This window comes from Phaseolus vulgaris, chromosome 4 (assembly GCF_051622355.1).
Source record: "Phaseolus vulgaris cultivar YP4 chromosome 4, ASM5162235v1, whole genome shotgun sequence".
In the NCBI taxonomy this organism is placed as follows: Eukaryota; Viridiplantae; Streptophyta; class Magnoliopsida; order Fabales; family Fabaceae; genus Phaseolus; species Phaseolus vulgaris.
In genome coordinates this window covers 34,529,766-34,601,854 of record NC_143501.1, presented here as the reverse complement: position 1 = coordinate 34,601,854, position 72,089 = coordinate 34,529,766, and the positions used below count along the sequence as shown (strand labels likewise).

Here is a 72,089-nt window from a genome sequence, read left to right as displayed (position 1 = left end):
GTTTTCCTCATCACTATCATCACTGGAATCTTGTTTCCCTTTGTGCTTGGATGCTTTTAAGGCTATGCTCCTTGTGTGCTTATCTTCACTCTCTTGAACATTGATTCTATTCATCTCTAACTCATGTTCCCTAAGCTTTCCAAACAAAGAAGCAACACTTAATGATGTTAGATCTTTAGATTCGGAAATAGCAGTTACCTTTGGTTGCCATGCTCTATCAAGACATTTCAAGATCTTGATGTTCAACTCTTCTTTATCAAAGGTCTTGTCAAGGCTCATAAGGTGATTGATGATGTGCATGAATCTTTTCTGCACCTCAGCAATTGTTTCTCTTTTAAGCATTCTAAACATCTCATACTCTTGGATTAGAGCATGCTTTCTAGCTCTCTTCACCTCATTTGTTCCTTCATGAGTGACTTCCAAGGCGTCCCACATTTCTTTTGATGATTTGCATTGCGAGACCCTGAAAAACTCATCAGAATTTAAAGCAGGGGTTATAATATTTTTGGCAATGCAATCGAATTTGGCCTTTTTGCTTTCTGCATCAGTCCATTGCGACCATGGTTTCTCAATGACAGATCCATCTTTTTCAAACTTTAGGACAAAAGGACCATTTTCAATTGCATCCCAAATTCCTTTGTCAAGAGATTCCATAAATATTTTCATTCTTACTTTTCAAAATTGGTAGTTCAAACCACAAAACAGAGGTGGTTTTTAGGATCAACTTGAATAACTTTCAAGAACCAAGCTCTTGATGCCAATTGTTAGAATGGATGGCTTTAAACTAGAGGGGGGTGAATTGTTTAAAGAGGGTTTTCACAAACTTTTAAAACAAGAATGAATTTATCTCTGGAAATAATTGATAAGGAAATCAGTTTGCCAAAAACACAAAGCAAAAAACAACAGCACCAGAAAAACAATCGGTTGTTTCACAGAAACAATCGGTTGTTTATATCAGTTTGCAAATATCAAAACAAAATTTAAAGAGATTAAGGATAGAGAGAATGCACACAGATGTTTTATACTGGTTCACTCTAAACCTAGAGCTACATCCAGTCTTCTCAGAAACCCTGAGGAAATCCACTAAGCAATCACAACTTGATCACTTACACAACAACCAAGAGAATGACCTTGAACACCTCAAGACACACACTCTTCTTGGCCAACACACCAACACCAAGATTGCTGATCTTGATCCCCTCAAGAACACACAGCCAATCTCAGCAAACACAGAAACGAATACTTGTTTCATAGAGTTCAAGGATTACACTTGTTACAGAAGATAATCTAAAATCAATACAAGCAGAATCCTATCTCACACTCTTTGATCAATCTCAATCTCTAGCAATCTCAACTCTTTGAAAATCTCAAAACTTGTGTTAATTGAAAAACTCAAATATGTTTTTCTGTATATATTCAAAGATGTTGTTTGTTATCAAATCTTAACAAACTATTTAATTGCATTTAAAGATTGGTCAAAGCATTTAAAGACTGGAGCGTATGTAGTTAAATCATTAAAAGCTCAGTCAAAGATAAAACAGTTTTTCTGTTATGGTACCAAAACAAACAATCGGTTGTTTCCTCGAATCAATCGGTTGTTTTGGTTCTCACGGTTCAAACATTTGAAAAACAGTTTTCAATCTTTTCTAAAAACACCTAAGTATAAACAATCGGTTGTTTCGACAAAACAATCGGTTGTTTTAACTTAGTTTGAAAACATTTTACTTTCACAAAGATTGAGATGCTTATGCTTTAGATTCAATCAAGAGTGGATTACAATACTCAAACTACCCTAGAACTATACTAAACCAGCACAACAACACCAAGCACAGCCAAGGCTTCAACATCCTTTAAAGGGTTTGGATTCTTCAAAGCTTGAACACCACTTGGTTCAACATGAGTCATTTTATTTTCTGGATCCGTTTTGTCTAGTCATGTAATTCCAAAATTGTCAACAAATCTTAGTAGTGCTTTTCTTGATATCTTGGTTTCTTGCTTTGATTTGAGTGTTTAAATTGATTCTGTTTTGATTTGATCCTTTGGTGCTTTTTTCCTTTTAGTTTGAGTTCATATTTGTATGCTAGATCCATACAAATTCTATCACATTCATTTCATTGTGTTTTTGAAGTATCTCATTCTGTTTGTAATTCCAGATTTAGAATCCTCTGTTTTAAAAAATTCTGTTTTGGCTGTTTTGGTTTATGAAAATTAAACACGTTAAAAGAAAATTATGAAATTCTGGATTCCAGTGGTTTGAAGTGTTAGCAAAAGAAAAAAAAAGAATCAATGCAAAAGACAAAATAGAAAAAAAATGATAAATCATACAAAAACAGTGTGCATTCTGGCGTCAATTCTGACGGTAGTTGGACAGTTATTTTGAAAAATTTATCACAATTTTTTGGTGCATGGTTTTGGTGTGATTCCAGCGCCAAAAGTTTGCTAAGACATTAAATTGTTTGTGTTTAAATTTTCGAATCAAATTCAAAATAGAAAGCTCAGCATAAACGTTTCAAGTCACGTTTTCTAAACCTAAAATTTTCCAGTAGTACTGTTTTGGTTTTTCAAATCAAATCTAGTGCCATTCTTTAGGTTCCTTTTGAGTGCCATCCTTTATTGAGTACCTATTTTTTATTTGCTTGTCCAATTTCATTCTGAACTCTTCCTAGTTGTGTCATATTATTAAATCCAATTGCAGTGGTGCTGTTTTTAAATTTTAATTGTTTCTTGCTTTCTTTTCTTGACCTCTAAAATTGTTGGTGGATTAAATATCATTTGGTGCTTGTTGAGTGGAATTTGACTTGAGGAGAGTCCAGCTCTACTTAATAGGTACTGTTTTGAAGAATTTAATTGCTTAAATCATAAGAGGATCAAGGCAATGGGCAGCAACAAATACAATACCAAAATACACCATACACCTTGAAGGGCACAACAAAGAAGAGCAACAACAAGACAAGGGAGTTCAATATAATTTGTGCAATTTAATTTCTTTGCTTTTCACTCTTGTTAATTAGTTGTTAATCACGAATTAGACGGTGAGTGTGTTTTCAAAGGCTCCAAGTGTCTAAGAAGCCTCACCAAGGAACGACTAGTTTAATCTCTTTAGATTAGCCTTTGTTAATTGTTTTAGCTAGTTTTTCATTACGTCAGTATTTGCTTAATCTTGCTTTAATTTGCTTATGCTTATCTTTGTTTAAAGCTTTGATTAATTGCTTTAGTTGTTAGATTAGCTTTGCATTGTTTCCTTGCATAAAATTTGATTTCTCCATCCTCATTGTGTTCTAAGTGATTTACTTAGAAAAAGAATTGTGTGAAGATTTTGAGGGATAGTTTTTGGCTAAGGCAAGACTTGGTATTTAAGTAGTCCTAGTGACTCACCTCTCTTACCTGGAAAACTACCTTCATTAACTTTCCTCTTCTTTCTTAAAGTAAAAAATTTCTAAACACAAAGTTTTAGTCATGTCTTCTCACTCCTCTAAATCTATTGAAAATGATGTGAAGTCCTTAAAATCTCTTTTAAGACAACTTTCAAAGGACGTTCAATTAATTTCATATAGACAATTGGAGAATGAGGCCAAAATTCATGAATTGACTAGAGCAAAGGATGAGAATTCTCCAAATTCAAAAAAATCACATACTCATGCATCTAATTCCTAAGATCTAGATTCTCTAGGGGAAGGAAGCCTTAGGATCAATGATTACTACCAACCACCCCCTAGGAGAAATAGAAGAAGAGAGCAAGAAAGCCCAAGGGAAGTTAGGGTAGACCTACCTCATTTCTATGGTAAGGAAGATGTAGAAGTATACCTAGATTGGGAGATGAAAGTAGAGCAACTTTTTGCTTGCCATAGGGTGAGTGAAGAAAGGAAAGTGCCCTTAGCCACCCTTAGCTTTCAAGGAAATGCCATGTATTGGTGGACCTCTTTAGAGAGAGATAGACGTCTTCATAGGGAGCCTCCCATAGAATATTGGAATGACCTTAGAGGAGCCCTAAGACGTCACCACATACCTTCCTACTACCATAGAGAGTTAATGGACAAGCTCCAAAGACTCCAACAAAGAAATATGAGTGTGGAAGAGTATAGGCAAAAGATGGAGCTTTACATGATGAGAGCCTCTATTAGAGAGGAAGAGGTCACCACCATAGCAAGGTTCCTAAGTGGGCTCAATCTTGAGATAAGAGATAGGGTTGAACTTCTCCCTTATCAAGACTTGAATGATTTCATTCAACTTTGCATTAAAGTTGAACAACAAAATTTGCGCAAAACTTCAAGTCAAAGGGTAGGTTCATATTCTAACTCCTATCCCAAGAGAGACTTTAAAAGGGAGGGTAGCACATCTAGAGAGAAACCAAAAGAAACTGCCAAACCCTTAGCAAAGGATACCTCCACCCCACCCATCCGAACTAGGGACATCAAGTGCTTTAAGTGCTTTGGAAGAGGACATGTGCAAGCACAATGTCCAAACCAAAGATCTTTGTTTTTAAAAGGTAAAGATGAGGGGAGAGGATGAGAGGGTAAATCCTTTAGAGGGGGAATTGTTAATGATTAGGAGAACCCTCAACAATCATCCTAGTGCATCCATGGAAACACAAAGGGAGAACATCTTTCACACAAGATGCAATGTTTTAGAAAATATATGTTCTCTCATTGTGGATAGTGGATCAAGCTGCAATTGTTGTAGTGCTAGGATGGTTGAGAAACTCAATCTACAAGTAGTTCCTCATCCTAAACCTTACAAATTACAATGGATCAATGAGAATGGGGAACTAAGTGTAGATAAACAAGTGGAAATCAAGTTTTCTATAGGTAACTACAAAGACAATGTTTTATGTGATGTAGTACCTATGGAGGCTTGTCATATCTTATTAGGTAGACCATGACAATTTGAGAAGAAAACCTTGCATGATGGTCTAACTAATGAGATTTCCTTCACCCATAGGCATAAAAAGTTTGTACTTAGTCCTTTACCACATTCCCAAGTGGTAAGAGACAAAATACAAATGAAACAAGAGAGGGATGAGGAAAAAAAAAGAGAGAGATAGAAAAAGAGAAAATCCTTAGGGATAGAAAGGCGTGGGAGAAGAGTGTTCCTTCCCACAAGGTTATTCAACAAGACAAACCTTTTGAAAACACCTTGGAAAATATGCTTCTTGTTGAAAAACCTAGCCTAATCTTTTGTAAAGGAACACTTACATGCACTGCCACAACTCTTGAAACCAAGAGTCTACCTCCTCAAATTAAATTTTTTTTAAGTGAATTTGAAGATGTATTCTCTAAAGAGGGACCCCATGGACTTCCTCCTCTTAGAGGTATAGAACATCAAATTGACTTGATTCCGGGGGCAAGCCTACCAAATAGGCCAGCATATAGAACTAACCCCGAGGAAACAAAGGAGATAGAGTCTCAAGTTCAAGACTTGTTGGAGAAGGGTTGGGTTCAAAAGAGCCTAAGCCCTTGTGCTGTACCTGTCTTGTTGGTGTCCAAAAAGGATGGAAAATGGAGAATGTGTTGTGATTGTAGAGCAATCAACAACATCACCATCAAGTATAGGCATCCAATCCCAAGGCTTGATGACATGCTTAATGAGTTACATGGGTCAACTATATTTTCCAAGATTGATCTTAAAAGTGGGTATCACCAAATTCGAATCAAAGAGGGTGATGAGTGGAAAACTGCTTTTAAGACCAAGTTTGGATTATATGAGTGGTTGGTGATGCCTTTTGGTCTCACTAACGCACCTAGTACATTCATGAGGCTCATGAATCATGCCTTGAGGGATTGCATAGGTAAATACGTAGTAGTTTACTTTGATGATATCTTAGTGTATAACAAAACCCTAGAAGACCATCTAAGTCACCTTAGGGAAGTTCTTCTAGTGCTTAGGAAAAATAGTTTGTTTGCCAATAGTGATAAATGTACCTTTTGTATGGATAGTATAGTTTTTCTAGGTTTTATAGTTAACCAAAAGGGGGTGCATGTTGACCCCGAGAAAATCAAAGCCATCCAAGAGTGGCCAACTCCACAAAATGTAAGTGATGTGAGAAGCTTTCATGGTTTAGCTAGCTTTTATAGACGCTTTGTGCCAAAATTTTCAAGCATAGCTTCACCCCTCAATGAGCTTGTAAAGAAAGATATTGCATTTTGTTGGAATGAAAAGCATGAACAAGCCTTTCAAAGGCTAAAGGCTCAACTTACCAATGCACCCATTCTAGCTCTCCAAAATTTTGCTAAAAATTTTGAGATAGAATGTGATGCATCGGGGGTTGGCATAGGTGCAGTCTTGTTACAAGGTGGACACCCCATTGCCTATTTTAGTGAAAAACTTCATGGGGCCACCCTTAACTACCCCACCTATGACAAAGAGCTTTATGCACTTTTGAGAGCCTTAAAGACTTGGGAACACTATCTTGTTTCAAAAGAATTTGTTATCCATAGTGATCATGAGTCTTTAAAGTATTTAAAAGGCCAACACAAGATCAATAAGAGACATGCTAAATGGATGGAATTTCTTGAACAATTCTCTTATGTAATCAAATACAAGAAAGGAAGCACAAACATAGTGGCGGATGCCCTCTCAAGGAGGCATATGCTCTTTTCAAAACTTGGTGCCCAAATTCTTGGATTTGACCACATAAAAGAACTTTATCAAGAAGATCAAGACTTTGCATCCATCTATGCTAATTGTGAACATAGAGCACAAGAAGGTTACTATGTGGCCGAGGGATATCTTCTTAAAGAGGGCAAACTTTGTATTCCCCAAGGCACGCATAGAAAGCTTCTTGTAAAAGAATCACATGAGGGGGGTCTCATGGGCCATTTTGGAGTTGACAAAACTCTTGATATTTTGAAAGGAAAATTTTATTGGCCACACATGAGAAAGGATGTCCAAAGACATTGTTTTAGATGCATTCCATGTTTAAAAGCCAAATCTAGAACAATGCCTCATGGATTATATACCCCTTTACCGATTGCAAATGCTCCTTGGGAAGATATTAGCATGGATTTCATTTTAGGACTTCCTAGGACTGTAAGAGGTCATGATTCTATCTTTGTGGTAGTGGATCGTTTTAGCAAAATGTCCCATTTTATACCTTGCCACAAAGTAGATGATGCTCAAAATATTTCTAGACTCTTCTTTAGAGAAGTGGTGAGACTTCATGGTTTACCAAGAAGTATAGTATCCGATAGAGATCCCAAGTTCATAAGCCATTTTTGGAAAACCCTTTGGGGCAAACTTGGCACAAGACTACAATTTTCAACCTCTTGTCATCCTCAAACGGATGGCCAAACCGAAGTAGTCAATAGATCTCTTGGAACTATGCTTAGGGCAATCATGAAGGGTAACCACAAATCTTGGGATGAGTACCTTCCCCAAATTGAATTATACTTATATTGAGCTCCTGTTTCCCAGATATAAATTCTGATAAATCTGTGTTGTAAATCATCAGTGGCAGTTCAGTGTTTATTTGAAAAAATGTATTATCCCACGGAACTGGAAAAGGATCATTGCCAATCTGACTAGCAATGAGACGTAGGGAAGCTATAGGATCGTCAACTGGAACCTCACGCTTCTTTTCCGTACTTTGTGGTTGAAAAGGTTTCTACAAGATAAACAACATTTGTATTAAATTATATGTAATATATAAATATAAATAAAAAATAATATAATGAAATGAAATTATTACATGAGGTTCGGGCATGGATCGAATGAGCTCTCTGGGCCAGGCAACGAATGTCTGAAATGCATCGGCCACAGTGGTTACCTCATCTGAAGGTAGTGGAACACGAGCATCAGGAAATCGTACTTTTTCAACTGTTACCTTCGCCACATCAGGGGAGAGAGGAGCGTTATGTAAGGTGGTGGCGTTTTTATAGACTTTTCCAAGTGCCACCACCCGAGGAAGTTTGCCGCCCACTACCAGTAGCTCACAATCCTCCGTCTGCCCATTGATATCATCCCCTGATGTTGGAGGAGCCGTACAACTCCCCTTTGTGCTCTTGGGAGTGGGACTAACAAGGGGTTCAATCGGCTCAGCACAAACTTGTTGCGATAGAAACTCTTGTCGCATTCGATCATTCTCCTTTTTCATCTCCAGCCACATCAAATCAGTCTCCTTTCTCATCTCCTCCATTATTTCTTCATGTAACTTAGTCTTCATTTGAGTTTCGTTCTTGGAGGAGGAGGATGGCTATCGTTCTGAAACTCCAAAATATAGTTTAATTCCGACCCCTTATCCAGCTGCACGAACACGACCAGAGTGTTCAGGTCGTCCAATTGCTTCAACCAGGATATCGTGACGACCTTCAGCAACAAATTTACCATCGGATTCCAAGGAATCCTGCAAGAGTACATAAAAATCATATTTTCAATCATTAATATAATTAATGCTTTAAAAAAAATGAAAATAACAAAAATAACTTACAATTTTTTCGATTATAACCCCGGATTGCTCAGAACTTGGTGCACTCGACTTTTTAATTCGGGCCCTCTTCCATTTTACATGGCGAAAAGGTGGTGATGGAGGAGAAGTGACCCCTGTTTCCACATTCTCAGACAACGTCCCCTGTTAAGATTTCTCCTTTTCCACCATCAGTGTTTGCTCAAGTTTTCGATACCCCGAACGAGACATAACGTGCGGGGTAAGATTCTTCAAAGCTATCTCTTGAGCTTTCTTCCGACGATCTTGTCATAATTGAAATAAACAAACTGAAGTAAATAAGATAAACTTATTAATGTTATATAAACAAAAAAGTTACTTCACTTACCATCTAAGCCTCATTTTCACGGCTTTCTCTAAAAAGACGCCATGTCTCTTCATCAATATGTTGGTACTTTAAACATGGATTTTTGTCTTTAAGGTCTCCAAAAATGTATCTCGAAGTCAGTCTTGACTTAAAGGTACAAAATTTGAGTCCAATATTGGATATAATCTTTGATCGAAGCAGTTCCACATCAGGAATTTCAAAGTTTGCCTGCAAAATAACATCAGCAAATTAAAATTAATCAATGAATATTAAAAAGCATTATATCAAAATGTAAAGCTTACCAGAACATCCTCCCAGATCATGTTACGGTTGACCTCTGACACCTCATCCCATGAATTAATCAGAATGGAGAGCCTCTCACGAGAAACAACTCCAAGATAGCTCATAAACTCATCTGCCTTAGGACCAAAAGCCACTCTAGTGTTGACGTCAATGTCAACACGTGTCTTCTCACCAGCAGCACGTCTCAATGCGAGACGCTTCAATCTAGTAGGTCGCCTGCTGCCTCTTCCGGATCGAGGTTTGATTGGGGTCTGATCGTCATCCATGTCTCTGTTAAAAAAATTAGGTAACAAACATTAGTTAATCTGCATCGAATTAAAATCTTATAAAAATAATACACAAAAATGTAAATAAAAAATGCTTATTTACAGGTTGTATGGAGGTTGAAAGTTCATATGTAAATTCCTTCACTGTGGTCTTTACGGGTTGCATGTACATCATCAACTACATCGTCATCTTTATTAATTATCTTTGGTGTGAATGAACAGGGGTCACCATTTTCAATATCATCTATGGTCTCCCCTTGTTTTTTGCCGTGTAAAACGACATACCAATGTTCTGACGTAGGATATTTCCGGTAGAAAACTTGAGATGCTTGTTGAACCATTATAAATGGCTCATCTCGATACCCTATCTTTCGAAAGTCCACTAGTGTGAATCCTGAATCATCAATTTTAACCCCACTTTTATTGTCAACCCATTTACACTTGAAAACTGGAACGGAAAACTTAGTGTAGTCAATCTCCCATATCTCTTCTATAAACCCATAGTATGTCATTGATCCAAGTACTGGATTTGTATCTTTCGAAGTCGAAAACTGCATTGACTCGGCTTCAAGAGTAACACCAGAATTTTGAACTGTACTCTTTTCATCCATGGACTTCGTGTAAAATATACAATTATTCACTTCGTACGCTGTACATGAGATGACATCAAACTTCAATCCAGCAGCCAACCAGGTCAAGGTCTCTGATGCCGTTGAATCCTTGAACACCTCGTCTTTAAACCAAGGCATGAAAGTTCTATTATGTTCCATCAAGACCCATTTCTCTGCTTGTCTTGGTTATTTGCCTTCACAATGGCTTTATGAGCTTCTAGGTATGGTACAACTTCATCTGTGTTATTCAATATGTACAAATGTGCTTGCAAGACTTCTGATCGAGATTTGCTTACAATATTCACACCACGTCAACATTTACTTGTAGAACGCCTGTGGTGCCATGAATTAGCTGGAACACCTATTGGATGTGCTTTTGTCATGTACTCTGAACAAAATTCAATAGTTTCTTCAGCTATGTACCTTTCAATCATTGAAGCCTCTGGACGATAATGATTTTTCATATAACCTTTCAAAATTTTCATATACCGCTCAACAGGATACATCCATCTTAAGTACACTGGTCCACACAATCTAACCTCTCTTACCAGATGCACAACTAGATGAACCATGATGTCAAAAAAAGACGGAGGAAAAAACATCTCCAATTCACACAAGATAACAACAATTTCATTTTGAAGTTCATCTAGTTTTGAGGGATCAATGACTTTACAACAGATGGAAGAGAAGAATGAGCACAAACGGGTTATGGTATGTCTAACATTTTTTGGTAAGATCCCACGGATAGCTACCGGCAACAACTGTTGCATCAAGATGTGACAATTATGAGACTTCAACCCAATTAACTTCAAATCTTACATTGACACTAGGCTCTTCACATTTGAGGAATGTCCTTGTGGCACTTTCACACCTTTTAGACATTGACAAAAACTAATTTTTTTCATCTTTTGACATTGTGTAACAGGCTGGGGGCAAATATGTACGCTTACCCATTTCTATGGGTGCCAACTCGTCGCGTATGTTCATCTCAATCAAATATAAACGAGCATTTAGACCATCCTTCGTCTTCACGTTAATGTTAAGAAGTGTACCAATTAAGCTATCACACACATTCTTCTCAACATGCATTACATCTATACAATGTCTGACTTCTAACCTCGACCAGTACGGAAGATCAAAGAAGATTGATTTCTTCTTCCAAATATTTGTCACAGATGACTTTTTTTTTGACTTACCGAAGGTGTGGTCTATGTTATTTACCTTTTCGTAAACCTCAACACCGGTTAATGGAGTTGGTGGACCACTACCCTCTTGGTATCCATTAAAGGCTTTTTTTCAACCTCCGGTAAGGATGATGACTTCTAAGAAACCTCCGATGCCGAAGATATACTGTTTTCCTTCCATGTTTAAATTGTTGAGAAGCAGTGTCTTCTTTGCATATTGGACACGCTTTGTGACCCTTAACACTATAACCTGATAAGTTACCATATGTCGGAAAGTCATTGATGGTGCAAAATAACATGGCATGAAGCTTGAAAGTTTCATTAGCAAATCCGTCAAATACTTCAACACCCTGGTCCCACATTAACTTCAAATCTTCAATTAGGGGACTTAGATAAACATCAATATCATTCCCTGGTTGTTTCAAACCGGATATCATCATAGACAACATCATGTATTTTCGCTTCATGCACAATCTAGGAGGGAAGTTGTAAATAACTAGTAATATAGGGCATGAACTGTGATTTGTACTCATATTACCAAACGGATTCATTCCGTCTGTAGCTAAACCAATTCGGATATTTCTTGATTCTTTACCAAATTCTGGAAAGTCATCATCAAATTTCTTCCATTGAATAGAATCAGCTGGATGTCGGTACATGCCATCGCATTTCCTCTCATCTGCATGCCATCTAAGATTCTTAGCATCGTCTGGGTTTGCAAACAAACGCTTCATCCTTGGAATGATGGGAAGATACCACATAACCTTCATTGGGGGTCCATGCTTTTCCATGTCATCAATAGAATCATCATCTTTTTGTTTCAACTTATAACGTGATAACCCACACCTCGGACAACTTTTCAACAATTCAAAATCTTTTCGGTATAATATACAATCATTAGGACATGCATGTATCTTTTTGTACTCCATACCCATTGGACAAAGAATCTTTTTGGCCTCATAATTACGATTAGGTAGACTATTTCCCTCTGGAAGCATATTCTTCAACAGCTGGAGCAATTCCGTGAAGCTTTTATCAGTCCATCCGTTTCTTGCCTTCAAATTCATCAATCTTAACACCGCCGACAACCGTGTGAAGTTAGTTGATCCAGGATACAAAGGTGTCTCTGCATCTTTTGACATACTTTCATATCCATGCGCTTTTGCAAAACACTCAGCTCCCACATCGAGTACTGCTTCATCCATGGTAGAACCCACATATTCTTCAGTTACGGAAACACGTGGTAAATTTAATAATTCACCATGCCATGTCCAAGTTGTATAAGATCGAAGAAACCCATCACATAGCAGGTGTTCCCTCATGATATTCACATCTAGTATCCTTCCATTCAAACAGTTAACGCACGGGCACCTGATCTTTGCTCCATCATGACCACTAATAATCGCGTTACGCTGCGCAAATTATATAAATTCCTCTACTCCCCTTTCGTACTCATCACTTATACAAACAACATTAATCCAACCTCGATCCATTATATATTCTGGAATAGTTAGGATTTTCTAATAATTAGTATTCTATTCTATCTCACACATTTGCCGAGGGTCGAACACCTTCGGACTCAATCCAAACACGATAATTCTATTCTAAAAGTAACAATAACTAACATAACATAAAACTTTTATTAAAATGTAATTAACAACTAACTAAATATATATAATATAAATTTAAGAAAATACAAATTATATAATACAAATTTATATATAATAATATATAAATTAATTGTTTCCATAACTCATTTATTAAATTATATATAAATTATAATAAATAAAAATTCAAAATACACAGAAATATATAAATTATTAGTTATTAGTTATAAATTTCAAGTTGTATTAGTTATTAATTAAATATATATTATAATACAAAAAAATAAAAATTCAAAATATTAAATAAATATTAAATACAAAACCAACCTTTTCGTCGTGAAGAAGCTTGATGGTGATCGGAGTGGAAGACAAAGGCGAAAGCGGCGGCGGAAGCTGTGGCGGTGGCGAGCAAGAAAACAGCAGCGAACACCAATGGAACAGTAACCTAAATGCCACAAACGAAGTTAGGAAACGAAAATGACAATGGCAACGAAGTGAATAATGGCAATGACAATGACAATGGCAACGAAAACGAAAACGAATGAGTGAAACTGCTGAAACTTACAAAACGCAGAGAGAAGAAACTGAATTGAGCGCAAAACGTTGAAACGAAGAGCGGAGAAGAGGAAAGTGAAAGTGAAAGTGAAACTAGTGGCGTGCTTCAATTTTTTAGGGTAAAATTGTTTTACAAATGCGGTTGTAGAGTAAGACCACATTTGTAAATCAATTCAAATGATTTACAAATGCGGCCTTTAATATGACCGCATTTGTAAATCATTTGAATTGATTTACAAATGCAGTCTTACTCTACAACCGCATTTGTAAAACAATTTAATATCAAAAATGCCACCGCGTTTTTTACAAATGTGTTTAAGCGCAAAGCCGCACTAAATAAAGGGTCGTTGTTTTACATTTCTGCACTAGTGGTAGTTCACAAAACTACTAATGCTTTTCCTTTTGAAGTTGTATATGGATTTAATCCTCTCACTCCCTTGGATTTGTTACCTCTTCCTAATCCATAAGAATTTGTGCATAAGGAAGGAGTTATCAAAGCCGACTTTGTTAAGAAAATTCATGAGAAGGTTAAACTCCAAATACAACAACAAAATGAAAAGTATGCAAAGTACAACAATAAAAGGAAGAGAGAAATAATTTTTGAGGAGGGAGACTTAGTTTGGCTTCATCTTAGAAAAGATAGATTTCCTACTAAGAGAAAGTCCAAACTTAGTCCCCGAGGTGATGGACCCTTTCAAGTCCTCAAGGAGGTCAACAACAATGCTTACAAATTGGATTTACCTATTGAATATGGAGTACATGATGCTTTTAATGTAATTGATTTATCTCCATTTGTAGGTACCAATGAAGACAAGGACGATTTGGATTTGAGGACAAATCCTTTCGAAGGGGGAGGGGATGATGGAAGAGGGCCAAGCACCACCCAAAATAAAGGTCATCCACAAGGACGTATAAGGCCAACCACAAGGGCAATGACCAAAAGACTTGATGAGGATTGGGACAAGACTACGGATGGAAGGGAGACCTATCTTTACATGTTCCAAGAAGCCCATCAAGTGTAGCTTACCTTTATTTGTGGTCCAAATAGCATAGAATTTACTAATTGGTACATGTGATTCGAGTGAAACCAACCCCAAAAGTTTGTTAAGATACTGAATTGATTATGTTTAAATTTTCAAAAGCAAATACAAAATAGCCAACTCAGCATAAATCATTGAAGTCACGATTTCTGAACCACAATATTTTCAGTAGTGCTGTTTTGGTTTTTGAAATCAATTCTAGTGCCATTCCTTAGGTTCCTTTTGTGTGCCAACCTTTATTGAGTGCCTTTTTATTTTCTTGTCCAATTTTATTCTAAAATCCTTCTAGTTGTGTCACATTATTAAATCCAATTGCAGTGGTGTTGTTTTTAAATTTTAATTGTTTCTTGCTTTCTTTTCTTGACGTCAAAAATTGTTGGTGGATTAAATATCATTTGGTGCTTGTTGAGTGGAATTTGACTTGAGGAGAATCCAACTCTACTTAATAGGTACTGTTTTGAAGAATTTAATTGCTTAAATCATAAGAGGATCAAGGCAAGGGCAGCAACAAATACAATACCAAAATACACCATACACCTTGAAGGGCACAACAAAGAAGAGCAACAACAAGACAAGGGAGTTCAATTTAATTTGTGCAATTTAATTTCTTTGCTTTTCACTCTTGTAATTAGTTGTTAATCACGAATTAGACGGTGAGTGTGTCTTCAAAGGCTCCAAGTGTCTAAGAAGCCTCACCTAGGAACAACTAGTTTAATCTTTTTGGATTAGTCTTTGTTAATTGTTTTAGCTAGTTTTCCTTTACGTCAATATTTGCTTAATCTTGCTTTAATTTGCTTATGCTTATCTTTGTTTAAAGCTTTGATTAATTGCTTTAGTTGTTAGATTAGCTTTGCATTGTTTCCTTGCATAAAATTTAATTTCTCCATCTTCATTGTGTTATAAGTGATTTACCTAAAGAAGAATTGTGTGAAGATTTTGAGGGATAGTTTTTGGCTAAGGCAAGACTTGGTATTTAAGTAGTCCTAGTGACTCTCCTCTCTTACCTGGAAAACTACCTTCATTAACTTTCCTCTTCCTTCTTAAAGTAAAACATTTCTAAACACAAAGTTTTAGTCATGTCTTCTCACTCCTCTAAATCTATTGAAAATGATGTGAAGTCCTTAAAATCTGTTTAAGACAACTTTCAAAGGACGTTCAATTAATTTCATATAGACAATTGGAGAATGAGGCCAAAATTCATGAATTAACTAAAGTAAAGGATGAGAATTCTCAAAATTCAAAAAAATCACATACTCATGCATCTAATTCCAAAGATCTAGATTCTCTAGGGGAAGGAAGCCTTAGGATCAATGATTACTACCAACCACCCCCTAGGAGAAATAGAAGAAGAGAGCAAGAAAGCCCAAGGGAAGTTAGGGTAGACCTACCTCATTTCATGGAAAAGAAGATGAAGACGCATATCTATATTAGGAGATGAAGGTAGAGCAATTGTTTGCTTGCAACCATGTGAGTGAAGAAAAGAAATTACCCTTAGCTACCTTAAGTTTTCGAGGTGATGTTATGTATTGGTGGAATGCCCTAAAAAGAGAGAGACATCTCCACAAGGATCCTCCCATTACATATTGGAATGACCTTAGGGGAACCTTGACATGTCGCCATATTCCCTCACTTTACAATAGGAAGTTGATGGACAAGCTCCAAAGACTTCATCAAAGAAATATGAGTGTAGAAGAATATTGGCAAAAGATGATGTCATATATTAAGAGGGCAGGGATTAATGAAGAAAACCATACCACCATATCTAGGTTTTTAAGTGGTCTCAAACTTGAGATAAGAAACAAGGTTGAACTTTTACCCTATAGAGATTTAAATGACTTGATTCAACTTAGCATTAAAGTTGAAAAACAAATTTTGAGAAAACAATCAAGTCAAAAACAAAGTTCATACTATGTATCTTATGACAAGGATGAGATCCAAAGAGGGGAAGAACATATAAAAGAAATATCTCTAGAACCTTCCCAAAACCTACCCAAGCATATCTCACACACTCAAGCTAGAAAAATTCCATGTTTTAATACCTTGGTAATGATCAATTAGCATCTCAAAGTCCCAATGAAAGATCTATGATGTTAAGGGACAAAGATGAGAATAGTAGCCAAGAAAAAGAAACTAGTGAGAGTGAAGAAAATAAAAAAATAAAACAAGAGAAAACCCTTGGGAAACAAAAGGCGTGGGAGAAGAGTGTTCCTTCCCACAAGGTCATTGAACAAGATAATACCTTTGAAAATATGCTTCTTGTTGAACAACCTAGCCTTATCTTTTGTAAAGGAACACTTGCAAGTTTAGTGAAAAAAGAATCCTTAAAGGAGGATTGCCTAGACAAAAAAGGTAGTAAATTATTTTGAATATGTGCTAAGATATCACCAAGTGAAGGTCAAGTTATCTATAGGCATCTACAAAGATAAATTTTTATGTGAGGTAGTACCTAAAGAAACTTGTTATGTCTTATTGAGACAACCATTGCAAAATATTAAAACTTCCATGATCAATGGTTATATCAACGAGACTACCTTCACACATGAAAGAGAAATTCTTCATGAAGGAGAACTCATGGGCCAAATTAGAGTTGATAAAACTCTAGAGCTTCTAAAAGGAAAATTCTTTTGGTCACCCATGAGAAATGATGTTCAAAGACATTACCCAAGATGCATTTCTTGTTTTAAAACTAAAACTAAGGCAATGTCTCATGAACTCTATACTCCTTCACCTTTTGCAAATGTTCCATAGGAAGATATAAGCCTAGATTTTATAATAGAGCTTCCTTGGACAACAAAAGGTATTGATTCCATTTTTATGGACAAGCTCTTCTCTAGAGAAGCAATAGGACTTCATAGTTTATTTCCAAGCATAGTATTGAAAAGAGCTCCAAAATTTGAAAACCATTTTTTGAGGATACTTTTAGAAAAACTTAAGCTGTACTCTTCAAATTCTTATCCTCAAAAGAATGGTCAAAATGAAATTGAAAACATAGCCCTTTCTACTATGCCTAGAGTAATCATGAAAGGCAAACACAACTCTAGAGATGAGCATGCATACAATAGAGTAGTCCACAAGACTACTAATATTTCTACATTTGAAGTTGTATGTAGACTTAATCCTCTTTTTCCTTTTGATTTGTTACCATTTCCTAATCCACAAAGATTTGTGCCTAAGGAAAAAGTAACAAAAATCGAATATGTTAAAATACATAAGAGGATTCAAGAACACATACAACAACCAAAAGAGAAATATTGTAAAAAGTTGCCCAAAACAATAGAAAAACAAAGAGAATGGCAACTTCATAGAGTTGATTTTTATACAACTGCTTCAACTAAATCATTTGCTTTGCTTGAAAATTCCCCTAGATCGACGTTTGATCCGGGAGGACAAGCATAGTTGAAGAAGCAAGAGGCTGCTATCCGAGATCAAATCTGTAGATCTGAGGACAGATCTTCTCAAGAAGGAGGAGATGATGGACACCATCCAGCCATATCCATCCCCCTAGCCATGAAGAAGAAGAAGAAGAAGCAATGGATTTGAGGACAAATCCTTTTCAAGAGGGAGGGGATGATGGAAGAGGCCCCAGCACCAACCCTTTGAGAGGCCACCAAAATGCTACATTGAGGCAACCACTAGAGTAATAGTCAAAGAGGGGTCAAGAGGACACATTTTACATGTCATAAACTCTAGTGTAGAATAGTTTTTAAAGTAGCATAGTTTTATTTCTTTTGTAATTTTGTTAAAAATACAAATTGGTACCTAAAATGCTAACCTATGTTTAATTAGAGTTTCCTAAACTCTTAATTAAACTTAGGCCGGTCCAAGTTAGCCAATTGGAGCGTAAGTTCTAGAATTCATGGCACATGCTAAATTCTAGAACATACCACCCCTGTGCTCATTTTAGGCTCCACTTTTGGGAGGGAATTCATTTGAATTTCCCTCCACTTTCTTTTGAATTTCCAGCCCTCTAAACACTATAAATAAGAGGGCTTGGCTCATGTATTTGCAAGATTAATTTGAGTAAAGATATGCTGCCAAATTTGAGCCATTCTTACTCCTTTGCCTAAAATCTCTCTAGATTTAGGTCTTTAATCTTCAACCCTTTCACCTACAAAGAGAGTTGGCCGAACCTCTCTCACTCTCATACTCTTCATGCACCTCTAAGGTCTACACAACTCCTAGGAGGGCCTTATTCCACCATTGATCCATCCAAGCTTCCGCAAACCACTATCAAAAACCGCAAGGAGAAGAGCTCAATGTCATCAACTAAGGAAGCTATAGGATTGTCAATCGGAACCTCATGCTTCTTTTTCGGATTTGGTTTCTGACGAGGTTTCTACAAAATAAAGAACATTTGTATGAAATTAGATGTAATATATAAATATAAATTAATATAATGAAATGAAATTATTACCGGAGATTCTAGTATAATTCGAATGAGGTGTCTGGGTCAGGCTACGAATGTCTGAAATGCATTGGCCACGATTGTTACGTCATCTGAAGGTAGTGGAACACGAGCATCAACTACTCACCATTACCTTCACCACATAAGGGGAGAGAGGAACGTTATGTAAGCTGATGGCCTCTTCATAGACTTTTCCAATGGCCACCACCTGAGGAAAGATGTCGACCTCTACCAATACCTCACATTGGCTCATCTGGCCAATGATATCCTCCCCTAATGTTGTAGGAACTGCACAACTCCCCTTTGTGCTCTTGGGAGCGAGACTAACATGCAGGTCAAGCAGCTCAGTACAAACTTGTTGCGATAGAAAATCCTGTCGCAACTCTAGCCACACCCATTCAGTCTCCTTTCTCATCTCCTCCAATAATTCTTAATGTATCTTACTCGTCAGTTCGGCTTTGCTCTTTGAGGTGGGGGAAGGAGGATGAGTGTCATGGTGCAGCTCTGAAATAATGTTTAATTCCAACCCCTTTTCCAGCTGTACGAACATGGCCACAGTGCTCAGGTCGTCCAATTGCTTCAACCAAGATATCGCAACGACCTTTAGTTACAAAATTACCTAGCTTTGCTCAACCAAGGAATCATGCAAGAGACCAAAATCATATAAGTTACAATTAATTCTTTAAAATAATTAATGCTTTAAAATAAATGGAAAAGAGGATAAAAATAACTTACATTTTTTTCTGAGACTATCCGTGATTGCTCAAAACTAAATTCACCCAACTTTTTAATTTGGGCCATCTTCCATTTTTTGTGGCGGGAAGGTGGTGATGGAGGAGAAGTGACCCCTGTATCAATCTCAGACCCAATCCCCTTTCTGGATTGCTCCTTTTCCGTCATCAGTGATTGCTCAAGCTTTCGATACTTCGAACGAGACAGTACATGTAGGGTAACATTCTTTAATACTGTGACTTGAGCTTTCTTCCGACGATCCTGTCATAAATGAAATAAACAAAGTGAATTAAATAATATTAAGTTATTAATGTTATATAAATAAAATAGTTAAGAAATTTCACTTACTATCCACACTTCAGATTCACGGCTTTGAACAAAAAGACGCTAAGTCTCTTCATGAATATTAGCGTACTTTAAACAAGGATTTTGGCCTTTATACTTGCCAAAAACATATTTCGTCATCAGTGTTGACTTAAACTGACGAAATTTAATTCCATTATTGGATATGATCTTTGATCGAAGTTGTTCCAACATTAGGGATAACAATAATAATGTAAATCTTCCCAGAACATCCTCCTAGAGCATGTTTCGATCGACCTCTGACACATCATTCCATGAATTAATAAAAATGGAGAGCCTCTCAAGAGAAACAACTCCAAGATAGTTGCTAAAAGTCTTAGCATTAGGACTAGAAGTCATTCCTGTGTTGTCGTCAATGTCAACATGTGTCTTCTCACCAGCAGCACGTCTAAATGAGAGACGCTTCAATCTAGTAGGTCCTCTGCTGGCTCTTCCGGAAGAGGGTCTGATCAGAGTCTGATCGTCCACCATATCTATGTTTAAAAATTAGGTAACAAACATTAGTTAAATTACATCGAAAGAAAATCATATAAAACAAATACATAAAATTCTAAATTCATATTATCCAAAATATTTCTATATTTATTACCATAGTGGGTTGAATTTTCATATGTAAATTCCTTCATTGTGCTCTTTACGGGTTGTGTGTACATCATCAACTACATCGTCATCTTTATTCATTATCATTGGCCTGAATGAATGGGGATCGCCATTTTCATGTAAAACGACATATTAATTGATGTGATTCCAATAGCAAAGAAGAGAATGATTCTTGACATTCTTAGGAATCACCTTGAGCTGGACATTATAGAGGCACTTTTTTTAGAGTTGGATCATTGTTCTAAGACAAGAACTCACCAAAAACTAGTACCAAATCCCAAACTCATTTGGATGAACCAAATATTGTCAAATTGAATCAACAAAGAGAGTAAAAGATGGAATGACCGAACAGAATTGAGCTAGTAAACATATGAACCGAACAAAATAGAAATTAAGAACAAAAACAGAACATAGGTGCTGGAAAATAGAAAAACCGAACCAAAACAACTCAAGAACACAAGGCAACATGAACAATTGAAAAAGAAGAAAGGAAGGAGAAGAGAGTGCTCATGAAGATGGAAGAATGTTGGAAGATCTCGCCACTAGAAGTGTGGAATGCTCCTAGATGAGAGTGACGCCGCCACTTGAGGACTCCAATGATCCATCAAGATAAGACTAGAGAAGAAGGCTCCAAAAACTCTCCAAAGGTCACTCAAAATTTGAGTAGAGTTTTCTTAGATTAATTCTAATCTGAATTTTACAAATAGAGCACCTCTATTTATAGCCTAAGGTGCTGAAAAATGCAAGCTAAACATTTCAAAAATTCCCTCCTAAAACTAGCTAAAACTGACGCCTAAAACATGCATCCTTTGGCACCTCCTATTCTACTCCTACACCTATCTACTAATACACCCCTCCTCCTAAAGCTCCTAACTAAAGCCTAAAGATGCTAAAACAAAAGAGGTTTCTAATGTTTCCCTCTAAGCACCTTCAACTAAAGAAATTACAAAAAGAGAAAATAAATGTCCTCTAGCTCCCAAAGCTTTGAACATGCTTCTTGTAATCCTCTGAGGTGGACTTTGACCTCCATGGGTGTCCTCCATTTGTGCCTCCTCCTCTTCTTGATCTTGTTGATTGGCCTCCATGTCCTCTTGAGCTTGATCTCCATCATACTCCCCGAGTTGGAGAGAATTCAACCACGAATTCTGGAGACCTACAGAAAAGGGAGTTAGATCGCTGACATTAAAAGTATGACTACCTAAGAATGTATCAGGCATATCTAACTCATAAGCATTGTCATTAATCCTCTTGAGGACTTGGAAAGGTCCATCCCCTCGAGGCATTAGTTTGGACTTCCTTTGAGTAGGAAAACGATCCTTCCTCAAGTGAAGCCAAACCCAATCGCCCTCATCAAACAACAATGATTTTCTCCTTTTATTGGCAAGTTCAGCATACTTGCCAACCTTCTTCTCAATTCTCTTCTTGATGTCTTTATGCAAAGTTTTCACAAAAGAAGCTTTTTCATCTCCCTCTTTGCACAAGACATCTCCAAGAAGGGGAATAGGAAGAAGATCAAGAGGTGTTAGGGGATTAAACCCATAGACCACCTCAAAAGGAGAATGGGAGGTGGTAGAATTTACTATTCGGTTATATGCAAACTCAACATGGGGTAGTAAATTCTCCCACACTCTAGGATTCCCCGAAATAAAGCATCTCAATAGTTGTCCCAAAGTTCTATTCACCACCTCGGTTTGACCATCAGTTTGTGGGTGGCAAGTGGTAGAAAATAAAAGCTTAGTTCCAAGCTTGCCCCACAAGGTCTTCCAAAAGTGACTCAAGAATTTAGGATCTCTATCGGACACTATAGACCTAGGAATCCCATGCAAGCGAACCACTTCTTGGAAGAAGAGGTTTGCAATGTGGCATGCATCATCCACTTTGTGGCAAGGAATAAAGTGAGCCACCTTTGAAAAACGATCCACTACCACAAAAATGGAGTCCTTTCCCTTTGATGTCTTGGGTAAGCCTAAGATGAAATCCATAGATATATCTACCCAAGGCATTGAAGGGATAGGAAGAGGAGTATATAGACCATGGGGATGCATTTTAGACTTAGCTTTGCGGCAAGCTATGCATTTATCACACAAACTATGAACATGTTTATGCATATGAGGCCAAAAGAAATGTTCATGCAACACATCCAAAGTTTTAGCAACCCCAAAATGTCCCATTAAACCCCCTTCATGAGCTTCTCTAACAAGAGATAATCTAATAGAGCATTGGGGAACACAAAGACGTTTTCCTTTAAAAAGAAAGCCATCTTGAATAAAAAAGTCTTTGTGTCCTTCCTTAAGATACTCTTGATAGATGAGAGAAAAATCAAGGTCATCATGATAGAGTTCCTTAATGTGATCAAAACCTAGATATTGAGAGGTTAAAAGATTTAGCAAGGTGTATCTTCTAGAAAGAGCATCCGCCACAATATTTATTTTGCCTTGCTTGTGTTTGATCACATAAGGAAATTGCTCAATGAATTCCACCCACTTAGCATGCCTCTTGTTAAGTTTGTTTTGGCTTTTCAAATATTTAAGAGATTTATGATCACTATGTATCACAAACTCTTTGGGAAAAAGATAGTGTTGCCAAGTAAACAAAGCCCTAACAAGTGCATATAATTCCTTATCATAGGTGGAATAGTTGAGATGACTTCCCTTCAATTTCTCACTAAAATAGGCTATGGGGTGGCCCTCTTGAAAGAGAACAGCCCCAATACCTATGTTTGAAGCATCACACTCAATCTCAAATGTCTTAGTGAAATTAGGAAGGGCCAAGATGGGAGCATTAGTCAATTTTTCTTTCAAAGTATTAAAAGCAAGTTGTTGTGCTTCTCCCCAATGAAAGACCACATCCTTTTTCACTATGTCATTGAGTGGTGCGGCAATGGTACCAAAGTTTGGGACAAATCTTCTATAGAAAGAAGCAAGTCCATGAAAACTTCGGACCTCATTCAAAGATTTCGGTGTAGGCCAATTTTGAATGGCCACCACCTTTGTTTTGTCAACATGGACCCCTTTACAACTCACAACAAACCCTAGGAATTCTATATGATCAAGAGCAAACATACATTTAGCAAGGTTAGCATACAAATGTTCCTTTCTGAGGGTTTCTAAAACTTGCCTAACATGCAACCTATGGTCATTCAAAGATAAGCTATAAATGAGAATGTCATCAAAGTAAACCACAACAAACTTACCAATGAAAGGTCTAAGAACATGATGCATGAGGCGCATGAAGGTACTTGGTGCATTAGTTAAACCAAAAGGCATAACTAACCACTCATATAAACCAAAGTTGGTCTTAAAAGCCGTCTTCCATTCATCACCCGGTTTGATACGGATTTGATTGTAGCTGCTTTTAAGATCAATCTTTGAAAAGATTTTAGAACCATGTAATTCATCCAACAAATCATCTAGTCTAGGTATGGGATGCCTATACTTAATGGTTATGTTATTTATGGCCCTACAATCCGAACACATTTGCCATGTGCCATCCTTTTTTGGCACTAAGATGATAGGCATAGCACAAGGACTCATGCTATCTTGCACCCACGCTTTCTATATCAAAGCCTCAACTTGTTGGCGAATTTCCTTGGTTTCACTTGGATTGGTCCTATATGCTGGACGATTTGGTAAAGAAGAGCCCGGTATCAAATCAATTTGGTGCTCAATCCCTCTCAAAGGTGGAAGTCCATTTGGAGGATCTTGAAACACATCTTGGAACTCTTCTACCAAATTTTCCAAGCAATGAGAACTATCAACAAGTGATTCTACTCTAAGAGTTCTAGGGATGGCTAAAAAAAGAGGATGATGAGCCACTATTTCCCTTTCAATTTCACGCCTAGACACAAGGAGTGTAGGCTTAGAACTATTATCTTTTTTATCTTTTTCACTCTCCCTCTTTTTCTTCATGATAACTTGGTCCTCATGGACTTCTCTTGGAGAGAGAGATTTTAAAGTAACCTTGTGACCATGGAATTCAAAAGATAGTTTGTTGGTAAAGCCATCATGTAAAACTTTTCTATCAAATTGCCAAGGCCTTCCCAAAAGAACATGAGTGGCTTCCATGGGCACAACATCACATAATACCTCATCTTTGTATTTTCCAATGGAGAAATGGATGAGGACTTGTTTATTAACAATTATTTCTCCTACTTCACTAAGCCATTGTAATTTGTAGGGCTTTGTATGAGAGATAGTAGGCAATCCAAGCTTATCTACTACTCTTGTACTAGCCACATTTGCACAACTACCCCCATCCACTATCAAGGAACAAATGTTGTTTTGAATAAGACATCTTGTATGGAAAATATTTTCCCTTTGACTTTCATCAAAAGGTTGTGAAACTTGTCCAAGAAGTCTTCTCACAACTAACAAGTCCCCTTCAAGTGGACATTCACTCTCTTCCTCACTAGATGCATGAGAATGCAATGAATGCTTAGGAGAATCCGAATCATGCTCACTAACTACAATGCCCTCATGCATGTACATACTTCGTTTGGAAGGACAATTTGCAGCAAGATGACCATAACCCATACATTTAAAGCATTTAGTATTAGATGTTCTAGTGGGAGACTTAGGTCTAGAAGTTGATGGCTTAGATTCCTTGGGTTTGAAAGAAGAATCTTTGGAAGGATGTTTAGAAAAAGAAGTTTTATTTCTCCAAGACTTGGAGTAGTATCCATCATTGGAAGCATTTTTAAAAGAGTTTTTCTTAGCAAGTTGGGCTTCCACCTTCATTGCAAGATGAACTAAAGAGCCCAATGATGAATACTCTTGTAACTCAACAATGTCTTGAATATCCTTCCTAAGACCACTCACAAACCTAGCAACCATGGCTTCTTCACTTTCTTCTAATTCAATTTTAAGCACAAGCGTCTCAAGCTCCTTATAATATTCATCCACATTTAGCGTGCCTTGTTGAAACCGTTGGAGTCTCAACATGAGGTCTTTCCTAAAATGTGGGGGCACAAACCTAGCGCGCATATGATCCTTTAAAGAGTTCCAAGAGTCCACGGGAGGACCCTTGTGATAGATAATGTCCTTTACAATTCCATGCCACCATTTCATGGCATAATCACTAAACTCTAGGGTGGCTAGCTTAAGCTTATGCTCATCTTGGATCTCATGGATCTCAAAAATTTGTTCACACTTAGCCTCCCAATCTAAATATACATTTGGATCACTAGAACCATTAAAACAAGGTAGCTTGACCGAAGGAAGCTTGGACTTTGCATCATGATAAAAGCCATTGCCGTAGTGAATTCTTTCCCCTTGGTGATGATGTCTTTGTCCATGGACTTGGGGTGGAGGTCTCCTTCTCCTATGCTCATCTTCACGGCCAACATCATTTGAATAAGCTCTTGAAGATGGTCTATGAGAATGATGTCCATCATGGATAGAAGGAGATGGTCTAGCTTGTTGGACCTCCATCTTTTGCATTTTTTCCTCCAACCGTCTAATTGTTCTTTGAGCTTCATGTAATTCACCAAGAATTGAAGCTTTGGAAGGAGAGTTCTGCTTGTAGGATGCATCACTTGAAAATCCAGCCATTTGTAATTAAAAACAGCAAACACACAAAACAGCAAACAAGTTAAAAAAATTAGCAAAAACAGTGAGTGTTTTAAGCAAAAATGCCGAAGTGAATTGAGGCAGAAAAATAGGTCACTCTCAAAGAAATAATGTTCTTGCACCAATCTGATCTTGAGGCCTTGGAATCCTCAAATGAAATATGTCAAAGCAAGCACACCAATCTCAAAAGCAACCACCACAAAACCAATGAAACAATAAAGACAAACAAGAAAAGGTATAAGCAAGGAAAGGTAATTGCAAAAGGAATACTATATGTAAGACAAACTCAAAGAGTAAGAATGAAAGACAATCAAGAAAATAAAGAACTCAATGAGAAAATTAGGCACACAAAAGAATACTTAAGGAAAAGCACTAGAGTAGATGAAGAAAACAAAAATTTAGCTACTGGAAATTTTTTTTTAATGCAAACTGTGCTTGATATTTACTGATTTAACTGGAACGTTGTAGAGCGAACTGGATTATGAAATTTAAACCACAGAAACTTCAAGATGTTAACTCAATAATGGAACTGGAATCAATTAAAAAAAGTAAGCCAATTGAGAGAAATAATTTTTTTAAAATCGCTGCCAGATTACCGTATTTTTTTTTGGCAGGAATGTACACTTTTTTTATTTTATTTATCATTTTTTGTGTACTTCGTATTTTTGAATGATTCTTTTTTCTATTCTTTTCTAACACTTTGAATATCTCAAATCCAGAATTTCAGAATTTTACAGTACGTAAATCAATTGCAATAAGGAAAAAAACAGTAAGCACTTTTTTCAGAAACAGAGGAATCCTAATAGGAATAAAAAACAGAATGATGAACTAGCAAAGACATAATAGAAAATGATGTAGTGGAACTTGTATAGATCTAGAATACAAGTATGAACTCAATTCTAAAAAGAAAATGCACAAAGGATCAACATCAATTCAGAAAAAAATGATATGACACCAAAGCAAGAAACAATCAAAACAAAAAAAAGTACTACTAGAAGTAATGACAATTATGGAAGAACATGACTAAGACAAAACTTGACATGATTCAAAAATTAAAAGACACATCACAAATTTTAACAAGTGAAAGGAAGCTTAAGGTAAACTCTAGGAAGGATAATGCCATTCCAAAAGAGCAACCATACTCATAAGAAGAATGAGGGTCATAAACCTTTTCACAAGCACTTGGTGTAAAAGAAAAACAGCAAGAAAACTCAATTAATTCCTAAAACAGAAACTTAAATTGCAAGAAAATTAAAGAGCTCTTGAAATTAAAGTGCACACAACTCAACAATTAAACAAGAAGAACCTAAGACTCATGATACCACATGATGTGATTCCAATAGCAAAGAAGAGAATGATTCTTGACATTCTTAGGAATCACCTTGAGCTGGACATTATAGAGGCACTTTTCTTAGAGTTTGATCATTGTTCTAAGACAAGAACTCACCAAAAACTAGTACCAAATCCCAAACTCATTTGGATGAACCAAATATTGTCAAATTGAATCAACAAAGAGAGTAAAAGATGGAATGACCGAACAGAATTGAGCTAGTAAACATATGAACCGAACAAAATAGAAATTAAGAACAAAAACAGAACATAGGTGCTGGAAAATAGAAAAACCGAACCAAAACAACTCAAGAACATAAGGCAACATGAACAATTGAAAAAGAAGAAAGGAAGGAGAAGAGAGTGCTCATGAAGATGGAAGAATGTTGGAAGATCTCGCCACTAGAAGTGTGGAATGCTCCTAGATGAGAGTGATGCCGCCACTTGAGGACTCCAATGATCCATCGAGATAAGACTAGAGATGAAGGCTCCAAAAGCTCTCCAAAGGTCACTCAAAATTTGAGTAGAGTTTTCTTAGATTAATTCCAATCTGAATTTTACAAAGAGAGCACCTCTATTATAGCCTAAGGTGCTGAAAAATGCAAGCTAAACATTTCAAAAATTCCCTCCTAAAACTAGCTAAAACCGGCGCCTAAAACATGCATCCTTTGGCACCTCCTATTCTACTCCTACTCCTATCTACTAATACACCCCTCCTCCTAAAGCTCCTAACTAAAGCCTAAAGATGCTAAAACAAAAGAGGTTTCTAATGTTTCCCTCTGAGCACCTTCAACTAAAGAAATTACAAAAAGAGAAAATAAATGTCCTCTAGCTCCCAAAGCTTTGAACATGCTTCTTGTAATCCTTTGAGGTGGACTTTGACCTCCATGGGCGTCCTCCATTTGTGCCTCCACCTCTTCTTGATCTTGTTGATTGGCCTCCATGTCCTCTTGAGCTTGATCTTCATCATTAATGTTCTGATGTAGGATCTTTGACATAAAAAACCTGAGATGCTTGTTGAACCACTATAAATGGATCATCTCGATACCCTATCTTTCGAAAGTCGACTAGTGTGAATCCTGATTCATCAATTTTAACCCCACTTTTATTGTCAACCCATTTACACTTGAAAACTGGAACTTAAAACTTAATATAGTCAACCTCCCATATCTCTTCTATTAACCCATAGTATGCCATTGATCCAAGTATAGGATTTGTATCTTTCAAATTGGAAAACTGCATTGACTCGGCTTCAAGAATAACACTAGTATTTTGAACTGTACACTTTTCATCCATAGACTTCGTGTAAAATATACAATTGTTCACTTTGTAACTTGTACAAGAAATGAGATCAAACTTCAATCCAGTAAGCAACCAGGTCAAGGTCTCCAATGTCTTGAATCCTTTAACACCTCGTCTTTAAACCAAGGCATGAAAATTCTATTATGTTCCATCAAGACCCATTTCCCTGATTGTCTTGGGCTCTATGCCTTCACAATGGTTGTATGAGCATCTATGTAAGGTATAACTTCATTTGTGTTATTTAATATATACAAATGTGCTTGCAAGACTTCTGATCGAGATTTTCTTACCACATGTACACCACATAAGCATTTACTTGTAGAACGCCTATGGTGCCACGAGCTAGCTGGAAGACCTATTGGATTTGCTTTTGACATGTACTGAACAAAATTCAATTCTTTCTTCAACTATGTACCTTTCAATCATTGAAGCTTATGGACGATAGTGATTTTTCACATACCCTTTCAAAATTTTCATATACCGCTCAATAGGATACATCCATCTTAAGGACACTGGTCCACACAATTTAACCTCTCTTACTAGGTGCACAACTAGATGAACCATGATGTCAAAAAAAGATGGAGGAAGAAACATCTCCAATTCACACAAGATAATAACCATTTCATTTTCAAGTTCATCTAATTTTAATGGATCAAGGACTTTAGAATAGATGGAAGAGAAGAATGAGCATAAACAGGTTATGGTATGTCTAACATTTTTTGGTAAGATCCCACGAATAGCTACCGGCTGCAACTATTGCATCAAGATGTGAGAATCATGAGAGTTCAACACACTTAACTTCAAATCTTGCATTGACCCTAGGGTCTTCACATTTGAGGATGTTTTTGTGGTACTTTCACACCCTTTAGACATTGACAAAAACTTATTTTTTTAATCTTTTAACATGGTGTAACAGGTTGTGGGAAAATATGTACGCTTATCCATTTCTATCAGTGCCAACTCGCCTCGTATGTTCATCTTTATCAAATCTAAATGAGCATTTAAACCATCCTTCGTCTTCCCGTTAATGTTAAGAAATGCCCCAATTAAGCTATCACACACATTCTTCTCAACATGCATTACATCTATACAAATGTCTGACTTCTAACCTCGACCAGTACGGAAGATCAAAGAAGATTGATTTTTTCTTCCATATGTTTGTCACAAGTGACTTCTTTTTTGACTTACCGAAGGTGTGGTCTATGTTATTTACCTTTTTGTAAACCTCAATACCAGTTAATGGAGTTGGTGGACAACCAGTCTCTTGATGTCCATTAAAGGCTTTTTTTCATCCTCCGGTAAGGATGATGACTTCTAAGAAACCTCTGATGCAGAAGATATACTCTCTTTCTTTCATGCTTCAATTGTTGAGAAGCAGTGTCTTTTTCGCCTATTGGACATGCTTTATGACCCTTAACACTATACCTTGATAAGTTACCATATGCCGAAAAATCATTGATGGTGCAAAATACTATGGCATGCATCTTGAAAGTTTCATTAGCAAATCCATCAAATACTTCAACACTCAGATCCCACATTAACTTAAAATCTTCAACTAGAGGACTTAGATAAACATCTATGTCATTTCATGGTTGTCTTGGACCAGATATCATCATAGATAATATCATGTATTTTCTCTTCATGCACAATCAATGAGGTAAGTTGTAACTAGTAAAGCAGGCCATGAATTGTGATTCGTACTCATATTATCTGATCCTGCCGGTTGACCAGAGTGCAAGAGCCTTGCCACGTCAAAGGTTTCTCCTTCTTGATCAGCTTCGCACCACGTTAGCTTCTGTCCTTCAAGCCTCAATTCCTCGCAAGAACCTGAAAAAAACAGAGTGGCGCCGCTGCGGCCGATTGCGCTCCGACGCTCAAGTCAGTGACGGAATCACCAAATACTCAGAGAGAAAATCTAAACTCTAGGAACCGTGCAAGTATTCTCTCAACGTCCTCAAGTGTTCTGGAAAAAGTAAATCAAAATCTGTTAAGAGTTCCTTATATACCTGAGCGTTTCTCTCTCCTGACGGTTACACCTCCGGACACGTGGCTCACATCCAACTGTACACGTGTCACCATCTGGATCCCCTTCTACTTGAGCGTCACCTCTACTCTTTAAGCTATTCGACTAAGTTACCGATGCAAGGAGTAACTCGGTGCGCAGCTTTCCTTGGAGCGCGATCTCTTCTAAGTGGCGAGTACGGGGTGTCACCATGCACACCTTCTCTGTGGTCTCGCCTGCCGCTATCACGATCTGCTTCACTTGCACATCATGCATGTTCTGGGAAACTGTTCCCTTGCCTCGACCTCTGGCTAGGGAATGACCATCTGATAACCTCATCCTTCGTGCTTGTACCTCTTGAAAGCCTTAAGCAAGCCTTCCTGATCTCTCGGCGATGTGCCCCTCTCGGCGGTCTCTAACCACCTGGTCTCCCATAACTCACATATGGCGACTATGACGAAAGCCTGGTGACCGCCGGTTATACATACTAGAGATCGGAGAACGCCAAGCTAACAATTGGCGACTACACAGACTTCCCGATGTACTTCCCTTCTGTCAGCCAGATGTCCCGCTCAACACGCCTATATTATCGCTTAATGCCACGTCATCACTCTCGACTACCTGATCGGTACACAAGCCCCCCAGTCTGAAGCTGAGACTTGTCCAGCGAAAAGACTAAGAGGTCACGTCATTGTCGATCTACGTGGCGCTGGTACGGATTTCCGTACGTTCGTACCCTTTGCCTTTCTGACGCTCCACCAAACCCTTTTTCCAATCACACGACACGTGGCTTCATCAACGGTCGTCTTTAACTAACGTTTGCGCTTCCTAAAACGTTCGAAAGCCCTGAAATCTTTGCGCTTTTCACTGTTCCATCATCTTTCTTAACTCTCAAGCGTTCTAAGCATTTTCTCTGCGAACCACGAAGCTTCTCGTCTCTCTCAATCTTCAAATTTCTTCAACGCTCATCCGATCACAAAAAGGTAACCCTTTTACTTCTTCTAAGGATACTTGCTGCATTTTAATCGGTTTGCATCATCCATTATCTGTCTGAAGCATAAGTTGTGGGCTGTTTTCTCTTTTTCTCATAACCTAGGGCTTCGTCCTTCATAACGTTTATCTCAGCGAACCCTTATTCGTTCGCTCTGTCTTCTTCGTCCTCAATCGAGTCGCTCTCTGTTATCCTCATCTCATCCCTTTCTCTTTCCCTTGCAGTTCCTGCGATGGCTCACACGAAGTCCACCGCTAACCCTCCTTCCTCGTCGCGAAACCCTCCACCCCAAACGCGTAGGGTTGCCCCTGGGGCAAATCCTCCACTAGCGCGCAACCCACCACGAGCCTCTGGTGCTCCTTCTAATCAGGCTGAAAGGCCTACTTCTTCTCACGCCAATCCTACTCAAGCAACTCCACCAGTCGCCGGAGGAGCTTCCCTTCCTCCACGAGACTATAAAGAACTCTACCCTTGGGCCACCCTAACTCTGCTGAAAGAGACATCCTCAATAAACATCGAGTTGGGCGTGCACCGACTGAGGAAAGGAGATCAGTCCGACCTTTCCTTCCACAAGGAGCATGATAGCAAAGTGGTCGTGCTGCCCTGCTTCCCGGGTGAACCGATCTGCACAGACGATAAGGGGAACAACGGCGAGTTGTTATGCTTCATCTACGCCACCTTCTTCAAGAAAGTGAAGCTTAGGCTTCCCTTTACTCACTTCGAGAGAGAGCTCCTGACCGAGCTCAACGTCGCCCCTGCCCAGCTTCATCCCAACAGCTGGGCGTTCGTGAGGGCGTTCCAAATCATCTGTGCCCACTTGGGGTTGCCGGCTCCACTTCGATCCACTTGGTGAAGTATTCAATCGCCACCACCAAGTACTTCATCTGCCTGACCGCCAATGGGAAAGGTCCCAGAATGTCAATCCCCCAAGTATGAAACGGCCAAGGGCTGTAAATTGACTTCAGCTCTTCTGGAGGTGCCCTGTGCCAATCGGCGTGCTGCTGACATTGCTTGCAACATTGTGCATACTTCTTGCAGTCCTCCCTCATCGTTAGCCAATAGTAACCTGCTCGGAGAGTTCTTGCAGCCAGAGCTCGACCCCCGATGTGACTCCCACATATACCCTCATGGAGCTCGACCATAATTCTTGTACATTTTTCTCCGTGTACACACTCCAGGAGTGGGTGTGTGAACCCAAACCTGTACAGCTCGCCATCAATCAAGGTGAACTTGCTAGAGTTCTTCTTTATCTTCCTCGCCTCCGTCGGATCCAACGGGAGAACGCCATCTGCCAGGCAGCGCTGGTATTGCGTTATCCATGTGTCTGGCCTAGGCGTGGCACAGACCTGCGTCACGTTCATCCTCTCCCCTCGACATGCTCTTATTCTCGGCGATCTCAAGGTCTCCTGAGTCAAGGACCTGTGACTCCTCGCCGCTTTCTCCGTCGACTTGCTTATCTGAAGAACCTGGGGGTCTGCCACAAATGCCCTAGGCGTCTTCAGAGTTTCTTGGATGACTGTCCTCTGCCTACCCCCCTTGCCCAAACTGGCGAGCTTGGCTAGTAAGTCACTCAGGCATTTTGTTCTCTGGATACATGCACCACTTCAAACGAGACAAAGGAACTCTTCAACTCCTGGACATACTCCAAGTAAGCCGCTATTTGTGGATCCTTGGCCTGGAACTCGCCTGTTACTTGTCCCGTGACCAACAATGAGTCACTCTTGGCCATCAACACCCTAGCCCCCATCTCTTTAGCCAGCAAGATACCGGCGATCAACGCCTCATATTCTGCTTGATTGTTGCTGGCTTTGAAGGCAAACCTCAGGGACTGTTCTATCAGCATGCCGTTGGGCCCTTCTAGAATGACTCCAGCACCGCTACCCTGCTGGTTAGACGATCCGTCCACCGAAAGTACCCAACGAAAATTGTCCCCCTCAACTCGCGCTGCTTCTGACGAGAGCTCGACCACAAAATCAGCGAAAATCTGCCCCTTGATCGGTCCTCGGGGTTCGTATTTGATGTCGAACTCCGACAGCTCCACTACCCACTTCACCATTCTCCCAGCTACATCAGGCTTCTTCAAGACTTTCTGGATGGGCAGGTCGGTCATCACCAGCACTGTAAAGCTGTGAAAATAGTGGCGCAACCTCCTCGCCGAAAATACTACAACCTCCGGGCCTTGGAACACTTTGCTGACGAAATAAACAGGTTTCTGAGCCTGATCTTGATCTTGGGCGAGCACCGCACTCACCGCCCTCTCAGTTACAGCAAAATACAACCTGAGAGGGGTTCCTACCAAGGGTTTGCACAAAACCGGCGGGCTCGCTAGGTACTCTTTAAGCTTCACGAAAGCTTCTTTGCATTCCTTCGACCAGACAAACTTGTTGTTTCGCCTCAAGCATTGGAAATACGGATGGCCCTTCTCTCCACTAGCTGATACGAAACGAGACAGGGCGGCCATCCGACCTGTAAGCTGCTGCACCTCCTTCACGGTAGCCGGGCTTCTCATCGCCAAGATGGCAGCACACTTATCAGGATTTGCTTAAATTCCTCTTTCTGTCAAGAGGAAACCCAAGAACTTCCCTACCTCCACGCCAAAAATGCACTTTCTCGGGGTTCAGCTTCAGTTTGAACTTGGCAATCATGGTAAACAACTCCTCCAGATCCGAGATGTGCTTGCTCTTTTCTAGCGATGTCACGACCATATCATCCAAGTACGCTTGCACATTCCTTCCCAACATCGGTGCAAGTACCTTGTCCATCAATCTTTGGTACGTGGCCCCCGCATTCTTCAGCCCGAAGGGCATCACCTTGTAGCAGTAGCATGATCTCTCGGTCATGAAGGCGGTCTTCTCTTCATCCATGGGATGCATCTTTATCTGGTTGTACCCCGAGAAGGCATCCAGAAAACTCAGCAACTTGCACCCTGTTGCACTGTCGACCAGGGCATCTATGCTTGGCAAAGGGTATGAATCCTTTGGACAAGCCATGTTTAAATCTGTGAAGTCGACACACATGCGCCACTTCCCGTTGCTCTTCTTCACCAGTACGACATTAGCCAACCACTCAGGGTACTAGACTTCCCTAATATGGCCCGCGGCGAAGAGCTTTTGCGTTTCATCCCTAATCGCCTGTCTTCTCTCCTCATTAAACTTTCTTCTTCTCTGTCGCACTGGTCTGACCTGGGTGTCCATTGCTAGATGGTGGCACAAGAAATTGGGGTCAATTCCCGGCATGTCTGAAGCAGACCATGCAAAAGCGTCCAGATGCCTTTCTATCACCTTAGCGATCTGGTCTTGTAGCTCACCTTTCAAAGATCTTCCCAACTTGAAGACCTTACCCCCGATCTCCCTCTCGAGCCACTCCTCGACGGGTTTGGGCCTGGTTTCACTAGCGATCACAACCCTGGCTATTCCCGACTCCCTAGCCTCCTCTGGGCGGTTTCTCGCTTCTTCCCCCCGATCAGCGTTCTCTGCCCCTGCTTCAGCGTCTATCATGACGACATCACCGTCGGCAGTCACCTCCATCGCCGCGGCAACAGCTTGCCCTTCCGTTGGCCTGGGCTCCACACCGGGAGGCGGCGTCGCGGTGATGTAACTCACTGACCTCTTATTCTTGAGGCTATTCTCGTAACACTTCTTTGCCTCCTTCTGGTCAGATCTGATGGTGATCACCACCCCCTCCATCGATGGCAACTTAACCTTCATGTGCCTGGTCGAGGGCACAGCTCCTATTCTGTTGAGGGTTGGCCTTCCCAACAGAATGTTATATGCTGAGGGGGCATTCACGACGAGGTACTTGATCTTCTCCGTCCTCGAGGCCGCCTCGTCTGTGAACGTAGTTCTCAACTCAATGTACCCCCTGACCTCCACCTGGTCGCCAGCGAACCCATATAAGCATCCTCCATAGGGCCTTAGCTGGTCAAGGGGTAATTGCAGCTTGGTGAAAGTCGGCCAGAACATTACATCTGCCGAGCTTCCTTGGTCCACCAGTACTCGGTGGACCTTCCTTCCCGCCGTGATCAGCAAGACAACTATGGGATCGTTGTCATGAGGCCCAACGTCCCTGAGATCCTCCTTTGTGAACGTAATGTCCACATCTGGCGAGTGATCTTCGAAAACATCCACTGCCATCACAGACCTTGCATATTTCTTCCGCTGTGATGCAGTGCATCCACCACCTAAGAAGCCTCCAGCGATGGTGTGGATCTCGCCATGGGTGGACACTTCATGCTGCTGGCCTTCACCGCTCGCCGGCTGAGAGCTCGACGCACCCCCCGTCCTCTTGTCCAGCAGATAATCATTCAAGAAGCCGCTCTTGACCAGATCGTCGAGCTGGTAACCCAGGGCCAAACACGAATCAAGGGTGTGACCAAAACTCTGGTGGAACTCGCACCATGCGTTTGGTTTTGGCCCTAACACCTTGTCGACAACTTTCTCAGGCGCTTTAAGTCTGGCTACTATGTTGGGAATGGCGATCAGGTCTGCCAATCCCATGCCGAACTTATACCTGGATGGGCGATTGAACTCCCTAGGGCGCCCTGGGCCCCTTCCCTTGTTTTTCTTTGGATCATAAGGATGGCGAGTCCTTTGATCCTTCTTAGTCGCCGCCGTCTCCAGCACCCTCTGCGGCTGGATTCTAGTATGGGCCCGCGGCCTAGCAGGAGCCACGCTCCCTCTCTTCTCGGCGACCTCACTCTCGTCGGCGATGTGGGCCACAGCAAGTCGCCGAACCTCAGCAAACGTGGCGGGGTGACCCCTCATCAGCGCCTCACAGAAAGGTCCCGGCAGCACGTCCTTTTTGAAGGCGTATACCAACATCTCCTCGTCTTTGGTAGGCCAGCGGACCATATGTGCTCCAAAACGATTCAAATAGTCCCTGAGGGACTCTCCCTAGTACTACCTCACGTCGAATAGGTCATAAGACACTCTAGGTGGCGCCTTGTTCACAATGTACTGGTCGACGAAAAGCTTCGAAAACTGCTGGAAATTGGTTATGTGACCTGTAGGCAGGCTAACGAACCATTCCAGCGCTGTTCCCTGGAGCGTGCTCATAAACATCTTGCAATAGACAGCATCTGAGCCTCCTGACAGCATCATCTGCGTGTGGAACGCAGTGAGATGTGCTTCAGGGTCCTCCACGCCGGTGAAAGAAGCTTTCACAGGCACCACGCTCGCAGGGATTGGCGTGTTCGTGATCACCTGAGCAAACGACATTGGGAAAAAGCGCGGTGGCGATGACGGCGCAACTTCTTCAACAATTGTGCGTCCTCTCTGCTCCTGAAGAGCTTGACGCAACTCCTCAGTGACTTTGCTGAGCTCCTCATTTCTGGCCTGAGAGGCGACCAGGTCTTCATGCATCTTCGCCTGCTCTACACGCGATGCCTCCACATTTGCCTGCAACGTACGCATGATCTCCATCATCTGAGCCATGGTCATGGCGCCTTCGGTAGCAGTCGGCACAACGGGACTTGAACGCGTACTTCTCATCTTTCTCATGAAAAAACAGCAAATCAAACCTCAACGAACAACTTTCACCAGCGAAACGATCGATCCAGCAATCAATCGGTCAAAACCTCTTAAACTCTAAAGAACTTCCAAAAACGCAATCACAACAGCAAAAACCTCCACATAAACTTGCAATCTTGACACGAACCTACCGCTTCTCCACCAGAACTCCCGATTCACCGGTCAGAAACACGAACGAACGGTAAAAACTTCAAATTACTGATTAAAAACCCAAACGAACGGTGGAAAACCTCAATTCACCGTACAAAAGCTCAAACGAACGGTGCAAAACGCCGAAAATGGTTGCACCAGCACACAACCACACAAGAATCGCAGAAACTTCAAGAACTGACGCTGCGGATGGGAAACACGTTTTACACGGCCCCACGGTGGGCGCCTGATGATCCTGCCAGTTGACCAGAGTGCAAGAGCCTTGCCACGTCAAAGGTTTCTCCTTCTTGATCAGCTTCGCACCACGTTAGCTTCTGTCCTTCAAGCCTCAATTCCTCGCAAGAACCTGAAAAAAATAGAGTGGCGCCGCTGCGATCGATCGCGCTCCGACGCTTAAGTCAGTGACGGAATCACCAAATACTCAGAGAGAAAATCTAAAATCAAGGAACCGTGCAAGTATTCTCTCAGCGTCCTCAAGTGTTCTGGAAAACGTACCTCAAAATCTGTTAAGAGTTCCTTATATACCTGAGCGTTTCTCTCTCCTGACGGTTACACCTCCGGACACGTGGCTCACATCCAACTGTACACGTGTCACCATCTGGATCCCCTTCTACTTGAGCGTCACCTCTACTCTTTAAGCTATTCGACTAAGTTACCGATGCAAGGAGTAACTCGGTGCGCAGCTTTCCTTGGAGCGCGATCTCTTCTAAGTGGCGAGTACGGGGTGTCACCATGCACACCTTCTCTGTGGTCTCGCCTGCCGCTATCACGATCTGCTTCACTTGCACATCATGCATGTTCTAGGAAACTGTTCCCTTGCCTCGACCTCTGGCTAGGGAATGACCATCTGATAACCTCATCCTTCGTGCTTGTACCTCTTGAAAGCCTTAAGCATGCCTTCCTGATCTCTCGGCGATGTGCCCCTCTCGGCGGTCTCTAACCACCTGGTCTCCCAAAACTCACATACGACGACTATGACGAAAGCCTGGTGACCGCCGGTTATACATACTAGAGATCGGAGAACGCCAAGCTAACAATTGGCGACTACACAGACTTCCCGATGTACTTCCCTTCTGTCAGCTAGATGTCCCGCTCAACACGCCTATATTATCGCTTAATGCCACGTCATCACTCCCGACTACCTGATCGGTACATTATCAAAGGGATTCATTCCATCTGTAGTTAGACCAAGTCGGATATTTCTTGTTTCTTTACCAAACTCTTGAAACTCGTCATCAAATTTCTTCCACTGAATAGAATCAGCTGGATGTCGGTACATGCCATCACATTTCTTCTCATCTGCATGCAATCTGAGAATACCACGTAACCTCTCATTTAGGTTTGCAAACAAACGTTTCATCCTTGGAATGATGGGAAGATACCACATAACCTTCATTGGGGGTCCATGCTTTTCTATCTCTTTAATAGTATCATCATCTTTTTGTTTTAACTTATAACGTGATAACTCACCTCGGACAACTTTTCAACAATTCAAAATCTTTTATGTATAGTATATAATCATTAGAACATGCATGTATCTTTTTATACTCCACATCCATCAGAGTATTTCCCTCTGAAAGCATATCCTTCAACAACTGAAGCAATTCCGTGAAACTTTTATCAGTCCATCCATTTATTGCCTTCAAATTCATCAACCTTAACACCACCGACAACCGTGTGGAGTTAGTTGATCCAGGATACAATGGAGTCTCTGCATCGCTTGACATACTTCCATATCCATGAGCTTCTACAAAAGACTCAGCTCCCATATCAAGAATCATGTCCTCCAATCGATCATCATGTACTTCACCATGTACTACATCATCCATGGTGGACCCCACATATTCTTCAATTACAGAAACACGTAGTAAATTTAATAATTCACCATGCCATGTACAAGTTGTATAAGATCGAAGAAACCCTTCTCATAGAAGGTGCTCCCTGATTTTCTTAACATCGAGTCTCCTTCCGTTCAAACACTTAACGCACAAACACCTAATTTTTGCTCCATCATGACCACTTTTATTGGCTTTACGTTGCGCAAATTGTATAAATTCTTCTACTCCTCTTTTGTACTCATCACTTATGCGAATAGAATTATCCAATTTTGATCCATTATATTTTTTATAGTAGTCATTCAGGTGTTTACTAATGAGTGTGAAATCTCACGTTTACCGAGGGTCGAACACCCTTGGACTCAATACCAACATGTATTAATTGCCAAGGGTCGAACACCCTCGGACTCAATACCAAAACATATCAATTGCCGAGGTTTGAACACCCTCGCCATCAATACCAACACGTATCAAATGCCAAGGGTCGAACACCCTCGGAATCAATACCAACACGATAATTCTATTTTAACCTAATGACTAACATAATATAAATTAATAATAAATATAAATTATAATAAATACTAAATATACAAATTAAAAATCATTAAATTAATTATAAATATTAAATCATATAAATTTATCTACAATCTAAAAATTTAATAATTCTATTTTAATCTAAAAACAAAAATAATATAAATTTAAATTTAAAAAATACAAATTATAATAAATGAAAAATAAACAAATTAATAACACTAAAAGGAATATTTAAAAAAATTTAAAACACCACCAACTTGTGCGTGAAGGCAACGGTGGTGGTGAAGAGCGGCGACAACGACAGCAGCGTACACGGTAGCGGTGACGGAGCAAATGGGGACACAATGAAAACCCAAAGAAAAGCGTTGAAAGTAGTGAAACAGTAGGAATGGTGACCTTCACAATAATGGCAAAAAAGAAACAAATAAAAGAAATAAAAAAAAATGAAAAGCAATGGTGAAGAAGAAGTAGAGAGCTCAAAAGCAACTTACCCAATGGCACAAAGAAGACAATGGCTCGAGATGAAGAAGAAGCACAAAGACAAAAAGGAAAATGAAGGGCTAGAAAACAAAGGAAATATGAAAGCGTAACTGGCACGCTATGAATTAGGGTAATAAAAAGACTCTAAAAGGGAAACTATGAGGTAAAGCCACCTTTTTACAACAAGCACTTCGTGTAAGAAGGTGACTATGAGGTAAAGTCGCCTTCCTAGACGAAACGCTTTGTTCCAAGAGGCGGCTTTACCTCATAGCCGCCTTCTTACATGAAGCGCTTTGTTCTAAGAAGGCAGGTTTACCTTATAGTCGTCTTTTTAAAGTAATTTAATTTCAAAAATGTCACCGCACTTTGAAGGACAACTTTTGGCCGTAAAAGCGTTGTGAATGTAGTGTCGAAAATAGTCATTTTTGCATTACTAGCGGTGGCATATTTTGAAATTAAAGCGAGTCTAAAACAGAGGCTATGAGTTAAAGTATTGTTTTATACCAAAGCATTTGGTCTAAAAAGGTGGCTATGAGTGATAGTCGTCGTCTTAGAGCAAGTGCTTTGGTTTAAAATGGTGCTTTAACTCATAGTCGCTGTTTTTGACCAAGCGCTTTGGTCTAAAACAAAGGATTTACCTCATAGTCGTCGTTTTACATTCATTTTATTACCCTAATTCGTAGCGCACAACTTACGCTTCCGTATTTTCTTTGTCTTCTCGCGCTTTGTCTTCCTTCTTTGCTTCGTGCTCTCTCTTCTTTTACTTCATCTTCGATCTCTTTGCCATTGTGTAAGTTTCTTTCATTCACTCCCCATTGCTTATTTATTTCCTTTTTTGTTTCACTTATTCATTTTTGTCCTCCATTTTGGTGAAGGTTTTCATTGCCTACAATTTCATTGTCATCCTTCACTGCTGTCTTCATTGGTTATTTTTTGTGCCTCCATTGGTTCCTCGCTACTACTAGTCACCGTCGCTGCCGTTCGTCATCGCTGTCGTTCACCGCCGCTGCTCTTCACCACCACCAATGCTGAGATTAGGGCACCATGTGTGTTGAGATTAGGGAGGGTATAAAATGACAACTTTTACCATAGCCGCTGATAAGTGTCTAATTTCCATAATATTTCATATTAAAATATAGGCATTGTACTGAGTAGCAGTTCGGTCCTCAGCTTTGGGTTAAGAATAGATCGGCTATTGGGCCTGGGTGAGGATTATGCGTTTGATCCAATTGGAGGGGCTCGTCGAAAATGAGCATGATGTGGCTGCCATTCGAAGGGGGTGGGGCTCATTGTGTGCTAATAGATAAACGTGCGTGTTTGTTGCTTATGATGTGTGCATTTGTTATTTGTTGCATGTTAGTTACATATTGAATATTTTGTTGATAAATGCTGATAATAACCCTAAAAGATAAGGGTGTGCACTCATAACAGAACGTTAGCCTGTGGTTAGCACCTGAAAATAATTGGTACCCGTGACAGGTAGTATTTTCTGTTAAAGATGTTAAAGATAAAAGATTAATGTGCCCAGTTCTGTTTTCAGTTAAGATTTTATTCTCGTGACCAAGAGTTGTTACAAAAATAGCTATAAAAGGAGATTTAGTCTCCAGGTGAAGGTACTCTGTTTTTGCACACTTTACTAAACTGTTACTTTTGGTCAGCCCTGATTGACTTGATCGTCGGAGTGTAATCAACAGGTAGAGCGTCCTTTGTCACAACGAAGCCATACTTTAGTGCAATCAAGAGACGTGAATCAGATTCCAAGAGAGGCAGATCCGAAGGGAGGCGTTCAACCTAGATCAACCGGCAAAAGAGTCAATCGGCGAGATTATTTGGCGCCCACCGTGGGGCTCAATAAAATCTAATCCCACCCACATTTGTCCTCATTGACGAGATGAGGAACACGAGGAAAGTGCCATCGGGATCAGAAGGAGTCGAGGCTCCCACACTACAACAGTTTATGGAGACGATAAGAACTCTACAAGAAGCTAATGAGCAGTCCAGACAGGAGCAGGAAAGATTACGAGAAGAGTTGCACAAAACCAATGAAGATTTGTGCAGGGACCCACGTCTTGTATGGGAACGAGGGGTAAACTTGCCCGTAAGGGATTGCCCTAAGCCCTTTTCACGAGCGATCATGAACGAGTTGGTGCCAACACATTACATTGCACCTAAGATCATCTTCATAGGAGTGGAAGAGCCTGAAAATCATCTCATGACCTTTAATGCCCAAATGATTGTTTTAAGAGGTTCAGCCATTGTTCGATGCAAAATGTTCATGAGTACCTTCATAGGTACAACTTTGTAGTGGTTTAGTGGAGTACCTGATGACCACATAACCCCTTTTGCACAGTTCACCAAGCTATTCCAGGAGCAATTCTCTGCCAACTAGGTCAAACCCCTGGTATTGTATGACCTCTTTACTATTTGGCAGAGAGAAGGGGAAACGCTGAAGGAATACTTGAACAGGTTCTGGGCGCTCACGGTGAGACTCCAAACCCATGACGAAAATGTGATGGTCACTGCCTTTGAGCAAGGAATTGCAGCAGGACCATTCAGTGACTCCTTGATCAGGAATCCGGCAGAGACATTCTCCGAGATCCGACGAAGGGTTGTCGCCCACATAAACGCCGAGGAAGTTGTGGCGCTGAAGAATGGCAATTTGTATTCCGAAATGTCTAAGTCGAAGGAAGTTGTTAGGACTTCTTGGCCTTTGAGGGTTAACGAGACCTCAACTGGGAAGAAGGAAGACTCGAGACACGCGCCATACAGGAAGGGTGAGCCCAAGTCAAAGGGCAAGGAGGAGGAGGTCCGTCCCAAGTTTCAGATATCATACAAAAAGCAGATAGTTATACCCCAGGTAGCAGAGAAGCTAAGGTTTCAACTCTCTACCCTTTAAAGCATGTTTGATAAGTGTTATAATCTGTTTTCATTGCTTACAAACTGTTTGATGGAACTGGTATATCCATTCAAACAACACTTGTTCACTATTTTTGTTTGATAACACAAAGGGGGAGAAAAGTGTGTTGGTACTGTCCTTGAAGTATTGTGTGTTGCAGGTTTGATCAACACTGTTTCTTCTTCTTCAAAGCATGGTTATTTGTTTCCATCAAACAGGGGGAGATTGTTGGAGATCTAAAAGACTACGTAACTATATTGTTTGATGAAGAAATAGACCATGAAGAGAAGTGAATGTTGTCATATATCTTGATGGGAAGTGCATGTTGTCATAAGCATTAAAGTGAAGCTTTGGTGCCTAATAAAGTTGTCTTAGCAACTAAGGTAGATTAGATTAAGAGTTATTGATGTCTTGTCTTTATATCTCAAACCTATGATGGTGAGCCAAAGCACAAAGCCTTTTTGAAAGAATCAAAATTGTTTTTAAACTCTCACATATTTTTCAATGTGTTAAAAGCTTTTTCAACCAATTAAAAATTTTGGTTTACACACTCCTAGTTTTTTCAATTGATTTTTTGGAGAAACAATTGATTTAAAGTTTTTTTTTTATATAAAACAGTTTTGTTTCCAAAATTCTGTTTTGTTTCCAAAGTTAGTTTTGTTTCCACATTCAGTTTTCAACTTCTCAAAGTTAGTTTTGTTTCCACTTAGTGTATTTCAAAAACTCAATCTATTATTTTAACTTTTAACCAGTTATTTTCTTAACAAATTTTAAATTGTTTTATCAAATCAGTTCTATTTTTGAAATCTATAAAAGGGAAGTAGGATGTCCAAATCATCACTTGAATACACATTTGCCTACTGTTTTCAAAAAGGTTTGGAGAGGTTCTTTGAGAGAATTCGTTTTTGGAAGGTTTTTTGAAAATCTTTGTGCAGTTGTTTTTTTGTCCTTTTCACCATTGGCTTATGATTAAGAGCTTCATCAAGGTGTTGTAGTTTGGAGGTGCAGTTTATGTCTTCTAAGTCTGCAAAAAGGTGTATTCGTTTCATACTCTTTCTTTGTTGTAAAATTGTGATAGTGTGCTTCTAAGATAGGGTTTCTTGGAGCATACACTTGGCTGAAATAGTGTTTTTCAGTGTATGTTTGTGGTTCTTGTAGGGTTCAAGAGTTGTTCTTGAGCAATCTTGTGTAAAAGATTCTTGTGATATAGTGAAATTCATTTTAGTGTGGGATGGGATTGGATGTAGCTCAATTTTGAGTGAACCAATATAAACTCCTGTGTGTTTTACTGCTTTCAAACTCATTGCCTTGATATTATGGAAAAACTATATAACTGATATCAACAGAAATCTGTTGTTTCAAAGTTTAATCAGTTGTTTTTTTTCTTTCTGAAGTTGCCTTCTGATTGAGAAATTTGAATCTGTTGTTTCTAAACATAGTCTGTTATTTTACTTTCAGCATTGCTTAAATAGTTAATTTGCAAAATTTATCCTAAGTACAATTCGCCCTCCCTCTTGAACTTTAGACTCCCATAAAGTCAACACATGTGTCGGTCTAGCTGATGCAATTTTTTTTCTCCTGCTTTCTCTTAGCGTCTTCCATGTGTCGAACTAGTCCACATAACATTTAGTTTGTGTGGACTTTTCGTAGGTTTGACCGATGCAATTTGCGTCCTTCTCTTGACCGACACAAATGGTGCATTTTCTTGTAAGGGTGTTAATGCAATAAATAATTATGTTTTAAAAAAAGTATATACAGATCTTTCATTCCTAAGATTATTTAGAATAATTTTAATACATAATTTTATTAATCTTATACACAACTAGTAGAAAATTTATACTAACATAAAAATAAAAATTTCATATTTTATTAAATTTATACAAATTTCCTTTTATAAGGATATGGTATAATTAGCTACTATTGATAAATATTTACAATTTGTGTGAAAGATACAAATCTAATTATTTTATCGATGACTACTTTGTTTTATAACTAAGTTAGACTTCTTCTTAACATATTTAACTCCAACCTTACGTATTAATTAAAATATATATTAATTAATTATACTTAATGTAATAAATACATATGTATATAAAGTAATACTAAATATATTAATCATATTTAATATTTAATAAATATAATAAATAATAATACTAGTTGGGAAATCACTACAAGAAAAAAAAATTAATGGAGGTGTTATTTAACGAAGGTTGATATTCCTAGGAATTGATTAAATTAATGGAGGTTTTTTTAACCTTCATTAAGTTCCAAAGATTATTCAAAAATCTCAGCAAAATAATGGAGGTTTTTTAAACCTTTGTTAAATTTCAAAGGTTTATTTTAAAACCTCAGCAAAATAACGGAGGTTTTTTTAACCTTTGTTAAATTTCAAAGGTTTATTCTAAAACCTCAGCAGAATAACAAAGGTTTTTTTAACCTTTGTTAAATTTCAAAGATTTATTCTAAAACCTTAGCAAAATAACAGAGGTTTTTTATATCTTCGTTAAATTCCAAAGGTTTTTTCTAAAATCTCAGCAAAATAACAGAGGTTTTTTTAACCTTTGTTAAATTTCAAAGATTTATTGTAGAACATCAATAAAACATTCCAGATTTTCAAACTTCAATAAATAAATATAATTAAATCTATTTATAAATAAATAATTAAAAACTACATAGTTTTAATATATTCATTAACTAAATTCTCTAAAATTTTGAAAGTGTAGCTTTACATTACAAATAAGTTTTCTAAAGTTTCAAAATTTTATTTTAAAAACATAGCAAAATAACCTTGGATAATAAGTATATCAACAAGTAATCATGGATAATAAGGATTTCAACAGTATTTACATATTTTTTATGATTGATGGTGGTTGGTTTATATAATTCTCAGTTTTTTTTGTTATGAGCTCATACTTCAAAAAACTTGACCTATTTTGTTTTAGCTTTTGATGTACATATATTTATGTGCAATTTTAGTTTTAGTTATAATTGTTAATATTTAATTCTCATCATTTTGAAATATTTTAAATGAAGGTATTTATTTTAAAATGCATCTGATAATTAATTCACTGTGAAAGTGAGAAGTGGTAAAGTTAATTTCTCCTTGCAATATGTTCTTGCAATCTTTAGGCAAGAACACACATGGCTTTGAAGCCCACATGTGATAGATAATGCAATTATTTAGGATATATAAAGTAGTGATAAACACTAGTTGTTGTCGAGTTAATAGTGGTTTGTGACCCAACAGTAAGGTGATAGAAGAAGCAATATTGGAGCAAGAAGAAGATAGTTCCTTATTTAGTGTTTCTTCTCCTTAGATATAATAGACATAAGTGTGGCTGAATTGTGATTCCTTGTTAGGACTGCTGTCGGTGGCCATTGAGCTTGTGCTAGAGAGCAGTGTGTCTACGGTGGAAGAGAGAAGTCAAGAGGATCGTTAGAGATGGCGGAAAATGGGATTCAAGGTTATTTCAAACGGCAAGTCATTTTACGAAAATTTTGAAACTCATGGTATTTTACAGAGGTTTTTAAACCCATGGTATTTAATGAAGGTTTTGAAACCCATGGTATTTTACGGAGGTTTTGAAACCCATGGTATTTTACGGAGGTTCTTAAACCCATGGTATTCAACAGGGGTTCTGAAAGGCTTTTCCTGAGGTTTAAAAATACCCCAAGGATCACGTTCCTCAGAGATGGTTTAGTGGGGGAAACTGCAACCCTAAGTAAATGACTTAATAAAAGTTTTAACCCTGAATAATGTAAAAATAAACTTTCGTTAAAACTATTTTTTTCTTGTAATGAATTTATTTTAAAAAGACTTAAAAATAAAATGTAAATATTATATATATAATATATATGTTTATTTATCTTATGGATTATTAGTAATGAAAGTATTAATGGGATATCATAGAGGATAAACTTAGTATTCAATATTAATTGAATATATTATTTAATACATCTAATTATATATTTGTTTTTAATTAATATAGTGATTAATATTATTATATTTATGATAAATACATGTATTAAATAAATAATAAATATCTGTATTGCAAACATAAAAATATTAATTGTTACATATTATAGTTAATAAATACATATTATTTAATGTTTATATTAGTTTTATAGTAATAAAGTGTGTATAATATTAATTCCGTGTTTGTTTATATCAGTAGTCAACCATTAAAAAGTAACATGAATATATGTTAATTTATTAAAAATAATAAGTGATGCTTAATAATAAATACAATACAACGGATATTCATAGAATTCTCAACGAAACTGAAATGATAATAATTACTAAAATATTTAATTAATTACAATAACTTTTATCACTACAAGAAAATCATGAAATAGAAGCCAATTTTTAGAGACTAAAAATAATTAGTTACTATACTGACTAAATTAAAAATCATTTTAGAGACTAAAAAAAATTTGGTTTCTAAATTAGTTTCACTACAAGAAAAAATGGTTTTAACGAGGGTTTATTTTTACATTATCTAGGGTTAAAACCTTCATTAAGTCATTTACCCAAGGTTGTAGTTTCCCCCGCTAAACCATCTATAGGGAATGTGTTCCCCAGGGTTTTTTTAAACCTCAGGAAAAGCCTTTCAAAACTCTTGTTAAATACCATGGGTTTAAGAACCTCCGTAAAATACCATGGGTTTCAAAACCTCCGTAAAATACCACAGGTTTCAAAACCTCCGTAAAATACCACAGGTTTTAGAACCTCCGTAAAATACCATGGGTTTCAAAACCTCCGTAAAATACCATGGGTTTCAAAAACTCCGTAAAATATAAGGTTTATGAGAAAATCCATATTCAATATTCTTCTTATTACTATTTAACAAAAATGAAAATTTTCATTATTATTTGAAATTTGTGGAGTGAATATGAAATTGGACATGATTTGTGGAGTGAATATGAAGTTCACGTGATTTGTGGAGTGAATATGAAACACATGGTTAACGAAGTGAAACACATGGTGAGGATGACGGGAAACACAAACTAGTTTTTCATCCATTCTTAATCATTTTCATACACTACTCAAAAGAAAGATCCAACAACCTTGTCAAAACTAGCCAACACAAAAACAAGGAAAACACCTAAACACAACACTACCAAAAGAAATATTCAACCTTGCCAGAATCAGCCAACATAAAAACAACGAAAACACCTAAACATAACACTACCACCAAGCTTTCAAATCCAACAAAAAAAACTAAAAAAGACTATAAATCAACATCAAACACATCAACGGATCAAGACACCAATTAAAAAAAACAAGTTAAAGCAAAATAAGAAGTAATCCAGCAAAATTTTCATTTTTTCCACAAAATGTAAACTCATTAATACCAGTTTAAACTCATTAATGAACAAGAGAAAACCAGTATATGACTGCAGGATCGGTTTTGATCACGTTCTAATCCCACATGAATTCTTTATTTGTTGAATGAGTGTGTTTGGTGCATTATTATTATGGTTTTGGTTTTGCCTTCCTAATTTTTTGGCACACTTCCTTGATCAGACACGTACAATATAAACATATATCACAATTAGAAATGTAAATCTGAAAAATAAAACAAGTTATTTAAATTTTTTAAACATTACCGATGAACGATTGAACATAGTCAACTCAGGAGGCAATTGACCTTGATAGCTTTGAAAGAAAAAATTCATCATTATCTCAAATCTTTTTTCATGTTCTTCATATCTTTTTTCACGTTCTTCATATCTTTTATTTTGTTCATCCAATTGTGACTTTAATGCAATAACCTATATTAAAACACAATTTATCATGAAAAAGAGTGAGAAAACCATACACATTAAAAAATTGCTACATAAGAAAATGCATGTTCAAAAACCTAATTCTCCAATTCTCTATAAGTAGTTGAAGATATCCCAGTGCGAGAATTTCTAGTATATCCAAACACATAAGAAGGGCAAGGTCCCAATCTCATCCCTCGAACACGACCACAATGTTCTTCACTTCCAAAGGCATGAGCTAGTGAATCATCAATTGATATATCATGTGAGAGGGAAGATGTATTTGACTCATATGCTTGAATCTTTTCCTACAAATAATGAAAAAAGTTATAAATGAAGCTCACATCCAATTTGGTTGAGTTTTCATCTTTACAAAAATGATACTTACCCCAATCTCTCTTGCCCCATCATTCACAAATTCTCCGTTAGCATGTTTATGTGTTGCTACCCATACTTCTCCCCTACTAACTTTGCGACCTAGCTCTTTCTCCTATAAAATGTAATAAAAGTATATGAATCATGATATACGATATAATAAAAATTATAGGAGAATCAAGTTACCATCTCATCTTTCTTCCGTGCAATGCTCTTGGATCCACCAGTATGAGGAACTGTTTGCTTCTTTCTATTATCCTTGTTCTTTTTGGCAATTTCCTAAGCATACATGTAGTAAAAGAACTAAATATAAATAAATCAACACTTTAAAGAATAAAGTAGTTTTTATTACCTTTGTCCTTGAATTTAAACGGTAGTCAACAAAAGAAACACAATGGTCTTTATTCATTACTTCTGGACACATTGCAATAATTTCATCTCTATTGTGTGTTCCATCATTTCTTTGTTGCCATAGTTATTGCCTGTACTCAGTCCACTTTGTGTTAAGTGATTTGAAGATATATCTTACATGAGCATCAGATTCAACTTCAAACTTAGCCTTCAAAATTATTACACAAGTAAATTTAAGATAATTTCAATATAATATCAATTAAAACACAGAAAAATCCAAAAATAATTACTTGAATGGTTTCCTTAAGTATATCTTCTTTGTAATCTTTGGGAATCTTCCTCCAACTTTGATAGCTAATAGGAAATGCATTAACATTTCTTGCAACATGACCTAAAAACCTATTCAACAATGCTCCACTGTCATCAACTGGTTGGTTCTCGTTATTCCAGTTAACAAGAATCCTCTCACCAACAGATAAAAACCAGACATCATTTGCTGTTAATTGTTTCCTAACCTTTTTGCCTTCACTATCTGTCAAAATTATTGTTAGTTTAAGAGGACGAACATAAAAAACAAATACAATGTGAGTTTGCAATGTATTGATTCAAGCTTACCAATGACATCAACAAGCCATGATCTTTTACGTGATACATGCTTTGATTGTTCAGTTTGCATCTCAATACCCACATTTTCTTCCCTTTCTTCATCAGATTGTAACCTTGGTGTAGGTTCAGATGTAGATTCATGGACAGATTCATTTGTATTATCAAATTGAAATTCAGGTGCATAATTGTTCTTAGTAGTAGAAATCAACCTATGAGGTGCATGTGGGGGAGGAGGCTTCTTATTATTATTCTCTATAGGATGAGAATTCACATGAGGTGCTGCATAATAATTAAATGAATACATGTGAAAAATAATATATTTTTAAAGAGAATGCCAAATTAAAATATAAGTACAAACATCTCACTAAATGGAAGTTGTGTATGAACTTACTTGAGTTATTAAGGGCTGCAAGTTGGTCAAAAGTGTTATTGAGAGCATCATGTTCTGTTGCTCTAGTCTTCTTGATGGACATTTTCTTCATCTTCAGGTATTCTTGAAATAATAACATTAATACAAGTCAAAATAGAAATTCAATAAATCATAATATAATGCATGTATAAACAATAATGTATAAGTAATAAGGATGATAATTTAAACAAAAATAATGTACAAGTGTTCAATTAAAAATAGGAACTTGTTAACGATATACTCCCTTCTCCATTGACAAATAAAGTTTCAAAATTGTTTTGTACAAATGCTTCACATTCATGAAAAGTGACATCATTATCTTCTCCCATGTCATATAAGTCTCGTGGCTTTAGATGCACAGGAATGCTCCAATCTTTAGCTAATTCATCCACTACATAATAAACCATTTGTGCTTCTTTAGCTTGGATGTATGGTTCATCATTATCATTATCACCAATGTGTATCAAACGTGTAAAGTTTACTAGTGTAAATCCAAGATCATCTGTTATAATCCCTCTAGAAGTAGTTGTATTAGCCCACATACATTTGAACAAAGTAACAGAAAATCGACCATTATAGTTTATCTCAATTATGTCTACCAATTTTCCATAATAAGGCACACCCCCAAATTGCATTTGATTGTCGATGCTACTTGCATAACTCCTTGTCCCAAAAGTACCAAATATCCCACTGTTTTGTGTTTTAAGTCCTTCATCTCTCTCCAATGTACAGAACTTGAAGCCATTTACATTGTAAGCATTGTAACGTTTTGCACAATCAATTGGCCTCATAGCTAAGAACTTTAAATCATCTAAGTGAGGTCCATTCAACTCATTTCTTATCTAAAAAAGAGGAAAATATGATCAAAACAATTCTATATATTCAATATAATCAAAAGTCAACAATATAAATTATACATACACAACGAGAAAACCATTCTGCAAATTCTCTATGAACCCTCTTATCTATCACAGAGGATGACCGTGTACGACTTCTTAATTGTCTTCGTATAATGTCTCTAAATTCTCTAAATTAAATAAATAATAATTACATGGTTAGTGTTCAATTGCAGATGAATCATAATAAGTTATAAAGTCAAAGTACTTACTGAAGGAAAGAGTCAACTTGGGCACAATTAGTCAATATATGACGATGTGCTTGTAACTTTTCCTTTTCTGATAAAGAGAAGTAAGTAAAAGACCCAATTGGTTTTCCAACAGGTGGAAACAAAGTGCTTGCACTAGATGACATAGTGTCTGGTTCATCATTAACACGCCTTATTCGATTAAATACAGTCTCAATTTCATTTAAATATCTTGAACAAAAGGTTAAAGACTCTTCAGCCATGTAGCCTTCTGCTATTGAGCCTTGTTACACACGTAAGATTTCAACTTTCCTAAATATCTCTCAATGGGATACATCCATCTATACTGGACAGGTCCTCCAAGCTTGGCATCTTCCACCAAATGCACAATCAAATGAACCATGACTGTAAAAAATGCAGGAGGAAATAATATCTCCATGTGACATAATGTGAGAACAACTCTATTTTGCAGTTGGTTAAGTTCATCCACTTTTAAAACTTTACTGCATAAGTTTCTAAAAAATGAACACAAATTAATCAAAACATAGCACACTTCCTTAGGGAGTGTCTTTCTCATTGCTAAAGGTAGAAGTTGCTCCATCAAAACATGTGAATCATGACTTTTCAATCCTTCAAGCTTACGTTGTTTGACATCAACACATCTACTAATGTTACTTGAGTAGCCATCTGGAACAGTGATGTTCTTTAGTGTTGTCAGAAATGTATGCTTATTTTCTTTTGTCAATGTATATATAGCAGGAAGATATTTATTATTTTCATCAGGCCAAAGATCAGGTCTAACACCCCAATCTTTTAAGTCCTTTCGTGCCTTTAGGTTATCTTTTGATTTTTTTCCTTGGTTCAATAATGTATACACCACATTATCACATACATTTTTTTCAATGTGCATAACATCTAGATTATGGTGCAATAAATTATTATGGTGCAATAAATTGTTTACCCAATAAGGAAGTTCAAAAAATATACTTTTTTTTTCGCCATTGTAGAGGGCCATCAATAGCTTGGTGATCTCTACGTTGTCTTTTCCCCAGTTCCTCAACTTCTGGTTCTTTCCCAAATATGATATTGACATTCTCAACTTGTCTTAAGACATCTGTTCCTGATATTGTCAAAGGAGGATTTCTATTTTCCACACTTCCATCAAAATGAATGCGGGCTAATCTAAATTTGTGTCTTGCATTTAACCAACGTCGATGATTCATGAAACAAAATTTACCCTGAATCTTCTTAGGAGAAGTGTCAAAATTACACCTAGGGCAAGCCAACCCAGTATGTGTATTCCACCCAGATAAGGTTCCAAGACCAGGAAAATCACTAATGGTCCACAATATAGCTGCATGCATATTAAACACTTCATTGCTATATGAATCAAAAGTTTTAAGTCCATTGTTCCATAGCTCTTTTAATTCTTCAATTAATGGCCTTAAATATACATCAATATCATTTCCTGGTGCTCTTTTACCGGGAATGATCATGGAAAGAATGAATGAACTTTGCTTCATACACATCCAAGGAGGAAGATTGTAGGGTATGAGTACAATAGGCCAAGTACTATGACTTGTACTCAAATCACCGAATGGATTGAATCCATCAGCAGCCAAACCAAGTCTAACATTTCGAGCATCTGAAGCAAATTGAGGATTCATTAGATCAAAGTTCTTCCATGCTTCAGAATCCCTCGGATGCCTTAGTATGCCTTCATTTGTACTTCCTGATGCATGCCATTGCATATGCTCGGCTATTTTAGAAGACATAAACATTCGTTGTAAGCGTGGCTTCAATGGAAAATATCTTAAAACTTTAGCAGGAACTTTCTTTTGCTTTTTCATAGTACCATCAATAGTCTTGTTCTTCTTTCTTCTTTTCCATCTAGATTCATTACATTTCTTACAAACTTCTTTGTCTTTGTCTTCTCCATAGTACAACATGCAATCATTTGGGCAAGCATAAATTTTGGTGTAATGAAGGCCAAGCTTATTAATGATTTTCTTAGCTTCATAGAAGGAACATGGAATTTTAGCATAATCAAAGGCATCTGCTAACAACTCCAATATCATAGACATTGCCTTGTCAGTCATTCTACATAGACATTTGATGTGGTACAATTTGAGCAAGAAAGAAAGTTTAGAATACTTGCCACATCCTTCATACAAACTTTGTTGCCCATCATGCATAAACTTCAGATACTCAGCAATTTCATCAGGCATCATTTCGCTTGATCTAGGACGCATATCCTCATCATCCTCCACGTTATCATCATAGAAAAAATTTCCGAATGCGTCATTAACCATGACACGTATGGGATCATTACCAGAAACTTTATGCTCATTTGATTGGAAAACTGGAGGTGTTTCAGTCGTATTTTGTACAAAACTTGTCTCGCCATGTAGAAGCCAGAATGTATAACCTTTTGGAAAAGGATGAAGAATCAAGTGCTCATGTGTTGCTTCTCGAGTTTGCCATTTTTTAAGATTGCATTTCGGACATGGGCAAATTATCTTACCCTCGACGCTCTTATTAGCAAATGCAAAGTCCAAAAATTTATTCAATCCATCCATGTACTGACATGTATTTCGAGGCATGTTAATCCAAGACTTATCCATATCTAAATGGAATTGTTTGATAAAAATAAAGCAAACCTAGCATGAAAGTTTTTAAAAAAAACGTGTGTCAACAAGAGTATTAGAATGCGTAAAAGAATAGAAGTGAAATAAGTGTATAAAGTGAAATGCAGCAAGAGTGAATAAGATAGAGTAATTAATCACTATACTTTTCAAATACATTAAGAAGATAACAAAATAAAAAATGACTTAATTATAATGTTAGTTCGACCACAACTATTGAATTCATTATTTTCATAATGAATTCAAATAATATGACTTCAAATAACATATGACTTCAAATAATATCTACAGTAGTTTTCTGAATAACATATGACTTCAAATAATATCTACAGTAGTTTTCTGAATAATATATGACTTCAAATAATATCTTTTATGTTACAATTATATTATATTCATGCAAATTTAGTTGATGTACTAATTCGTTTCCTTTCGTTATTCACTTAATTTGGTTTATCGGTCTTTCTCTGTCTCTTTATTTATCACTTAATATAGTTTGAAAATATAAAAGATATATGATGGAGGAGTTTGATTTATTTAATATAATAAAATATTAAATATGAACAATATCTCAATCCAAATTTCCTAAATCTAAATAACAAATGAATATATTTTTACCTTTATGTAAGAGATATTTTGAAAAAACTTAAAGATTTCCTAAAAAAAATATAAAAATATTAAGCAAATATTTTCAATGTTGTTTTTCTGAAATGGTGCCTGATATAAAGACATTATGAGTGTAAAAAATTTGGAGAGTTGAAGTCCAATCTTACAAAAACATTTCCTAAGAATTATTTTAATCTACTTGTTCAGTAAATCAAGATTAAGCTGGCTAATTGAATGTCATCTTACTTCCTGAGATTGTTAAGCAATCCATTTAAATAAGTGGTCCAAAATGTGGGCAAATTCTTCTTGCACCTTTATATTTTCTTTCTACACCCCATACTGCCAAAAACTACCAAAATTATCCTCATATTATCTTGACTCTTTTTTTTTAATTTCAGAATGTATAATCTAGAGATTTTCTATATTACAAACTAATTTTGTTTTAACTGCACTCTTTTAGAAATAAATGCATTCTATAGGAGAATATGATAACCATAATATAGTTTGTAAAGATGAAATAACAATAGACTAACTTAGTCACAACAAGCCCAATCAAATGTATAGGATGTATGTTTGAATCGAAAAGCTAAGTTCCTAAACAAACTTCCCTTGAAGATCCGAGAAATGCTAACTGGTAAGGTAGATAGTATAAAAGAATACGCTTTGAGCAGCTTAATCTATCCTTAAACAGACTAGTATGTCCTATTTAGGACACTAGCCGTGTCCTGGTGTCCCATGCTGGAGTTGGTGTTTCATAGGGACAGATTCCACTATTTGGGCAGGTCCAAAATTCATTGCCTTTGATTTAGCTTTATTCTACAAAAGTAATATTTTTCCTAATTACTTGAAATAACTTTTATTAAAATTCTCTCCTATAAGTTGGTATATATTAAGATATCTCACATGAGCTAGGATATGATACAAAATAATCTGAGACATGGGTAATCATCCCCCCAAGCTAACTTTTGAGATTAAGTTTAGCTCAGTCTATTTATAATATGATATTTTAATGTGTAGTCCTTATCTTGGGTCACCCATAGATGTTTACTCGTGGAAATTTCTCACTCAAGTGCATCCTTGGGCACAAGGAGGAAGTCTGTTATAAAGTCTCACATTAATCTGGCCAAATTGTAAGACTCGGAAAATTGAAAGACTGATGCCCATTTTTAATATAGCATCAAGACCCTATCTAGTCCTAATGTTGGATCACTAGCATAGTCTTACATATTTAGAGAGAGAACAGTAAGAAATTAGGCCAGTAGAAGTGGTGCAAATATCCAAATCTAGTAAAAAAAACTCATAAGAAATGCATTTTAATGTCTCTAAAGAAGCTCAAATATTTAACAGCCAAGTAACCGCTTAAGCCAGCAACATAACAGTTATTTGATATGCAAACCAAATAACAGTTATCTCACTACCATTCTATTTAATGCATATAAGGAGTGGAACAGTAAGCAATCTAAAAACGGTGATAAGGTTTCTGATCAAATTAGTAAAGATGAATTTTCACTCATCCAATTACAGTTTCAGAATGAGAGGACAAGTAAGAATAGAGTATTAAACAAAGCTGGAACCTTGATCCTCTGTTTACTGTCCTTCTCCCAGAAATTAAAAGCACCGTCAAATCCGGCAGTAGCAAAAGTGTGATGCACCTGAAAGCCAAGACATAAAATCAGATCTTACATGAAGGCTATCATTGATGCAAAAATCTTGGGATCTTAAAACAGTCATAGAGATTATTGTTGAAACAGTTGAAGATGAGGTAAGGTCACATGCTGATGTTCTTTTTGGATGAACAAAGAAAAAGAGTAGCAGATAGAATGAAGGGAAAGAATTAAATAAATCATTGTTTTGATCCTTTTAGAGATTTAGGGTCACTCATTAACTTCTACAAAATGAAAATGACCATACTGGTTTATCAGAAGTGGAACAATTTAGTCATTTATTAACACCATACTTTTTTAATCTAAAAAACAAAATTGATTTTTTAGGGATAAAAATGGAGTTTTCCAAGAAGAAGAAAAATCAGTTTTGTTTTTATAATTCTTTCATCTGTTTTCTCTTTTACTTTTTATATTAAAGAGTATCATGTTAAGCATGAATGAAACTTGACAAATTGAGTAGAGAATGTTAATATATGTTTATCCACAAAAACACTAATAGTTGCAAGCAATGAGTAATGTCAGTTCAATTGTTAACATTTGATTTGATTAGGTGGGATTGAACTCTGAAGGAGCAGGTTCATCCGTTCAAGGCCCAACTATGACTCCAGTGAATTAATACAATCAATTTCCTCTAACTCAGAACAATAATTTTCCTCTGTATGTCTTCCTATCCATCTATATTACTGATTGTGCAGTCATTATATATTCTCCTTCTTAACAACTTATGCTGTATCATTTTTCTACATTGTTGTGTTGTAGGATACATGATCTTGGTCAGCACAACCAGCAAAACACAAACAATCAGCAGCAGTCATCCCAGTATCCAGGCTGTTTTCAGCAAAACTCTGTGAGTTTAAGCTTCTTTAAAAACTTGTTTCAATACTGTAATGTAGATGGTCTACATGAACTATCTTTTATATACCAAGTTGATATCATTATTGTTGTCTATGATAACTCATAAGCAGGTGGAGACTCTAGCAGTAGGGAATGAGGCACCAAATAGCCATTTCATGACTAACCAAATATCTCCAGTGTTTGCTCACAACAATCATGCTATGAACCCTCACAGTTCCTGGAATTCCCAGAGGTAAATTACTTATACTCGTAGTTATTTGAATATGTAGACAAATCTTAAACTATTACTTGTCTTATTTGTATAAGAATGAATTTATGTCAGTTTGTATAATTTATAATTTTATATAATTTTATATATTTGTATAATTATATATGCTACACTTAAGGTGAACTAACTATCCATGGACCGCAAGCATAGATATGCCCAAGCAACCTACTAGAGGTTGCCAAGCCATTAATAAAGGCTATCCAAAACTTATTGATGGATAGTTAGTTCACTCTTGTCTGGTGCAATGCTATGTGGTACAACGTTACGGGCCTGGTCTTCAATCATAGGTTTCAACTTAAGTTCACTTACTAAAAGGTAGATGAAATCGTAAGAAAAAACTTTTAGTAGAAACCATTAAGATGGACCTTACCCTATTAATTTTAAATTTGATTTATGATAGAGCCTAATTATCCATCAGTGTCCTAATCCAAATGAGATGACAAATGAACTAGGAACACATATGGGGTGGTTTGGCTTTTAATAGGAATTAGACAAGCTTCTTGTATGAGCAAAGGTCTCGATTTTTCTAAATTTCAGGACCACCATCATATACTTATGATGTTTATTTAAAAACATAGTGCAGAATAAGAAAATAGTGCAGAATTGAAAACAAATGTGAAAACATAATGACTGGACAAACTGGATCAGAAACGGAGAAATGAAAACAAATGGTTGGGATCCTTTTTTTTTTTTTTTTTTGAGCTGGAGCAGATTTAACTATGAACCTATAGCAACCCTTGTACACATAGCTAACCATAGATCAAACAAAGACCATCAAAAGGAGCCTACAGGACTGCCTAATCAACAGCTAAAACCAAACAGATTATAAAGCTAATAACCGTACTGGCTATAAGCTTTTCAAAGCTCCCGGGCCTCCACAATAAACCATCCTTTACTGTAGCCTATGATCAATTGGTTAGAATTACTTCCTATATAAATGCTGCTCTAAAGGACTTGAACCTGCAGTATAAAGTTACTAGAAATCTAACAGCTTTTGGACTCAAGCCACCATAGCGTCATGAGCAGCAAGCAGACCCTTTCTTACACATGTACTATTTGGACTCAGATTCTAACATCTCCAGGCCTCTCTTATTCCAAGTACCATAAACCAGCTCCATGCTAACATAAACTTAACTCACCTTTGACCCTGCACTCCCCTCTTTCAAGCCACCAGAACCTCCAATCTATTCCGAAGTTACTAGACCCCAGATTTAACAAAATCCTCAACATTTTTATTTCAGTCAAGCGTTAGGGATTATGCTTCAACTACTGATTCAAATAAGCAACTCAGAAAATCAATGCCAACTAAAGAAATCGACAATGGAAACAGAGAAAGGATAATGAAAAAAAGAGAAAAATCGATGGTGATGACGGTGGTGTTGCGTTCGCCGGAGAGAACAATGGTGGAGCGTATAGGGGCGTGAGAGAGAGAATATGTACTGAGAAGAGGAAGAAGCTGTTGAAGATGGTTGCTGCCCCTTCAAGATTGTGTTTGATGAAGACCTATATGTAGTGTTTGATGAAGTCTTATATGTACATTTCACTTGTATTTTGCTTTGCTTTAAGTGTGTCTTAGCTAGTGCTTAGAGGTTGTCTAAGAGTGGGCTTTTTGCTTAGTAACTCACCTCATAACCACTGGCCATGTGATAAGAACAAGCATAAGTTTTCTTAAACTGTTTTTCACATGTTTTACACAAAAACACGTTTACTGCATAAAAATAAATCTGTTCTTTTCTAAATAAACAGATTCATTTTTTCACTGATGCCTTGGCTAAGTCTTGTAAAAATTAGATTTTGTGCATCAGGTATTTTGACTAAGTCTTCTTCTTTTCAAAACGACTGAGTTTTAAATAGTTAAACTTTCTCTGTTTTCATTTTGAAAAATAAATCTGTTCATCTGTAAATGAATAGATCCTTTTTGCCTCTGGTGCCATGTCAAGCTTAAACGTTTTTCAGTTTTATCTCAGCCCCAGAATGGTTGACTAAGTCTCCTCACTTAACAAATTCTCTAACTGCTTTTGAAAATAAATCTGTTCATTTTATTTTCAATCTGTTCATTTTATAACAGCTTTAACTGTTTTTCAAAAATCTGTTATAAGTTGGCTTTCTATAAAATGCAAACTTGTTTCTGAGATTAATAACAATTCATACATTTGCAAAAACAAGTTTTGACAGCAGAGAGTTAAGTGTTTACAAAGGATTAGCATTTGTTCTTCAAAGATTTCGAAAATCACAAAGTGCTTGTTCTTGGTTTGGTTCAAAAGCTTGGTGTGAGGTGCAGCTACTGTTCTAGCAATCTTGCCTACTGGTTTAAGGCAGATCTGTGTATCCTTAATTAGGTGTAGTCGTTTCACATCTCTATCTTGTAATAGTTTGGTTGAACACTCTTCTTGATAGGTGTTCTTGAAGAGTGGGTGTGTGTGTATGCTGAAATAGGTTTTTTTCAGCAAGAGTACCTAAGTTCTTGTAGGTTTCAAGAACAGTGGGAATTGTACTTGGTTGTACTGTGTGTTAGTGATTTCCACCTGTTGTTGGTGAAGACTGGATGTAGCTCAGTTGAGTGAACCAGTATAATTGCTTGTGTTCATTCTCTCTCTCTCTCTGCAATTTCGTTTCTGCATAATTGATAAAACAACAAAGAAATAAATTTGTTCAATTGAAAATAAATCTGTTCTTTCTGGGCACTGTGCATACTGTTCTTGATTTCTTAAAAAGGTGTTTGAATCTGATAAGAACATATATAATCTGCTAAAAACCATTGGAACAGATTGACTGTGATAGGCTGCTCAAGAAACTGTCAATGCTATTAATTGAACCTTAAACAAATTGCTTAAAGTTGAAGCTTGCTGTTCTGTGATTCATTGTTCTTAATTTCTGGAAAATTGCTTGACATCAAGAAGAACACTCATAGTCTGTTAAAAGCCACTGGAACAGCTTGTTTGCAAAGGTCACTCAATTAATTAGCATGCTATCAATTAAACCTTAATCACTTGCTTGAAATTGAAGCTTGCTGTTTTGTGTTTCACTGTTTTTCAAATCTGATATTTGTGTGTGTGCTGCTGGAAATTCTCACTGCATAATCTTGTGATTAACCTTGCTGAAGTAAAAGCTTTTCAAACAAAAACAGTGCTGAAATAAATTTGTTCATTTTTACATAAATCGATTTATTTTCTGTAAAACTGTGTTAAACACTGTTTCTGCGAGAAAGTTTTAAAAGGTCAATTCACCCCCCCTCTTGAACTTTGGCACTATTAAACCCAACAGAAGAAACAAATTACCGTGGTGAAGCAGCAAAAGCAGGTTCGTGGTGGAGCAGCAGAAGCAGATCTGGTGGAGGAGGAGAAACAGGTCCGTCGTGGATGAGAAACAGGTCCGGTGGAGGAGAAGCTCTATGGTAGAGGATGAGAAGTACCGTGGAAGAGGAGAATGAGCTTTTTAGTCAAAAGTTGGAAAAAGTGTGAGTATTTTCCTGAGGTTTGAAAATACTTCTTTGGAAAAGTAAAAAAAAAGATAATTTTTATTTTTTTATTAAAAATATTTATATAAAATAAATAAAAATTAATTAATTTTAATTAAATAAATATTTAAAATTAAGAATATTTTTAAAAAAAATTGTATGTTTAAACTTACATTTTCAAAAACTTTAAGAATTTAGTTATCAAATATATTAAAATTATTTTTTAAATTATTTTAAAAAAAAATTAATTATATTTATTTATTGAAATTTGAGAAAATTTAAAATATTTTATTGATGTTTTACAATAAACATTTCAAACTTAGTGAAAATTAAAAAAATTCCATTATTTTGATGAGATTTTGGAATAAATTAATGAAACTTAACAAAGGTTAAAAAGCCTCAACTATTTTGCAGAGGTTTTAAAGTAAACCTTTGAAAATTAACTAAGGTTAAAAAACCTCCGTTATTTTGCAGAGGTTTTGAAATAAACCTATGGAAATTAATGAAGGTTAAAAAAACCTCAGTTATTTTGCAGAGTTAATGAAGGTTAAAAAAACCTCCGTCATTTTGCCAAGGTTTTATAATAAACCTTTGGAATTTAAATAAGGTTAAAAAACCTCCGTTATTTTGTTGAAGTTTTAGAAAAAAACCTCCATTAATTAAATCAATTCCTAAGGTTATGTTAATTTCCGCTAAATAACCTCCACTAAAACCTTTTTTTCTTGTAGTGTTTCTATTATTGTTAAATGATTTTTAAATTGGTGTCTAATTAGCAACCAAGGTTTTTACTACCAATTATTTAGATTCTAAATTTGGTAGTAAAAACTTTGGTTGCTAATTAGACACCAATTTAGAAATCATTTAATAATAATAGAAACTAATTTAGAAACTAAAATTTTTTAGTCTCTAAAATGGTCTTTAATTTAGTCACTATAACAACTAATTAATTTTGGTCTTTAAAATTGATTTCTATTTCATGATTTTCTTGTAGTGTATTTGAGGTATGCATCTCAAATGTTTCATTATATATAAAGGATAGCCATAGAGTTCTCAACCAAGTATCATATGGGCAGAAACAACAGCAAAGATGAAGAAAAAAAAGATGAAAATATATGTTTTTTCAAGAGTGAGGATATTGATCTTAAAATCAAATGAAGGAAGTACCAAAGGTATATGATTTCTGGTTACTCAAATTCAACACCTATGTTAGTTTCTACATTTTTATGTTAGTTGTTTTTTCTTATATATTTTCTGGATTAGGACAAAACTTCTTGACTGAGGGGATAAACTTATGATAAAGAGGGTTGAAGCTTCTTTCTGAATCGGTTAGTTTCTACTTTTTCTTTTAGCGTTCAGTGTGGTATATGTAGATTTTGCCATCTAAGATTTTTACTTCTCTTCTTCTAATTTATATCACCGACATGTTTATTGTACCGCCCTGGTAGTCGGAAGTGATGACGTGGCATCAAGCTACAGTATAGGCGTGTTGACAAGGCGCCAGGTTGGCAGAAGGGAAGGAAGTCGGGGGGCTCGTGTAGTCGCCAGTTATTAAATTGGCGTGTTCCGATTTCCAGCATACCAGAATCGGCGATCACCAGGTTAAAGATGAAGTCGCCAGATGTAGACTCAGGCGACCTAGTGATTGGAGATCGCCAGAGCAAGCACATCGCCAGAGATGAAGGTGGTGCAGATTATGAAGGCGGCCGGCGAGACCACAGGGAAGGTGTATGAAGGCCCCCTAACTCGCCAGTTCCAGTAGAGATCGCACTCCCAAGTTAGCTATGCACTGGGCAGCACCATGCATAAGTAACTTAGCCAAAGAGAGAGTCAGAAGCAGCGCCCAAGTCAAGGAGCCTCCGGATGATGGCACGTGTACAGTTGGATGCGAGCCACGTGTCCAAGTCTGTAACTGCTAGGAGAGAGAAAGCAACCAGGTATATAAGAGTTCTTAACGAACTTTCTGAGGTACGCACGTTCAGATTATACTCTTTACGCTTGCGAGTTCTAGAGCTTACTGTGAGAGAGAATTTGCACGGTTCTTGTTCTCTTTGTATTTGGTGATTCGGTCACTGACTTGGGCGTTGGAGTGCGATCGGCCGCAGCGGCGCCGCTCTGTTTCTTTGCAGGTTCTTGAGGTGGATCTCGAAGAGGAACAGAGGTTCGAAGCGGTGCGCACGTCGATCCTTTGACGAGGCAGTTTCCAGCGTTCCGGTCAACAGGCAGGATCATCAGGCGCCCACCGTGGGGCCGTGTAAAACTTGCTCCCATCCACAACGTGAGTTCTTGGAGGTTTTCGAAGTTTTCCGCGTGGTTGTGTGCTGGTGCAACCATCGCTCGCTGTTTGCTTGAGATTTGTTCGGTGAATTCGCGTTTTACACCGCTCGTCTGGGTTTTCGATCGGTGAAGTGAGGTTTTCCTGCTGTTTACGCGTAATTTGTTCGGTGGAGTTTGAGTCCTTTCGCTCGTCTGGTTGTCCGTGGGGAAGCGGTGGTTTCTGGCGAAGTTGTTCTTGAGTTTTCTTGCGCAGTTTCGCACAGTTTTCTCCGGTTGATCGCTGAATCGATCGTGGTTGAAGTGTCGCTCGCTGCATTCTGTGATTCGCTGAGTTTCATGAGAAAAATGAGAAGCAATCGCTCAAGTCCAGTTGCGCCCGTTGCTGCCCAAGGCGCCGCTGCCATGACCATGGCGCAGATGGCAGAGATGATGCGTTCGTTGCAGGCAACTGTGGAAGCCTCATGCATAGAGCAGGCGAGAATGCATGAGGACCTGGTCGCCTCTCGCGCCAGGAATGAGGAGCTCAGCAAGGTGACTGAGGAGCTGCGACAAGCTCTTCAGGAGCAGCAAGGGCGTTCTTCTGCTGAGGAGGTGGCGCCGTCATCGCCACCTCGTGTTTTCCCTATGCCTTTTGTTCAGGCGATTACTGACACGCCTATTCCTACGAGAGTGGTTCCGGTTAAGGCTGTCTTTACCGGCGTGGAGGATCCAGAGGCCCATCTGACCACGTTCCATACGCAGATGATGCTGTCGGGAGGGTCAGACGCCGTGTATTGCAAGATGTTTGTAAGCACACTCCAGGGAACGGCGTTGGAGTGGTTTGTGAGCCTACCTAACGGTCACATAACCAGCTTTCAGCAGTTCTCGAAGGTTTTCGTCGAGCAATACATCGTGAACAAGGCACTGCCCAGGGTGTCTTATGATTTGTTTGATATAAGGCAGTACCAGGGAGAGTCCCTCAGAGACTACCTGAATCGCTTTGGAGCGCAGATGGTCAGATCGCCGACCAAAGATGAAGAAATGCTGGTCTATGCATTCAAGAAGGGCGTGCTGCCAGGACCATTCTGCGAGGCCTTGATCAGGGCTCACCCTGCCACGTTTGCTGAGGGCAGGCGACTCGCGGTGGCTCACATCGCCGACGAAAGTGAGGTCGCTGAGAAGAGAGGGAGCGTGGCTCCCGCTAGGCCACGCGCCCAGACCAGAATCCAGCCGCAAAGGGTGCTGGAAACAGCGGCGGCGGCCAGGAAGGACCAGAGGACTCGCCATCCTTACGATAGGAGGAACAAGGGAAGGAGCCAGGGGCGCCAGCAGCCAGCACGCCGGGAATACAATCGTCCGCCTAAGCACAAGTTTGTTATGGGATTGGCGGACCTGATCGCCATTCCCAATATATCTGCTAGGTTGAAAGCGCCTGAGAAGGTGGGCGACAAGGTGCTGGGACCAAAGCCAGACGCCTGGTGCGAGTTTCACCAGGGCTTTGGCCACACTCTGGACTCGTGTTTGTCCTTAGGGTATCAGCTCGATGATCTGGTTAAGAGCGGGTTCCTAAACGACTATCTGCTGGATAGGAGGACGGGGGGAGCGTCGAGTTCCCAGCCGGCAGGTGGAGAAGCCCAGCAACACGAGATGCCTATCCACGGGGAAATCCACACCATTGCAGGAGGCTTCTCAGGTGGTGGATGCACCGCATCGCAGAGGAAGAAGTACGCGCGATCGGTGATGACAGTGGATATGTTTGAAGATCACTCGCCGGAAGTGGACATTACGTTCACTAAGCAGGATCTTCGGGACGTTGTGCCTCATGACAACGATCCCATAGTCATTTCGTTGGTTACGGCGGGAAGGAAGGTCCACAGAGTTCTGGTGGATCAAGGAAGTTCGGCAGATGTGATGTTCTGGCCGACTTTCACGCAGCTGGAGTTGCCCCTTGACCAGCTAAGGCCCTATGGAGGGTGCCTATATGGGTTCGCTGGTGACCAGGTGGAGGTCAGGGGGTATATTGAGCTGAGAACCACGTTTACAGATGAGGTTGGTTCGAGGACGGAGAAAATCAAGTACCTCATCGTGAACGCTCCTTCAGCCTACAACATCCTGTTGGGAAGGCCCACGCTTAACAGGATAGGCGCAATCCCGTCGACCCGGCACATGAAGGTAAAGTTGCCGTCTATGGAAGGGGTGGTGATCACGATCAAGTCTGATCAGAAAGAAGCGAAAAAGTGCTATGAGAATAGCCTGAAAAACAAGAGATCAGTAAGTTATGTAACGACCACCCCACCTCCCGGTGTGAAGCCCAGATCGACGGTAGCGGAAGAGACCGTCGGAAGGGACGTGGAGATGGTGGACGCCGAGCTGGGGGAGGGGAACGTTGGCCTGGAGGAAGAAGAGGCACGGAATCGCCCTGAGGAAGAGAGAGAACAGGGAATCGCCAGGGCGGTGATCGCCCGAGAATCCAGGCCAAAACCTGTCGAGCAGTGGCTCGAGAAAGAGATCGGGGGAAAAATCTTCAAGCTGGGAAGATCTCTGGAGGTTGAGCTCCAGGACCAGATCGCCAAGGTGATTGAGCGGCATCTGGATGCGTTTGCATGGTCCGCTTCGGACATGCCCGGAATTGATCCCGACTTCCTGTGCCATCATCTGGCGATGGACAACTCGGTGAGACCAGTGCGACAAAGAAGAAGAAAGTTCAACGAGGAGAGGAGGCAGGCGATCAAGGACGAAACACAGAAACTCCTCGCTGCAGGCCACATCAGGGAAGTCCAGTACCCTGAATGGCTGGCAAATGTCGTACTGGTGAAGAAGAGTAACGGGAAATGGCGCATGTGCGTCGATTTCACCGACCTGAACAAAGCTTGCCCAAAGGATTCGTATCCTTTACCAAGCATAGATGCCCTGGTCGATAGTGCTCCAGGGTGTAAGTTGCTGAGCTTCCTGGATGCCTTCTCGGGATATAATCAGATCAAGATGCATCCCATGGATGAAGAGAAGACAGCCTTCATGACGGAGAGATCGTGCTATTGCTATAAGGTGATGCCGTTTGGGCTGAAGAACGCGGGGGCCACATACCAGAGGCAGATGGATCGAGTACTTGCACCAATGCTGGGAAGGAACGTGCAAGCGTACGTCGATGACATGGTCGTGACCTCGCCGGAAAAGAGCAAGCACGTTGCTGACTTGGAAGAATTGTTCACGACGATCGCCAAGTTCAGATTAAAGCTCAATCCGGAGAAATGCATTTTCGGCGTGGATGCTGGAAAGTTTTTGGGTTTCCTCTTGACTGAAAGAGGAATAGAAGCCAACCCAGACAAGTGTGCCCGCCGGTTCTATGCAAACCGCTGGTGGGAATCCCTCTCAGGTTGTATGTTGCTGTAACTGAGAGGGCGGTGAGTGCGGTGCTCGCCCAGGATCAAGATCAGGCTCAGAAGCCTATTTATTTTGTGAGCAAGGTGTTGCAGGGCCCAGAAACGAGATATCAGGCCCTGGAGAAGGCTGCACTGGCTGTGGTATTTTCGGCGAGGAGGTTGCGCCACTACTTCCATAGTTTCACAATACTGGTGATGACTGACCTGCCCATCCAGAAGGTCCTGAAGAAACCTGACGTTGCGGGAAGGATGGTGAAGTGGGCAGTAGAGTGGTCAGAGTTTAATATTAAATATGAGCCCCGAGGCCCGATCAAGGGGCAAATCTTTGCAGATTTCGTGGTCAAGCTCTCATCTGAGGCAACGCGAGTTGAAGGGGACGATTTCCGTTGGGTACTCTCGGTGGATGGATCGTCGAACCAGCAGGGTAGCGGTGCTGGAGTCATTTTGGAAGGACCCAACGGCGTGCTGATCGAACAATCTTTGAGATTTGCATTCAAAGGCAGTAACAATCAAGCAGAATACGAAGCGCTGATCGCCGGGATTTTGCTGGCCAAGGAGATGGGAGCTAGGGTGCTGATGGCTAAGAGTGACTCGCTGCTAGTCACAGGGCAAGTAACAGGCGAGTTCCAGGCCAAAGATCCACAAATGGCGGCCTATCTGGAATATGTGCAGGAGTTGAAGAGTTCTTTTGCCTCCTTTGAAGTAGTGCATGTGCCCAGAGAGCAGAACACCTGAGCTGACTTGCTAGCTAAGCTCGCCAGTTCAGGCAAGGGGGGTAGGCAGAGGACGGTGATTCAAGAAATTCTGAAGACGCCGAGAGCGTTTGTGGCAGATCACCTGGTCCTTCAGATAAGCAAGTCGACGGAGAAAGCAGCGAGAAGCCATAAGTCCCTGACGCAAGAAACTCTGAGATCGCCGAGAATCAGAGCATGTCGGGGAGAGAAGGTGAACGTGATGCAGGTCTGCGCTACCCATGAGCCAGACACTTGGATAACACAGTACAAGCGGTGCCTGGCGGATGGCCTTCTCCCGCTGGATCCGACTGAGGCCAGGAAGGTAAAGAAGAATTCTAGCAAGTACACCCTGATTGATGGCGATCTGTACAGGTTTGGGTTCACTCACCCGCTCCTGGAATGTATACACGGCGAGAAGTGCACGAGAATCATGGCGGAGCTCCACGAAGGTATATGCGGAAGCTACGTCGGGGGTCGAGCTCTGGCCGCGAGGACTCTCCGTGCGGGATACTACTGGCCATCGATGAGAGAAGATTGCAAGAAGTATGCCCAATGTTGCAAACAATGCCAACAGCACGCCGATTGGCACAAGGCACCTCCCGAGGAGTTGAAGTCGATCTATAGCCCTTGGCCGTTTCATACCTGGGGAATCGACATCCTGGGACCTTTCCCGCTGGCGATCAGGCAGATGAAGTACTTGGTTGTGGCGATTGAGTATTTCACCAAGTGGATTGAAGCAGAACCAGTGGCCCAGATCACCGCACACAAGATCGAAGGTTTCGTGTGGAAGAATATTGTGTGCCGGTTTGGTGTGCCCAAGCGCCTGGTGTCGGACAACGGGACTCAGTTTGCAAGTCACCTGTTGAAGAAGCTTTGCGAAGGGGTGGGAATTCAACAAGTGTTCGCATCCGTCGAGCACCCTCAGACGAATGGCCAAGTGGAGTCAGCCAATCGGGTGTTGCTGAGAGGATTGAAGAGAAGGCTTGAGAAAGCCAAGGGAAGTTGGGCTGAGGAGGTACCCTGTATAGTCTAGGCGTACCACACCACCGAGCAGTCAGGAACCCATGAGACCCCGTTAAGCTTGGTCTATGGGTGTGATGCCATGATTCCAGTGGAGATCTAGGAGAGCTCGCCGAGATTCCGGAACTTCGTAGAGGAAGACTCGAATGAAGAGAGAAGGCTGAACCTAGATCTACTGGATGAGGTCAGGGAAGGCGACCTGGTGATGAGGAAGGCCCACCAGTACGAGATGGAGAATAAACTGTCGCCCAAGTGGACTGGACCGTTCAGAATAACCGAGGCGCTCGGGAACGGCGCCTACCGCTTAGAGACGCTGGAAGGAGGGGCGATTCCTCGCACCTGGAACGCCACGCACCTGAAGTTGTAATATAGTTAAGAGCTTTGTAAGTAAAGACAAACCCAAAAGTCATATTACAATGTCTCTGATGAAACAGTTTGAAGGGGGCACTCTTTTTTCCCTAAGGAGGGTTTTTAATGAGGCCACCCAATAAAAGAAGAGTTTTCGAAGTATAAGGCGTTTTCAGATTGCATGTTCGCTATTTTCCAAAAGTTTTGAAGAAAGACCTTGTCACTTGTACGTGATTTAAGGCAAGCAAAGATATATCGCATGCTTTCCAAAAGTTTTAAGCCCTCATCGTTTTTCGGCGATTGGAGGCATCAGTTAAAGTTTTAAGTCCTCATCGTTTTTCGGCGATTGGAGGCATCAGTTAAAGTTTAAAGTCCTCATCGTTTTTCGGCGATTGGAGGCATCAGTTAAAAAGTTTTTAAGTCCTCATCGTTTTTCGGCGATCAGAGGCACCAGTTAAAAGACCTCAACGCCCTCGCGCGTCCTGAGGCAGGTTAAAGACCTCCTCGCCGTCGAGCGAGTGCAGGCGAGAAAGAGTGAAAGTCCTCAGTGTTTCTGGGGGCGAGATGATGTAACCCCTGGGGCAATGTAGAGGCAAGGGAAAGTCCTCAGTGTTTCTGGGGGCGAGAAGATGTAACCCCTGGGGCAATGTAGAGGCAAGCGAAAGTCCTCAGTGTTTCTGGGGGCGAGAAGATGTAACCCCTGGGGCAATGTAGAGGCAAGTGAAAGTCCTCCGTGTTTCTGGGGGCGAGAAGATGTAACCCCTGGGGCAATGTAGAGGCATGATTCAAAGACCTTCTCGCCTACGAGCGAGTTCAGGCGAGTTAAAGACCTTCTCGCCTATGTGCGAGTTCAGGCAAGATAAAATCCTTCTCGTCTCGAACGAGTTCATGTATGGTGTTAAGGGTGGACGAAGTTTTGAAGGTGGCTAAGGCAGGCTCGAAGAGAGCGCCCAGCCACCCGGCCTACGGTCCTGAAGTTCAGGAAGGTAGAGGAGGATCCAAAAGGCGCCTATACCCCCAGATCAAAGAACAATGGCCAAGGCGTGAAGCCAGAAAGAACCTGATCGCCAAGGGTCTCTGGCGACCAGGAAAAGTTCAAACATCGGCGAGAAAGTTAAAGGACCCGTTTTGATGGAGCAGATCGGGTGAAGCCGTGTTTAAGCCAATAGCTGATTTAAAGTTTGTTGCTTGAAGAATGTTTTTACGATAAAGTTAATTGCCTTAAGATTACGAATTGTTAAGTGTTTGTTGCTTAGGGCTGAAGTGATTCGAAGCAGTTAAGTCAAAGGTCGTGCCTACAGTTTTCCTAAGTCATTTCTTTGGAGTTAAACAAGCAAGGAAAGTTGAAGCGAGTGAAGAAGTTATAAGAGGAAAAACGTAGACCTTTGTCATTAACAGTTAACAATGAATAACAGTTCAGAACATATATACGAAGGGACATAAAGTCTATTACAAGTTATTTACAAAGGAAACTATAAAGGGCGATGGGTGGATTGAATTGATTAGTCTTCGGCGGGCACCACTTTTCCATCCACCACTTCATTGTTCAGCGACACCATGCTGAGATCCAGGTCGGGGAACAGGCAAGCAAATTGTTCCCGCGCAGCTTCGAATCCAGCAGCAGAATTTGAGCGGAGTTCAGCTTGAGTTCTTCAATCTGCTTCTGGAGCTCCTCAATCCGCTTCTTGAGGTCTTCAGTTTGCTCTCTCAGCTCTGTATTCTGTTGCTCCAGCTCTTCAACCTGTTTCTTGAGTTGTTCATTGGTCTCTTGAGCCTGGAGAAGGTCTTCAGTAACCTTCTTGGATTCCGCTTGTGCTTGGGCCAATTCAGCAGCCACCTTTCCCTTCTCTGCGTTGGCCTCGGCGAGATCGGCTATGGCGTCGTCCCTTGCCTTTTCCACTTGCCCAAGGAATTTCTCTCGGTCAACTGACCTCTCCTCCAATTTCTGCACCTTAGCGGCGTCAGCTTTTATGAGAGCCTCCAGGTCAGCCACCCTGACGCGATAAGGCACAATCTTGCTCTCCAGTTCGACCTTCTCTTGAGCAAGTTGATGCACCTTATGGCGGAGATCAGTGGCCTCCTTGCGCGCCAGCCTGAGCTCGGTGCTCATTGCATCCTCCACTCGGGAGTGTTCGATTTCCGCGAGCGTCAGGTTGAAAGACAACTTCTCCACCTCGACCCTCATAGTGCTGTTTTCAGTTTTGAGGTTGAAGAGGTCGTCTTGGAGCCTCCTGGTGGAGCCCTCCACAGCTCTGGCGATGATGGCAGGGATGTCTTCTGCTATCGTTTTTAGCTTAGCAGTTAGAGGCTCCCACATCCTCGTGACCTCAAGGGGGAGGTTTGCTGCCTGTAGAGGCACTAGAGGCGCTGTGGGAGCCTGTCGCTGGTTCTCGTCGCCACCTTCCTTAGCAGGTTCTTCAGTAGGCGCTTGTTGGCGTGGTGACGGAATCGGGGATTCGGTGATCAGAATCGGCGAGGTATGGGCAACCTCATCCCCGATTGGAGCAACTTCTGCAGCTGAGGCGTTTGAAGGGGGACCCCCTCCAGCTGACACATATGGTGTAGAGGCGCTCGGGGGGTCCTCCATGAAATTTGGCTCTTGGGCCTCAACTGCAGGTGCCGCAGTGGCCAGTGGGATCGCTTGGACTGGTGAGGCAGGAGCCTGTGGGGGTGGCGATGATGGAGGAGGAGCAGGCGTCGATGGAGGTGTTGAGGTTGGAAGAGGGGGTGGAGCAGACGGTGAAGAAGGTGCCACCCTCTTCCTCTTTGAGACCAAACCGTCTTCGGTGGCCTCGTCATCTTCTTCCTCTTCCTCGTGGATCACCTGAGGGGCTTTCCTTTTAGGTCTCTTGAGGACCAATTTCTTGCGTTGGGCGGCAGGTTGGACCTCGGAGGGAGCTGAGTCCTTGGGTGGCGAACGTCCGTGAACAATGGCTTTCTCCACCACCGAGTTGGCCATTGTTTGGGAGCCCGTCGCCAACCCGTGGTTTCGAGCGAGCGCCTTCAATTCGGCAAGCATGCCCTTACCCAACATGTTATCTGCATGGAACGAAAATGCATGGGTTAACTCAAGGAGAAAATAAGTGCATAAGGTAGTATGCAGCAAAGCAGATGATATGTGCAGGAAAGATAAAACCAAAGTCTTGCGCATAACTTACAAGACGCCCAGAAACAGCTAAACAGAAGCAGTATCAAAGCAAGAGTTTAAGTGTCCTAACCTATTCGAATTTCGAGTTGGTCCTCGTAGAAT

At 39.2% G+C, this 72,089-nt stretch overlaps 2 pseudogenes; both read right to left on the bottom strand.

The window, feature by feature from the left end:
* Positions 1-48,497: 48,497 nt before the first annotated feature.
* LOC150028027 (uncharacterized) lies at positions 48,498-50,533 on the bottom strand (annotated as a pseudogene).
* Positions 50,534-50,740: 207 nt separating this feature from the next.
* LOC137838667 (uncharacterized) lies at positions 50,741-54,266 on the bottom strand (annotated as a pseudogene).
* Between the last annotated feature and the right edge of the window lie 17,823 nt (positions 54,267-72,089).